The sequence below is a fragment of the Caretta caretta genome, chromosome 19, assembly GCF_965140235.1.
Source record: "Caretta caretta isolate rCarCar2 chromosome 19, rCarCar1.hap1, whole genome shotgun sequence".
Lineage (NCBI taxonomy): Eukaryota > Metazoa > Chordata > Testudines > Cheloniidae > Caretta > Caretta caretta.
In genome coordinates this window covers 11,990,439-12,060,494 of record NC_134224.1, presented here as the reverse complement: position 1 = coordinate 12,060,494, position 70,056 = coordinate 11,990,439, and the positions used below count along the sequence as shown (strand labels likewise).

Sequence of the window (70,056 nt, the reverse complement as noted above, 5' to 3'; positions counted from 1 at the left end):
TCTATCCAAGAGTCTTCTGGGACAGCGTATATGCCTTTTTATAGACAGACCAGCCTTTGATGTGATCTGTTCTACTTTTCCCCTAACTCTTGCTCTTGAATCCCTCCTAGATAGAGAGGCAGAGGGGGAGGGCGCAAAAAGGAGGTCATTATGAGTTGTCCCAAGTGAGAGTCGTCCTAAAAAATATAGCTGTCAAGAAACAGAAAGTAAGGACGTATTTGTTTACTTCTCAGCCAGCTTGTATGGCATCTATTGATAGGTGTCATGGTAGTCAGCGAACGGACACGTGGAATCTCTGACAGCTCGTTATGACGTGGGAAGTAGATTTGAGAAAAGTGCATATGGTACCAATCTTCTGAAGAGGGAAGAAGAGTGCTCCTGGCAATTATTATTTCCTGTAAATGCAGCTTTTGTCATTAGGAAAACAATGGAACAAATATTAGGACAAGTAAAAGAACACTATGCATCTAGGTAGGGTGACCAGATAGCAACTGTGAAAAAACGGGATGGGGGTGGAGGGTAATGGGCGTCTACAAAGAAAAAATCCCCCAAAACGGGACATCTGGTCACCCTACACTAGGCCAAGATTTTCAAAAGGGGCTAATGCTTTTGGGAGTCTCATCTTCTTTTGTGAGGGGAGGACAACTTGAGACATGCTGAAAAATGAGGCCCCCTTTAAAGGCGTCTTATGTTGAGCACCTAAAAATTAAGGATTCCCAAATCACGAATCATCTGGCCCTCCTGGATAGTAGAACCACCAGCCCGACTTTATTATAATATTACTTGGCTCTTATGAAGTGGTTTTTTAAAAATCAGTAGATCTCAAAGTGCTTTAGAAAGAAGCTCCATATAGTTAGCCTCATTTTACAGAAGGGGAAACTGAGGCACAGAGTGGTTAAAGTGACGTTAACTGGCCAATAGCAGAGCATATCTTGAACAAAACTTGCCAGACAAAGCTGATTGCTTTTCATGGACAGATCTGCTAAACTAGTAGATGAGGAGAATGCATCAGATGGGACATATCTGGATTTTACTCTGTCCTTTGTTCCTGTCTCCCACCAAATCTTACTCTTACAATGAATTCAGATGTGCTCGGATGGGAACACCGTTGCCAAGGCTGAAACCTGGCTGAATGACCATAAGCAAAGGACAATGATAAATGGCAAGGTGTCAAACTGTAGAGAGGTATCGAGGAGGTAGCACAGGAATTGGCGTGGGGTCCTGTCATGTTTATCATCTTCAGTCAGGATTTGGAAGAGAGGTTAAACACCTTGATGCAGTGTTTCCCAAAGCATGCCTATATCCTCTGGGGAGGAAGGTGCAAAGGAGTTGCTGGGAAGAGGGTTGTGGCTAGACTTCTCAATTGTTCACCAGCCTCCGCTTTATTCTTATTTTTTTGAGGAAGTCTGTAGCTCTCATGGCTGTGAAGAAAGCCTTGAAAATGTGAAGCATGTGTTATCCACGCAAGCTATTTCTGCCTGTGTTTGCAGAGAGCCTGAAACCTATGGTGTGAATTGCCCCCTTCATTTCCATGGGTGCTAAGTCAGCTGCCTTCAACGATACTTTAAATGTCAACATTGTTAATTACTTTAAGCATGTAAGCAAGGAGAAAGGAGTGTTGTATGACGAAGACCTGTGCATTCTGCTGTGAGTAACTACTCATTATTAGGGAGACCTTTAACACCAGGTAGCAGGGCTGAAAGGGGATGTAATTGCTTTCATCTTCCTGAAGCAACTCTTGGATTTCCAAAGCCTGGGAAACGTGGCTTTCCTGAAAGCTACAGATGATGCCAAATGGCGAGGAGTTACAAACGCAAGTGCTTGACAGGGCCCTGGAGAGATGAGAAATGCAGGTACAAAGTAACAAAATGAGATTTAGAGTAACAGCCGTGTTAGTCTGTATTCGCAAAAAGAAAAGGAGTACTTGTGGCACCTTAGAGACTAACCAATTTATTTGAGCATGAGCTTTCGTGAGCTACAGCTGATGAAGTGAGCTGTAGCTCACGAAAGCTCATGCTCAAATAAATTGGTTAGTCTCTAAGGTGCCACAAGTACTCCTTTTCTTTTTGCAAAATGAGATTTAGTTCTTCTTTTTACTACGGATTATGTCTGTTGCGGTAGCATCTAGGGCCCGTGGTTAGGGATCACTGTGTTCGGTGCTGTACAGCCAGATTATTGCTATTATTTTATTTCTGTTTCACAGCACCAAGGAGCTCCAGTCATGGACTAGGACCCAAATGTGGTTGGTGCTGTACATTAATATTGCTAGGTGTATTCTAGGAGCCCCAGTCATGGACCAGGGTCCAAGTGTACTAAGCACTGTGTATCATTATTGGTATTTATTAGGTTTATTACGGTAGAACCTCGGAGCCCCAGTCACGCACCAGGGTCCCACTGTGCTAGGTGCGGTACAAACACCGAACAAAAAGACTATCCCTGCCCCAGAGAATTTACATGGGACAAAATGTGACAGGCGAATAAACAGACAAAGGGGATAGAAAGATGTTAGCCAACACAACTCACAGTTTTATCATGAGTCCTGTGCTGTTTGGTGTTTTTCTTAAAGCCCCAGCTTCTGGGGTCATGTGAGACTCTCCCTTTCCAATTAAAAGAAAAGTCAGATTTTAGCCCTTATAACTGTGGAGAGAAGCCTGAGAACGTGACCCCCTACAGTCTGAAATACCAGAAAGTAAATTTTAAAAAAACCCCAATTTTTTTATTGTTTTTTTAAAAAAATCTCATGATGTTTAAGCCAATCTCATGATTGTCTGAGGCCTGATTCATGGTTTGTGAACCCCTGAGCTGACCTTGCTGCCTAGGGGTGACTGCAGGCAGCAATGGAAAACAGGAGGTTGCAAGGCGATTGTGGCACAGGCTGGGCTGCCAAGACATAATGGAACTGAGCAGGTCTGCCCTGTTTTTGCTGGAGGACTGGCCAACTGGAGTGGGAGCTTTCCCAGCCCTCTGCTGAGGGGTGTGTGTGTGTGGAAACTTTCCCATAGAGTGCCTTTCTCCCTAGTGTTTACTTGGTGTTTGCCAGGCAGGTGTTCAAACAAAAACATCTTTTGAAACAATGGGACTAAAACTCCCCTCGACTGTCCAGTCTCTATCTTGTTTGCAGTAGCGCATTCCCATTCATTCTCCAGCCCATCGGCAAGAAGAGAAGAGTCCAGAGTTGCCTCTCTACTGCAAACCATCAGGACTTTCTTTGAACCCTTAGGGCCTCTATAAAGAAGCAAAACCGGGCACGGACCCGTTTTCCCCTTTGTGCTTTGCAGATCACCTTTTACTAACTGGTGGTAGCACAGGGACAGATTTTGGCCAATCCCAATAGTCCTCCCCTTGCATGCCACCCCCTCTGGACTGCTCCAGAATGGATATGGAGTGGGCAGGGCTGTTACTCCGGCACCCCTCTGCATTGGCCAGCATGGTGCTGCCTCCGGCACTCTTCCCAGGAGCCGTGCTCCTGAGGATGGCCCTGATTCCAAGGAGAGTCATGTATGCCTGTCCGATTGGGCTGGAGGTGGAGAAAGGCCTGGGTGGTAAGCCATTCCATGGGGAGCATGCTTGTCTTTGCTTGCCCAAGCGGGAGCTGGCTGCGAGGCGGGACAGGATCCTGCCGCGTGAAAGGCACCAAACTGCCTTTCACTGTGCGTCGCTACTTGATCCGTCAGCATTTCCGCAGCATCTAAGCTGGGGGTAAGGTGCACGTGAGCTGGCAGCATGAGAAAAGGCAACTGGATTTCATTAATGGAGAGGAAAACCTCTAACACAAGGAGCCTGTGTGGTCTAGTGAACTGGGGCCTACTGGGAGTCAGGAGATCTGCATTCGAGTCCCAGATCTGAAAGTGACCTTGGGCAAGTCACATGACTGCTCTGTGCCTCAGTTTCCTCTTCCACCCTCTCGAGGTTCTATAGACTGGGTGCTCTTTGGAGCAGAGACTGTCTCACTATGTGACAGCACCTAGTGCTGGACTGAGATCTTGGCTGGAACTGCTAGAGGCTCCTGTAACACACCTAGTAACTGGGAGCTTTGCCACTGAACCCATAGGAGCAGACCTGGCTCTGGGATGAAGTGCACAGTCCTCTGTTTTTCTCTAGCTATGGACCTGTTCTGTCCTCCTGGTTTCATTGTCCCTAGCGCTGGGTCCCAATGCCGCCCCTCTTCCACTGCTTCCCTGGGATTCTCCCCGAGGATTTTAGTGAGGGCGACGATTCATGGAATTCAACAGAGGAAAGAAGCAGAGTCCAGGCTGGGTTTTCATGGCTGCAGACAGAGAGTGGCTGGTCTGGCAGAGCAAGTGCCCGTTCACCTGCTGGGGACAAGGTCCCCTGGCATTATCGGCCCCATGAGAGAGGTGGCCTCTTGAGTTATTCAGTCCCTTGTCTCTGCTGCTCCCGGATTCCTGGCAACCGGGGGAAACAGGGTGTCTCAGATGGCGCATAACAGACATCCAGGTTAAAAATCCGCAGTCATTTGACACTAGACCAGGCAAAGGTCTGGAGAAGACCGTGAGGAGTGATCCTGCGCAGGTCCCAGGTTTGGGCAGCATGAGAATGCACAGGGCTTTCCCCCCCACTATCTCCTAGGAACCGCCAATGATAAAATAACAATCCATAGTCAAAAGGCTGGGGCCAGCTGACTGATTAGATCCTGCCTGTCTCTTGTTCCTGGGATCAAGACTTTTGTTTGTTATTTGTACTGCAGTAGCACCTAGTAGCTGCTGCCCTGGGCCAGGACCCCCTGGTGCTAGGTGCTGCACAAGCAGAGAACAAGGAGATGGTCCTTGCCCCGTAGAACCTACAAGCTAAGCTGGTAGCTGGAAGGAACCTTCTTAGGCCACCTAGTGCAGCCTTCTGCATTTTCGTTATTCTGATCCATACTGAGCTCCTAGAACTGAGAAATAGGAGTCTGCAGTGACTTTTATCCCCCCACCCCCCACTATCACTGGGTCCCCTTCTCAGCTTCACCCCACCAGAAGGTGTTTGAGGGAAAGGGGGGAGGGGAGATGAGAGGATTTCCATGCACCTGCTGCATTTCGTCCCCCTCTGGAGACCATCCCTGGCTGATGAAGACACTTCTAAAGAGCAAAGGGACAGTGCCTGTGACACTTACTCCCCTTACTCATGCAAACACTCCCTGTGAGGTTAGTGTGGCCAGTGAGTAGGGGTCTGGCCTGGAGGATTGGGCCCATGTTATTTGCCTTTGGAATGCACCAGCGTGCACCAAAGGACAGGCGTTCTCCAAAAACCCTGCCATGAGGAGGTTACCCTTTGTCCCCCTGCTTTCCTGCAAAACACTTAGGCACAGATCTACAAAGGTATAGAATCGTAGGACTGGAAGGGACCTTGAGAGGTCATCTAGTCCTGTCCCCTGCATTCAAGGTAGGACTAAATATTATCTCGACCATCCCTGACACGTGTTTGTCTAACCTGCTCTTAAAAATCTCCAATGACGAAGATTCCACAACTTCCCTAGGCAATTTATTTCAGTGCTTAACCACCCTGACAGGAAGTTTTTCCTAATGTCCAACCTAAACCTCCTTTGCTGCAGTTTAAGTCCATTGCTTCTTGTCCTATCCTCGGAGGTTAACAAGAACAAATTTTCTCCCTCTTCCTTGTAACAGCTTTTTATGTACTCGAAAACTGTGACCATGTCCCCTCTCAGTCTTCTCTTCTACAGACTAAACAAGCCCAACTTTTTCAATCTTCCCTCACAGGTCATGTTTTCTAGACCTTTAATCATTTGTGTTGCTCTTCTCTGGACTTTCTCCAATTTGTCCACATCTTTCCTGAAATGTGGCGCCCAGAACTGGACACAATACTCCAGTTGAAGCCTAATCAGCGCAGAGTTGAGCGGGAGAATTACTTCTCGTGTCTTGCTTATACATCCCTGAATGATGTTTGCTTGTCTTTCAACAGTGTTACACTATTAGGCTCCTGACTTCCACTGAAGTGATTGCCCAAGCTCAGCCAGCAAAAGAGCAGCAGAGCAACAAATGGAACCCAGGCCTCCTGAGTCCCAGTCCAGTACCCTTTCCACTAGGCCAGGCTGCCTCTTTTCTAAAGGAAGCCTCAAGCCAGGGCCAGGCTCCCATTCCGCTAGGGCTGTACAGACAAGGGAGATGGGTCCAGATCATCTACAATCATTTGTAGAAAGGATGAAGGGAGGTGGCTGGCTTCCTTTGGAGATGGGATGGGATGAGCTCTTCTGGCTGTTTTGTACAGCATCCCTCAGCCAGGTCCTGCTGTCAGCTACCCAGTGTGGAGTTACTCCAGATTTACACTAAGGCAGCTGAGAGAGGAATCCATTCCTCTGTGTCCTGTATCCACAAGACTGGTCAGCACTCACCAAATGGAGCCTGGTCTGGGTGGACTTGGTGCAAATCATTAGCCAGCAGCGAGCTAAGAATACGCACTCCCCAAGTGCTGTTCCGGGCTTACTCCTTCACCCGTAAACAACCGCATTCTTCAAACAAAGGCGGCAAGATGCAACCCTGTCTAAAAAGGAGCTAATTGAAATTAATGGAAGTTAGGAGCCTGCATACCTACATCAGGTCCTGAGTCCACACACACATACAGTGTCTGAGTCTTGTATTGCTCACCCTGGGTAATGCAGGAGTCACTCCATTTTAGCCAATGGACCTGAATCTGCTCTTGCTCACCCTGGTGTAAATAAGAAGAGAAGCGGGCCCCGTGGCCCTGGATCATCTGTACCTCCCAGTTCTGCTCAGGGTGCAGCATTCCCGTAGGTTGGGGGTGCTTGGGGTGGTCTCTGCTTGAGGTTAATCCTCTCTCCAAACAATCTGCTTGCTAGGGACCACCTTTGCATTGCCGCAAGCTGGTCTGGCTGTCCCAGTGAGGGGGTGACACAGACCCTGGGGGCAGGGTGGCGGGTTGATGTGTATGGGAACAGGTGAGCCCAGATGTAGAGGAGGCTCTTCTGTGTCCTTTGTAAAGCCAAGAGACCGAAGCTGTCCATTTATTCACAACAGCAACTGAAGCTGCTGCTGCTCCCCAAATGGACCACCCCTAAGGCATCGGAGGTAGCTGTGGATGGATGCCCATTCAGTCCTCTGGCCACAACCACGGGTCGTGCCAGCTCGTGTGGCACACAGCCTGATCTGCTGGCAACTAGATCTCCCCCTCCACCCCAACCCATTCCACACAGGCCACCTGAGCCCAGCTTCCATCACTGCTAACCTGAGCCAGATTCCTAGGGGTGACCTCAAGGTGAAAGGCTGACCCTGTTACCAGCTACCTGAGCCTGCCTGGTGCCAGAGAGTGTTTACACTGCAGCAGGTTGCAGGGGGGACACCGGCTACTAACAGGCATCAGCGCTTTTTATCCAAACCGGGTTATCTTTTATCTCATCTGTTTGTTGGCTTCTTGCAAGGTCCACATGCTGTCTGATGACAAAGAAGCTGAGTGGGGCAAAGCATCGGGGCTGCTGACAGAGGTGATGACAGCAAAGCAGGAAGGGTTTAAGGTAGGATCGTAAATCACCAAGAGGGAGAGACAGGGCCTCACTCACACAGGGGCAAGCCGGGAGGGACTCCACTGAGGCCAGGAGGAATACGCCAGTGTAAACATGCAGCGAATCGGGCCCAACATTTCCCGATTGTTTGAAAAAGGAACTGTGGGGGTTGGGGGCGCTTGCCAAACCAAGCCAAGGGCAGGCTGCCATCAGGCAAGGGCAACCTTTGCTGTTCATTCCAATGTATCTCTAGGGAGGAAGCAGGAAGTGAAAGAAGCATTATGTGGCTTCTTTGGTGTATGCGTCTCCTATGAGAGGCAACTGTGGTTGAATGGATAGGACACCAGTCTGGCTCTCAGGAGCCCTGGGATTTGCTCCCAACTGGTCCACTGGCCTGCAGTGTGATCTTGGATAAACCCATTTGGCTGTCTTGTCTATTTAGATTGTAAGCTCTTTGGGGTAGGGACTGTCTCTCACAGCACCTAGTAGAATGGGGCCACAATCTTGGTTGGAATCTCTAGGTAATGTTGGGGTTTGTCATTTGAAGGACATTTGTTGGTGTCACAACACTTTGCTTGCCTAGAGCATTTTCCATGCACACTAATATTAGAACATGGGAATGGCCATGCTGGGTCAGACCAAAGGTCCATCTAGCCCAGTATCCTGTCTTCCGACAGTGGCCAATGCCAGGTGTTTCAGAAGAAACTAACAGAACAGATAATCATCAAATGATCTATCCCATATCGCTCATTCCCACCTTCTGACACAGAGGCTAGGGACACTGTCCTTGCCCATCCTGGCTAATAGTCACTGATGAACCTATCCTCCATGAATTTATCTAGTTCCTTTTTGAACCCTGTTATAGCCTTGGCCTTCACAATATCCTCTGGCAAGGAGTTCCACAGGTTGACTGTGAATCTTTGTGAATTAAGACTCTCAGCATCCCTGGGAGTTAGGCCAGTGTTGTTATCCCTGGGGGAAAACTGAGGCACATGAATGTGTAGTGACACAGCCAGGGTCATGCAGCCAGTCAGCGATAGAAACAGAACTATTCTCAACTTGGCATCCTGTGCTTTAACCACTAGGCAAAGCTGCTTTGGGGAAGACAAACAGGTTTAGAAACATAAGAAGTCTCCTTCTCCCTGCAATCTCTGGTTCATCTCTTGAACAGAACCTGAACCAAACCTTGCTGTAGGCTCTGAAATGTATGTCGGACTTTCCATTCCAGCCCTCACAAGTATCTCCCATTGTTATGACTGTCTCTGTACCTTGGGCTACTAGCCACAGGAGTGGACCTAGGAACATAAGAATTTCCAGTGGATCAATAGCCCATCCAAATCAATATCCTATCACTGACAGTGGCTGGTACCAGATGCTTTAGAGAAAGGTGAGAAATCCACATAGACAATTTTGCAACCTTCATCCCATAGGGGTAATTCCTTCATAATGCCGGTTAGGGTTGGCTTATGCCCTAACAACTGAGCATTGATACCCCTTATACATATTTATCCTAGTGTGGGTGATGTTCTTCTTGCCTATAGAAATGCTGAATGATTTCAGGAATATTTTCCAGCTTTTTCCTTGGTGATATAATGGAGCCTCAGTGAGTCTCACAGGTTAGTCAGACATTGTATTTGAAAAGCTTCATTTCCTTTAGTTAATTGTGAAGATATTTTACAAACCCTCCTGATGAAGGCTGCTCCTATCAGATTTCTAGTTTAATATAGCTTTTAAATGGTTCATATCATTAACTTAAACATCCAGATTGATGGGTGCTAATCCAGACTCAAAACCCTTTGATGGTCACCTGCCACTTGTTCCTGGGAGTGGAACCATCACTATTGTTATTATTTGTGCTACAGCAGAGCCTCGGAGCCTGCACCCTGGACCAGGGCCCCAGTGCGCTAGGTGCTGTACAAACACAGACCAAAAAGATGGTCCCTGCCCGAAACAGCTTACAATCTAACCTGGTAGCTGCCTATGCTATCCTAGCAATGCAGGGCTGGAAGGGACCTCGAGAGGTCATCTAGTCCCGCTCCCTCCATCTTTAATAAAGTCTGCTGTGACTTTGCTCCATCTCCCTCCCATGATTTAATCATTTAAAATAATGGGTAGAGAAGATGAAGGGAGGTGTCTGGCTTACTCTGGAAACACTACTGAGCTATATCTATGAAGCTGCCTAATGCTGCACCAGCTGCATTGTACACCGTCCTGCTGTTAGTTACACAGTGTGGAGTTACTCCAGATTTACACCCAGGCAGCTGAGAGAGAAATCCATTCTTTTGAGCCCTGTATCCACAAGACTGGTTATCACAGCAGCAATCACACCACATGGAGCCTGGTCTGGGTGGACTTGGAGATATCCCATACAAATCATTAGCCAGCGAGTGAAGAATAATCACTCCCCAAGTGCTGCTCCAGGCTTACTCCTTCAATCTGGTTCTCCAAATAAAGGCCGCAAGAAGCAACCGGGTCTAAATATGAACTAAGTCCCCCTTGGCAAAAAAAGCAAAAGAGATGCTTCTCTTAAGGCTTGATCCAACAATGGGAAAAGTTCCCACAGACTGATCTGCCAGTAAGATGAACATTGTGGGGGAAGCACCCATGCAGCACCAGCCTGCTGGAGTTGGTCATGTTTTTGGAGAAACTGGTTGAGAAGCCTGGAATTTAAGCTCCTTCAGTTGGGCTGAAAGATTCTAAAGAATCTGAGAACAATTTTGGTTAAAAAACACAGTAGTTGAAAATAGTCAACAGGCCTAACGGAGACTTTTTAATTGATAGTTTCTTCGTGTTGCCCTATAGTTAGAGGAAGGAGTAGGCTGTCCTGCCAGATATCCTAAGTGATGTCAAACAACTTATTTACAGGGGTAGCATTGTCTGGTAACAGCACAGGGCTGGGTGTCAGACCACCTGGGCTCCATGCCCTGCTCGGCTACTAATTTGCTCTCTGACCATGGGCATTTAGGCATGTGCTTCAATCCTATTGATTTCAACAGGCCATGTGCTTACTGCTATGCTGAATAGGGATGGGCTTAAGCACGTGCATAAATGCTTTGCTGAATTGGGACCTTAACATGTGGGCATAATTACCAAATGTTGCTTGTGAAGATGCAGCCAAACCTACCAGTGTGGCATGTGCGTCTAGCTCCACATGTTGTTCCTCCTTTCTTCCCCACCCACCCAACATATTGCATGCCAGTTGTTTTGCCTAGGGTCAGATGGGAAGGGGGTCCCATTGACAAGAGAATTCCACAACATATTTAAGAAATCACTGCTTATTTCTTAACCAGCTGCTCTAATTTTTCCTCTGGCTTTAAAATTATCCATTGATTTTAATAAATTTGTCCCAGACCCACAAGCACAGACAATTAGAAACAAAAAGTAAATTGGACATAAGCACAAACGTGAAGGTAAGCATGTGCTTAAATGCCTTCCTGAATCAGAGCTCAAGTGAGTTTGCCTGGCCAGCTGTTTTTTTTCCTAGTTCTTGTTTTGATTGTGAATAAGGGGACAGAAGTGAAGGTCCCAAAAGATTTGGGACAAGATTTGATCCAGCCCTTGTCCAGAAAGTGAATCCAGATGACCACTGTGGAAGAACTGTCTTCTTTGTAATTTCCTTGGGCATATATTCTGTTCCTCCTCCTCTCTTCTGTTCTCAATCACTTTCATGGATGCAGCGTTGCCAGGAATCCTGAAGATGCCGGAGCCCTGAGAAAATCCCCCAAAGCCCGAGTCCCTGTCCAACAGCTTGAGGTTAGGTTGGTATGATAAACTAAATGCAACTCCCATCCCAGTCTTCCAATCATCAGTCCTATCCTCACTTCCATTCTCCCACCCCAAAATACCACATTCTGGGAGCCAGAAGTCTTACTCTATTTCGTATCCTGCCACCTCTGTTTTTTTGTTCTGTTTTTAAAGGTTTGATCTTAACAGAACTTCTCAGGGGCGCATTCAGTGGCAATTGATTTAAGAAATTCCTAGAGAGAAGCCTTGGAAAAATCCTCAGTGTTGCAGAACTGATGCAAATTACAATAGATGTAGCAACAAATCACCGGTAAAAGGGACTTCAGGGGATGGGGTACATTGCCTGGCTGAGAAGTTAGTGAACATTTCGAGCTGGAGAAGAGAGAGTCTGGGAGGGGATGATGGCTGTTTGCTGACTTTCCCCCTTTACAAATGAATCCAGGTGAATCAAAGAGCCTAGGAGGCGAACACCAGTCCGTGTTGTGAGCTTTATGGGACTTGTTCTGAAAAGTTCGCTCTCAGGGCCCAGCGCAGTTCTAAAACAACCAATTTTTGTTAATAAAACACACACAGTGTGGGCCATTCCCAACATGAAATCACTGCACTCCAGAGCTTTTGGGGGTGGCGGGCGGAGTGAATACTGCTTTGAGCCAAAAAACCGGACTTTATGACTCCCCCACTGGCCTAAACTGTAAGTGATAATAATATTCTGATTCTTGGCTTGCAATGGGAATCAGTTCCCAGAAAAAGGCCAGAAATGATCCAGCCCCACCAAATTGTAGTTTAAAAAAAAAGGGGGGGGGGACCAACAGCCTCATGCAGAAATGTTTGCACGTTCCCAGAATCTAAGCTAATTTTGCACTCAAGGTTCTATTCCCCCAGCGAGGCCACGCCCCTTCGAGCGTTAAAGCACCTCCCCGGCCTCTCATTGGCTGGGCTGCGAGGTTCCAGTTCGGTGGCTATGGCGGCGGAAAGGTTGCCTTGGCCACGCATCCCTGTGTGAATGCATGACGTTCGCAAGGCTGGCGCCAGGCTGTCTGGAGCGGAGAGTTAGATCAACACAGCTGGAGGGAGAGGGACACAGCTGGGCAAAGGGAGCAGATTCCTCAACAAAAAATAGGATTGTGAGAAAAGTTCTTAAACAAAAACAGTTCAAACAAAAGCCTTAATGACATCCTTTCATAAAAATAAAAAATGCAAGGAGGACGGGGGGGGGGGTTTGGAGGGAGGGTAGGGAGCAAGAGTGGGAACAGAAAGTTCAGGGATGCTCCGGGGCTGCCTGTCCAAACAGCCAAACATGTTGCACACAGAGAATCTTTGCCACCAAAAAAAAAAAAAAAAAGTTATTTGAAAAATCAGCCTTGGGGATATTCCAGTGCGATCGCTCAGTTCCTGGAACGAGGCAAAAATGGGGTTAAAGATGGAATGTGTTTTGGGGGGGGGTGTGAATGAAAAAAAAATGCTCAGGGCTGGGGCGCAGGGCTGGGAAACATACTCTGGGAGGCCCTAGGGCTGATGGTGACTTGTATGAGTGTTAAGAAAATTTCAGAACTTAACATAAAAAAAAAAATTGGAAAAAAAAAGTCTTTGGACAGTCCAGGCCAATACCCCAGATTCTGAAAAACAGGTTAAAGATTTATTATTTTTCTTCAAAAACAAACGAAACCCCCCTGCCCCATCAAGTTCAGGTTTATTCGCCAGCTGCCACCATTTGAATGAAGGAGGTTTCCCAACAAACTTGGAGCGAGGGTTGAAAATATCTCATCACAATTTATTTCCTCAGGGAGAGAGGGTTTTTTTTTAAAGGCCTTAAAATGAATCCAAAATTAGGGAGTCTCCCTAAATAGGAGTGAGGATTGGCAGGGTCAGAGGACTACAGGAGGGTGAGGGAGGAGGAGAAAATAGTGGGGTTACCAAAAAATAACTACTTTTTATAAAGATTTAGTAATGTGCAATCTAAGGTCTTGAAGGAATGAATAATTTAACTAGCTTTTCCATTACACTAAACAACCCCCGGCCCCAAATAAATATATATTTAAAAAAATCCATTGTGACATGCAGACTGCTTAAAAACATGGAAATTGACCATGGTTAGAGTTGTATACCCAAGGGGGTTGGGGAAGTGATTTTTTCCAAACTTAGCTAAATGTGAAAGCAGAAGAGAGAAAAGCCAAAAAAAAAAACAACAACAGTATGTTTTGTTTTGTTGGAAAAACACACACACACAACCTAGGGTTTAGGCAGATCTGGAGTAAATTGTACTTGTGGGCAGGCATAATTTACTCCAGGTGCCCTGGCCTCCCCCACAGCCCCTGAAATAATACAGTTTAAGAAATTGTATTAACAGAAATAGCAAGCAAGAGATTTGGGAAACCAGTAATGGGCTAGGGGGAAAATTAAATGGCATACCCCATTGTCATGGGCCATAAAGCAGTATTTCCATAGCAGTTGCCCACTCACAAATAATCAAAACACATTCCAAAATAAAAAGCTGGCCCTTGGAAAAATCTCCAGGCTTGGGATCAATAAATTATATCACACAGCCCATTTGAGATTGATTTTTAAAATCAAGTTAAAATATAAAGAGAACTTTTTATACCCTCTCCTCAGCCTCCGCCCCACCTTCCACCAAAACTGTTTTTTAGGGCCTCATTCGACTCTCACAGTTACTCTGGATTTACACCCAAATGTGAGTGGGATAAGGCCCCAAGCGAACTGGGTCTTGTCTGCACCCCAAAAGTTGGACCCACCCATAAAGTTTTGTCCTTTTAGTTAAACCGATACAACCATGTCAATTGAGTTTTTTTACCCTGTTCCTGTTGTTTCAAAATAAAATAAACCCCTACTTATATAGATCCCCCCCACAACACAATGTTTCTGCAGTCAAAGAGTTGCTGACCCAAATCTGGTTTCTCCACGGTAACCTCAGCTTTACCGCAAAGCTTTTTTATTTTTCTGGTCACAAGATCATTCCTGACGGCAGAAAGTCTGGAGGTCATATGAGCAGCAAAGTGAGGAACAAGGCGCCACTAATTCCTTACTAGAGCCCCCTGGGAAAAAAACAAACCACCCCCGGGGAAAAAAGTCCCTGCCGCGAGGGGCTTCACGGCTTCGGTGGGTGCTGAAGTTTGAGGGGCTGCACCCTGGGGCTGGACTTTGCAAGGCGCCGGGTTTGTCTTTTCCAGCCAGGGCTTCTTCTTTTTTTTGTAAAGGGGCCGGGAGAGACAAACGCGGCAGGGGAGAAGAGCTCGACTTGGAATTTTGAGCTTTAAAAAGCAAAGAGGGGTGTGTGTGTGTGTGTGGGGGGGGGTTTGATAGCTAGGCCCGCCCGTTTGCAATCAGAGCTTCCTCATTCCTTTCCTGCCCTGGGCTCTTTGGTGTCAGGCGAAGCCAGGGGAAGCCGGCTTCGCCATGCAACCAGCTTGTAAGCGCTCAATGCAACATTTCCCCCGGCTGCCACCAGAGAGGCAGAAGGGGGGGGACAGCGGCGCGGCTCGTTTGCATAGAAAGGGGCGGAGCCGGAGCGGAGCGCCCGGCGTATAAAAGGCCGGAGGGGGGCGAGGCGCCGGCAGCCCGTTGCACGGAGGAGTCGGGGTTTGAGCGCCGGGATTGCACCGCGGGAGAGACGTGCAAGCAGCCAGCCGGGGGTGGAGGGGAGGATCCGCCTTCCCGAGACACCAGCCCAGCGCTGCCAGGCGTCCGCCAGCCCAGCCCGGTGACCATGAAAGCCATCAGCCCGGTGCGGTCCGTCAGGAGCTGCTACGAAGCCGTGTGCTGCCTGTCGGACCAGAGCCTGGCCATCGCCCGGGGCAGCCCCAGCAAGAGCCCGGCGCTGGAGGAGCCTATGAGCCTGCTCTACGACATGAACGATTGCTACTCCAAGCTGCGCGAGCTGGTGCCGGGCATCCCCCAGGGCACCAAGCTGAGCCAGGTGGAGATCCTGCAGCACGTCATCGACTACATCCTCGACCTGCAGATCGTGCTGGAGGAGCAGGCGAAGGGCCAGGGCCAGGACCCGTCCGCCGAGACCTCCCTCCTCTCCCTCAAGGTAAGGACGGGGCCCCGGCTGGTGACTCTTCATGGTAACATTGGCGCTACATCGGGGGCACCTTTCCCCCAGCCGGCTAGTGCCCTGTGCAGGCAGGAATCAGCCTGCGAGGCTGCTGCCCTTTTTCCCCAGGGAAGAAAAATCCCCCCCCACACACATACACACCAGGTCCCCCCCTTGCTTACTTCCCTTCTCCTCTCTGCAGGCCTCTGAACTCGCCTCTGAACTGTGCTCGAAAGATGAGAGACGCTTGTGCCATTAATGTCTCTTCTCCCCCCGCCAGGTAAGACTTGGACCACGCGCTTCCTTGTCAGTTTCCATCCCCAGCCCACTTCTCCGTCCCCGGGAATTCGCGTGAGTGGCTTGACGCTAACCAGGGAGGGATGATTTTAAATCGCCCCCCTTCGTGCAAGCCACGCTGCTTGGCGCTGGGCATCTCTCGCGTCTCTTCCCTTGCGGTTGATTGAGGTTGTGTTTTTTTTTTTTAAGCAGCAACTGTAGTGGAATGAGATCTGTAGCCATTGTCCCCAGTCCAGCCTCTTCCCAGCTCCTGCAAATGGGGTCATTCTTGTTACAATGTCCTTCTTTTTACAGCGAACTCTGCAGCTGCTTCAACGGCCCTGTTGAAATGGGTAGAATCAAGAGGCTTTTTTTTTTTTTTTTGAAGGGGGGGATGTTTTCAGGCAGGAAGGCACAGCCAAGCATGTGTCCCTCCCTTCTAATCTGTGTAATTTTAGATCCATCTGTAGAGAGTTAGGAACAGAAGGGCTTGTCTCTTTTTTCCTTTTGGTGCCAATTAGCAAACCTCCAGCCTGAGTGTTGGTTCCTGATTCCTTATCAGCTGGAGGTAAATAGAAGTTTCCTCTCTCTGGCGCCAGGATGTCTAGTGCAGACCTGCCTGTGATCTGCTCTGAATAACTGACATGTCTTTCTCTCACATCCCCCGCCCCCTCCCCTCTACCCCTATTCAGACTGCAGGTGTGGGATCACAACACTTGGCTCTCTCCAAGGGAGGTGAAGAGAGACCTTGACTTGGAAAGGATCAGACTTCAACCCCATGAATCCAATAATGGAGGGACCTCAGCCTTTATCTTCCAGATATTGTGTCTCTGGAGCATGTGGCACAAGGCATTGGATGCTTGGCTGGTTTTTTAGTACTGTTTCTGCTTCTTGCCTGAAAATAAATCTCAACAGGCCAGGAAAGACTTTTGATTCTGCTCCCTCCATCCCCCATTCAGAAATGGATCTGAACTCTTGAATATTTGAATTTAACCGCCTCATTGCACAAGGGCAAGAAAAGCTGGGAAGTCCTGACTCCTTGAGCATCATCTGCACTGTAAGATCAGTGTTTTGTGTTCGCAAAATCCCAAGTGTGCTAGACTGGCTTCCCAGTCTTTAGATAGATATCTTTTAAAACATGGCTGGCTATAAATGAGACCACAACATGCTTTAAAAAGACTTGCAGAGATGCAGTTGTATGTATATTTTGGATTATAGTGTGATTTTAAAAAAAAAAAAAAATCCTTACGGGGACTGGGTAGGGGGTAATACCAACAAGAATTTCAAAAATGAGTTGTTCTGGGGCTGTGGCCCCATGTTTATTGTTGAACTCTATAATAGAGTATAATGTTTGTACCTTTTTTGCAGGAAGGTGAATTTCTGCGATCATGCATTGTACTTGCTTTATAAACTTTTTATAAAAGTTAAAAGTTTTTACATAATAAAATTAAGTTTGTTTTTTGACTAGTCCTTCTCTTCCCCTAAAATTCTGAAAGTCACATCAGTCTTCCTTCCTTGGAATGTGAAACCGCTTTGGGGAGCGAAATAACTTTATAAAAAGCAATTGCAATAAGATTGATCCATCCGTATTGAGTTCTGCCCACTTCACATTGTCCATGAGAGGAATGACACAAAATGAGCTATATTTGAATCAAGTTGAATTTGCAGTTTAGTAATTTTCTGCTAATAGTACTATTATGGGTTAAAATGTCAAATCATGTATCCTAGTAAGGATCAACCTTGTGACTTAGTAAAACTTTAACCTCTCTTTTGCAGAACAGGACTATTAGTGGGTCAGGCCTATCTTAACTATCAGTGTGAGAGCCATGTCAAATTTTGAGTTGATGGTGATTTGGGGCATAAGGTGACCATGGACAAGAGTATTTCCTTCTACCTTTATTCTGTGGGTGTACTGTGCGGTGTGGTGGTTGGGGTCCCCTACCCCTTTCTGGTCTCAGTAGCCTAATAGTTGATGGTATCAACAGTGTCACAGAGAAGGCCTTGAAATGGCTTATGGACCTATAATTGCTTTGCAGACAGTCCTGCCTGGGTGTGCAAAAGAAGCATAACTGGGCAAGCTTTTTTAAAAGAATTTTTCTTTGCCCTAATGTGCCAGTCCGGTTTGTCTAAATATATAACTCTGAGTGCTATATTGCACAGCATGCAGGTACATGAGGGCTGGTTAAAACTACAATTAAAGGCTTAGAGATGATGGTTAAGGTTTCCACTAGAAACCAATCTTCTCTTCTCCCCCCCCCCCCCCCCCCCCCCGGTTTAAAGTTGTTTGGCCTTTACCTCCTTCAGCTTGCCCTGTTCTAGCTAGCTTCCTCCACTATCCTCCAGGTTTTCTGCCTCCTTTTCTCTGCAACAGTTGTGATCCCACAAAGTCCAGGCTAAGCAATCTGAAAAATCATAACAGGAAGAACTGGGCTCGACTGCTGTCACAAGCTATACGTTATGGGAAGCCAGTTCCATTAATGGAACACTCAAGAGGGATAGTAGATTTGTTACAGCCCTGGTTGATGAGCACTAGACAGATTGGCTGTTGGTGTTGTGCTATGATCTCCCACCTGCCATCAGACAAAATGAACCAAGTTCCCTAGTGCTGAAACTGGGGTGAATACACTCCAATAGGTGTGGACCGTTCCAGCTCCCTTGAATAGAGTGCGTAACAAGAAGGCCTAATGACCATGTCACAAGGACTATCTGCTGCTAAACAAACTTCTCTGCTGTGGGTTGTTTTTGCTTGTGCCCTGGCAGGGGTGGGGAGCATGTGAACCAGCCCGGGGCGGAGGGAAGTTCTAATGCTTTGAAGTATAGAGGTGCTGTCTTGACCCCTTCGGTCTCACCCTTCTCTAGGCAGGCCAGAGTTCCTCCATGGGAGTTTTTAATACCTCATCCTGTGTAGAAACGAGTGGTGGCCACGAGGGCTCTGAGGGCTCTGCAACTGTCTAATCGGGTTAACCAGTTTGCAGGGTTGCTGCAGGTTGCTCCGGGGCTCCAAATCTTATTCTTGAAGATACAGCAGGCTGGGAGAATACTCTAGCCTTTTCAAGTCCGTGAGATACAAGCTTAATTATGGCTTGCAATGCTGGAAATCTCAATAGTTCCTGGACTGTCATAGGCTGCTTCCAACCAAAATGGAGGTGACAGTTGTTTGAATTAATAAGGTACCTAATGATACCTAATGGGGGGGAGGGATAGCTCAGTGGTTTGAGCTTTGGCCTGCTAAACCCAGGGTTGTGAGTTCAATCCTTGAGGGGGCCATTTAGGGATCTGGGGCAAAAATTGGGGATTGGTCCTGCTTTGAGCAGGGGCTTGGACTAGATGACCTCGTGAGGTCCCTTCCAACCCTGATATTCTATGATACTGCAGTCACTTTTCTCTCAAAATCTTACCTTTGGGGCAAGGCCAGTAATAGTGTGCGTAAGTCTATGGAGATGTTAAGTCACTTACCCAAGGTCATGGAGCAAGGGACAGAACTGGCTAGAGAACCCAGGAGTTCTTAACCACTTAATAGACTCTTCCGTAGATGTGAATAGAACTCAGGAATCCTGGCTTCAAATCTCACTTGCTCTCAGCCCTAGATCCCCTTCCATAGCTATGAATAGAAGAACCCTGCAGTCTGGTCTTGCATACGCTGCTCTAATCCATGGACAACATGTCCTTTTTACAAAATTATCCAAAACCTCAGAATTGTTCTCCTGTGATCTACACTTTTCCATTGGCCTTGAGCAGAAATAACCTGGAGCCCACCTTGTAAGTCAGCTCAGGTACGGACCCTGTCAACAGCTGCCAAGTCATTTGAATGCATAAACAGCTGTGCTGTAGCCTTGTATCTCATTGCTCAAAGGTGGGTGACTGGCCTATCTGAGAGGGCATGAACCCAGATGCTTGATTGGAGTTGGGTTAGCCAGAAGCCTGTGTGGTTGCATAGGTCCCCACCACCCATGTCCCTGATCCACTAGCCAAAGAGCTATCTCCTCTACCTATATTCCTATCTCTCTGGTGCCAGTAGCCCATGGTAGAAGGAATGCTGTAGTTTCCCTCTGCTTCCTGATTGGAGAGTTCTGTTTTGGTGCCATTTCTGGCTTCCTAAGGTAAGTCCAGGGGGATTAGATGTGGCTATGGAGACCTTACAGGGTGGGGTGGAGGTTTTGAGTTGAGGATGCAGTTAGAAAGTGGCACAGGTCTGAGAAGAGGACAATATGGCTCGGGGGTGGATGTAGGCTGTACAGTCTTTCACCTTTAAATCAGTGGTTGAAACCCAGCCTTGACTGGTAATGAGCAAAGGCCACTACTCTTGTTCCGTGGTGTATGTGAAATGAATTCCTGATCCTTCTCCAGTTCCCTGTTGGGAAATGTCCCAAAAGCTTGGGGGGAAAGTTAGACTTTTACAGAGTGCCCTATAGGTTGCAAACTGGCAGCATAGTCTAGTGGTTTAAGGCCCTGCAACCAGGGGACCTGGTATCTGCCTGATGGTGGGCAGGTCCCTGCACCTCTCTGTGCCTGCTGCCGCCCTTTATCTACCTTGTGTATTCAGACTAAGTTCTCTGGGACAGGGACTGCCTCAAGCCGTGTGTACAGCACCTAGCACCATGAGGCCCTGCTCCTGGCTGGAGTCTCTGGTGGTTACTGTAATATAAATAATGGTTGTGTTGGCTCAATGGGGAAGCCAATTCCAAAGTTGATGGTCCCTTACTGAGAACGCCCTGATGTCAGTCACCCCTCTCGCCCCCAATTAACCCAGGTTAAGGGTTACCAGCTTGCCTGCCTTAGCAGCTGTGGAGTCAATCATAGCAGGAGACGGTTGGTCTCTCAGATAAGACCAAACCATTTAGGGCTGTGTAACTGGAGATGTTGCTTTTCCTTACCTGACCATAGCCATGTGCATGTATGGACTTAGTGTGACTCCCTCATCCCCCATGTAACTGCACTGAAGTCAGGGTGATGCAGTGGATAGGGGATTTGGACTTGAGCTAGCCTTCGCTTTGCCACTATTCATCTGGCCAGGTGCCTTTCTGTCTCAGTTTGCCCCTCTATAAAATGGGTAGAATGACACTGCCCTCTGGAAAGCACATTGTAATCCTCTGAGGAAAAGAGTATTATGGCATCAAGGATGAGTTTGGCCTCACGATTGGTAACGCAAGCTCTGTTTTCCGGGAGATGCCATTTAAATTGACACGTACCATCGCCTCAAGTTCTAGGGAAGAGCGTGAGCTTGCTACCAGGAACATCCAGTGAAGGAACGCGTGAGTGGAAGGGGTGTGTGGGTGTGGGTGTGTAAAACTACCGGCTGGCAGGAACCTGGAGAAAGCATAAATACAAGCCCTAATGAATAGTGGTGACAGGCTCGTTTGTGAGTGATTTATTATCACTTTAGGTTCCAGTGGGCAGCATGGATTTCCTGCAGTCAGACCAGGGACAGAGTAAGGCTTGGTCCACAGTTAAAAATTAGATCTAGCTATGTCGCTCTGTAGCTATGTGAAAAATGTAACCCCCCTGTGTGTTGTAGTTAGGTTGACCTAATCCCCAGTGTAGATGCAGCTAGGTGGACAGAAGAATTCCTCCATTGATCTACCTGCTGCCCCTCAGAGAGGTGGATTAACTTCGGTAGCAAAATCCCTTCTGTCGAGGCAGGAACATGGCTGCAGCGACATGCTCTAAAACTGCGGCGGGCCTGGATCAGTCAATGAAGCCGGCACTCTACATCTGCTTGTGTGTTTCCTTTCTGCTCGAACCCAGAGTCTCCAGTCCTGACGTCCCCTTGTAGGCCTGGTTTATGCTACAAAGTTAGTCTGGCTTAACTGCCTTGCTGAGAAAAACTGCATGTCCCGTGCAATGTAAGTAAGCCGCCTGAAGCCCCAGAATTCTTCCCTCGACCCAGCTCCTGCCTCTCAGGTGGATTTACTACAGTGACAACGTGATACGTGTTTACACCGCTGTAGCATTTCTAGTGTAGATGTACAGGGTGGCCCTGTTACCAGTTCAACAAATTATTCTTATGAGCCACTCTACACATGTACAGCATGTGCTCTGCATGGGCCAGGCTGTGAATCCCTTCCCCATGTCTCTGAGTCCCTGAACTGCTCATGTGAGTAACTCCTCACTAGTGTGATTAAGAAGTTCACGCTCTGTTCCTCCATCTTTAAAACACACAATCGCGGTGCCTGGCCAAAGGGAACATCCTAATGTTCAAAATGCACTTAAGGATCACTTCATCCATCACTAAGATGCAGCCACCTCAGGGTGGAACACAGCAGCTGCGGCAACCTCTAAGCAGCAACAGGAAGTGAAGAAACATCCAATAGAAACTGCCAGGGCAGAATTTTAGTAGGGCCTAATATAACTCATGCATGCTTGAATATGGCCAGAGCACAAAAGTCTCCGGAGAACTTTAGTAAACAGGGGCCCAATCTAAAGCATCTGAGCAGTGAGCTCATTTGTTGTCTGTAACAGGGCTCCTCTATACTATGGTACTTCCTACAACCCTAGCTCTGGGCTGGGGGAATAGCTCAGTACTTCTCAGAGGGAAGAATGCCACCTACTGAATGGCCATGAGCCTTTTTTAGGAGGCGTGAGTGACTATCCTGGTGGGTTTTGCACAAATCCTGCAGCCGGTGCGAGGTCATCCCTGGGGGTGTATCACCCAGTATTCCCAGGATTTCCCTGCCATGAGCAACGTGGGAGAACATGTGTTCTTGCATCACCATGCTCTGACACACATCTCGCCCTGCACCTCCACTTCCCTGCATCTTTCCCTCCCACGCTTTGGTTGCTATTGGCCTGAGTCACATGGGGAAGGCTGGGGGGTGGGGCTGGAAGATGCACTGTTCCCGGGGCTGTGCCGTGATGTCAAAGTCACAAGGGATGTATTTCAGAAGAGAGCTGCTCTCAGCTAATGCTAGGTTATTCTGTTGGTGGGTTATAGCAGGATTCCTGGGTTCTAGTCCCAGTTCTGTCCTGATCTTGTAGTGTGACCTTGGGCAAATTGTGTAGGTCAGATTTGGTGGTTAAATTAGGCCACTAAAGGAAGCTGCCAGGTCTCTGGAAGGGCTGAAGACCTGCAGCTCCCATTGGGGTTCTCATCTCATATTGGGGCTGAATCTGAATCTGGAATCAGGTGTCTGACTTCAGGCTGAAAATTTTCTGCCATTACCTCTCTGTGCAGCAGGTTTCCCCCCATCTGTAAACCAGGGACCTTCATGCTGACTGTGCCGCACAGAGGGCTGGGTGGGGGTTAATGTCATGGTTGTAAAGCCCATGGAAGGCACTAGAGACATGGAAAGTGGTGTTTACACACAAAACACCCTTGTCTTCATTCTGATCAAAGCTACTGGCCCAGACTGCTCCGGCTCCTTTAGAATAAGGTTATGGTCATGTACATAGCATGTCTGCCTCGTGTGTCTTGGGGTGGTGGCCAAGGTCCTAGCAATACCTCAGTAGAATCAGACTCGTATCTGCTGATCTTCCATGATGTCGGTAAATGGTTGCTCTGTGATCCCTGCAGAGCTAATACAGCTATAGGAGAGTGAGGTGGGGGTCTAATCTACTGCACCAGCACAGCCATCTCCTGAGTACTGCCCGGAAGAGTGTTCATCCCCAGTGACCAAGTGAGAGACAGGAAAAACCCAGATGGATTTCAGCTCCTAGCCTTGAGTTTGTGGCACTAACAGGTGGAAAATCTTTTGACCTATAAAGTTAGCAGGGCTGCTATGGAATTATTGCATGAGAAGCAATATGGAGACCCGGGTTGTCCTTTTATAGAGAGTTACTGAATACCACTGTAAGTGCTTCTTTAAAAGCACTGGAGAGGGCGTGGGATGGGGTTAGGAAGGGAATGGAGGATGGGGCAGGGGAAGACGTTGGAATTTCAGTTTCTCTGGCAACTTTTTCTTTCATTTGGAGAACCGCGGGAGCCAGTCAGAATGGAGGAGTCGGAGCCACATGGTGCTAGGGCCCAACCACACTGGCGGACAAAGGGGCCTACAAGTGAATTCATGGTCATGGCCATCATAGGTTTGGCATGTGCAAGGTGAGAGCTGCTGCTGCTAACCCCCTGCATGCCTCTCTAGGCTGCTGTGTATCTGGCCTGAGTGCCAAGGATCTCCTCCACTTTATTCCCCTGGGTATCTTGGTTCAAGTCTATCCCCAGCGTCACCCCATTGCCTTCAGAGGAGTTCCAGAAGGGTTCAATCTTGCTCTTTGGAGGGGCGCACAAGGACGTGAGTCTGAACTGCGCCCCATGTTGTTATTAACATATTTGTTATGCTAGTTGCCTAAGAGCCAACCAAGACCAGGTCCCCGTTGTGCTTGGTGATGTACAAACACAGAGTTGGAGACAGGCCCTCTCCCCAAGAGCTGAACAGCCAGTCCAGACAGATGCAAACTGCTATTTACTGTTGTAACTAAACGGGCGGTGCACAGACCGGAGAAAGCAGCCGTCTCCTCAGGACAGGGTAGTGATTTTAAGGTGCCTTGAGTTTTGTGCATCAGACACGAGACACCTTCAAGGGGGCCCGATTTTTCCCGCCCTCTGAAAATCAGGCACCTTGGAGGTGTTTCAGCACACCCCGCGTCCCCCTCCCCCAAGCACTGGTCACTTTTGAACATCCCCGTGACAGGAAGCAAACCCTTCAAAGAACAGCAACAAGCTCAGCAGAGCTGGGCCTGCAGATTCCACGTCTGAATCTGCCCCCTGCAACCGACAGCGCAGTGAGCTCCTTGGTGTCTTGGGGGTCTGCTGTATTCAGCAGCGACCGTGGCCCCAGGTTTCCAAGAGCTGAGCAGTGGGGCAAATTGTAGTAGGAAAAAACCTGCATTCTGAGCATCCCCTGCCACCAGTCCCCAGTATCTTGACTACAGCTAATCCCTGCTTGGGTGATTAATGTGAGCAACAAACCCTAGGTGGAGAAGAGCCTGCAAGGAACGGCAGGACGCAGGCCCTGGCATACCGGTCAGGAGGGGGTCCCTATCGTGCAGGTAGCTCTGTGGGGTGGGCGTTCCCCTCTTCCTGGCTAATGTCAGGAAGGCACAGCCAACGGCTCTTCTCCCTGAAAGCACCAGGGAAACCAGCGCTGGGTCTAGCAGCTAAGTTGAGGGTGTGTGTGTTGAGGAGTGCACCAAGCAGAGCAGCTGAGTGGCGATGGGGTGGGAGGGCCCATCTCAAGCTTGGACGCTCAGGTGTCGCAGGATCCACAGAACAGACTTGGCCCCAGGACCTTGCTTCACTTTCTCCCGGCTTGTTTTGCAGCTTCTTGTCTCACAGGTGGCGAGTACTTGGGGCCTGCAGAGGGAGTGATGGGAAGTGGGGTTAATTTCCAAGCTGCCTGGGCAGCAGCCTCACACTACAGCTAGGGGAACAGGTAAGGGCTCAGCTCTCCGCTCTGCCCCAGACGGTCCCTGGGTTCTGGGGCCCGGCGCTGAGCGTCTCAAGGTCTCAGGTCTCCAGCCGCAAACCTGGGAATCCATCTCTTCTCTCTTGCCTGTTTAGGCTGTGAGGTCTTCCGGGCAGGGGCTGGATCTCACTGTGTGCTTGGACTGTGCCCAGCACAAGGGGGCCTGATCCCTGCCAGGACTTCTAGGGGGCACCGTAATGCAATTAACAATAATGTCCGGAACGCAACGATCACTGTCAAATCGGTTTCTCCCCCTTGTTCTCAGGCCCGTCTGACACTGCTTGGGCCAGATCCAAGGAACCAAGTACCTGGTATTGGATTGAACTGGTGTTGCTGGCCCATGGTGGTGTTCTTAGCAGCTTGGCATGGAAAGGCTCAGAATGATAGGTGTGAATAGAGGAGGGGAGGGAATTATTGCAATAGAAAAGACCGAGTTGAAGCAAACTGAAGTTCCTATTAAATCCAGAGAAGTCTAGTAATGCAAGGTCAGGTCTGCATTCCCTGTGCACCCGTATCTCGTGTTAAAGCCAGTGGGAGTTTTGGGGGTGGAAGGGATATGGAATCTGGCTGTGTCTCCATTGATAACACTAGCTACTGGATGGCCACCGAATTCTAGTAGCTTCCTCTGAGCAGTGCCTGGACAGAGACAGGAAAGCTACGAAGGAATGCATGTTAAGATTCCTCAGTGCTTCCCTTCTCCCTCTCGACTCCTGTTCTCATGGGCTTGGCTTCCATGTTGCTCCTGCCATAAATACAAGGAATCCAGCTTCTCCTGGACACCCCCCAAGCTCTAAGTGCTGATCTGTGTGTGTAAACTGACTGGCACAGCAGTTGCGGCATAACCTATTCCACAACAGCTACTCTGGAATAGCTACCCATGTGGACACTCTGGTCTGGAATAATTCCTCCACTTTGGAAAGCCGAATTCAGGCCCCCCCTTTATTCCAAATGAGTCTCCACACGGGGCTAAATCCGGTTTAATGAATTTGGTTTAAATTCACACTTTTACTTAGTCTAGATTGCGTTACCCATGCAGACAAGCCCTAAACAAACAGGGGGGAGGAATGTATCCAGGTATCTCCACCGAAGGGGAGGCTGGCCTAGGGTGGGAGCAATGAACAGGCCTGAGAGGAAGAAGCCAGAGTGACATGTTGGAGGAAATACGAGCAACAATCTTTTCGGGGCAATAATTGATCCTGCACCTCTGTGTAAACAGTGTGTGGAGGGGCAGTGGGTTAAGCGGGTGATAGATGGCAGCCAGTGGGAATGTTCCCTTCCAACCAGCTGCCAGGTGCCGGTCTAGCCAGTTTGCCAACCCGAGCAGAAAACATTTTCGGTGCTGCCTCTCAGTGGCCGAGCAAAGGCCAACAAAAAAACCAGCCAATCAGTGATGCAAAACACCCCAAACAAACAAAAACACAGAGGCCCAGCAGTACGGCGCTCCTGGAGGCGCAGGGGCCTGGCAGCATGGCACTCCTGGAAGCTGGTGCAAATTCCAGGGGCAAATTCCAGGGGCATCCAGGAAAAGGGGTGCAAGGTGTGAATTACCCTGGAGGGGCAGACAGAAATGGCAGGTCAGTGTGGTTCTCTCTAGCCCTGATGAGTAGAGGAGGGGAAGGGAAGCCAACAAGAGAGACCTCACCATGATATTGTCCAGGCCTGCTGCTTCTTTCGTTGATGTTAACTGCCCTGACATCTATTGTGCAAGAGTGGATGCTGGCTAGGCCCTCATCACCGGGCTTGATCCTCACTGCGCCCCTCGGAGGGCGAGGTATGCTCTTACCCCAGACTGGGGACCTGAGGCACAGGGTGGTTTAAGTATCTGGCCCAATGTCAGTCAGGAAGCCAGAGCCAGACACTGACCACAGGTCTCCTGAGTCCCCATCTCATGCAGGATCCACCAAGGCCCACTTTATCCCATTCCTCGCCCTGCCCCAGCATGGCCACAGCTCAGCCCTAGCTCTTAGCTGATCAAGCTGCTTCTCCCCCATCCTGCCAAGCCTCCAGGTGCTGGGGTTACGCTACCTCCCCACACAATTCAAGGCTGGGGCAGTGTGGCACCCGATGGATCCGCAGCAGGCTGGCGTGCTGGATTTTCCCTGCTAGCCTGCAGCCCCCCCAGGTCAGCCTCCTCTGGCATTATCTCAGCAGGGCGAGGCAGGACGTGACCCAGCTGCCTCCCAAACAGAGAGGAGAGGAGATTCCAGCCAGGGACAGTGGCTGAGAAGAAGCAGATCCCAGAGGCGTGAGCACAAAGAACAAAAGAAGCAGAACTTCCACTGTTTAATCCCTGCGTTTCCTCCACTGCAATCGCTCCTCCAGGGCCACATCACCCCACCCCGGGACAGAAAGATGGGGCAGACAGTGCTTCCAGACCAGGAACCTGGCGTTAGGGGCTGAGCCCTCCAGGCCAGGTTAGCGGAGAGCAGGCACCAATAGGGACAGTTGCTGAATGCCTGAGGCATGAATCAGGCTGGCAGAAATGTACCAGAGAGAGCTTGGGAGGGGAGGAGAGGTCGGGGCTTTTAGGGCTAATGGGGAGTGGGGCGGGTGTTTAGCAGGATATCGGAACGCAGCTGGAAATCATTAAGCAAGGACTGGCAGAGAGGAACCAGACAGGACTGCACTGGGCTCTCCCACTGTGGAGCACAGAGTACTGTGGGGTTGGCACGCAGGGCTGTGCTGGCAGCTAGGCAGGGTCCCAATTGCTGAGGGGCAAAGGCTGCAGCGGGCCCTGCAGGTGTGTTTCTGCTGCAGGAGGCAGGATTGGTAGGGCTGGGGCCCACTCCCCCTGGGCCCCATGGGACACTGCTCCACGGGGACTCTCCCTGTGCACTGAAGAAGGGAGGGATGGGGCTAGTGGGTCCACCACAGCCTCCCACACAGCACGTGGGGCCAGGTCTGTGGGAGCTCACGTGGCCACAGGGCTCCCTGGTCTGGAGTGAGCGGGGAGGAGTCCATCACTACCACCCCCACAGGGCACTTCTCGGGGCTGAATACCTAAGCCTCCGTTCTGCCCCTGCCTTGGCCCCCACAGATTTCTGCTGAGCCAGTGGCAGTGGGGCTATGGGCTAGCTAGAAACCAGGGCAATCTCCGCCTCATTGTTAGCTGCTGGCAAACATTCCCAGGTAAATGACCCGTTGTCCCAGGCTGGCAGAGCCTCGTAACTGGCCACACGAGGCTGTTTGGGAAAGGGGCATCGGCGATCGTTCCATGGTGCCATGGGGGCGTGCTCCCTGGCTGATTCCCAAAGCACTTGGCTAACTAGGGACGTTGCTGTCAAGCGGAGGTGCCTGCCTGTGCCAAATGAGAGGCCTGAGTAGGGTGACCAGGCAGCAAACGTGAAAAATCGGGACAAGGGGTGGGGGGTAATAGGAGTCTATATAAGAAAAAGACCCAAAAATCGGGACTGTCCCTATAAAATCGGGACATCTGGTCACCCTAGGCCTGAGTTTGAGGACTCGAGCACCCGCTGCTCCTGAGTGACTTTGATGGCACTTGGGGGCACTCAATGCCTCTGAAGATCAGGCTACTGCTTAGGTGGCCAAAATGTGGATTTAGCTTCCTACCGTTAGGCCCCCAGGCATTGAGGAACATTGCTGACACCTGCGAAGGAATCTGTTCCTCTACCAGTGAAGTGCAGCTGCGTCAGGGGTGGAACATGTTCTCTGTTTGGAACAGGAAGGATGCTATACCCAGTGGGAACGGTGAGGGATTATTGATCCGCTTGTCAATGCAGGAGAGGCATTCCTAATGGACCGGGCACCACGTAGGCGTAGGCTGGCATAGCTACGGTGCTCAGGGGTGTGGATTTTTCACTGCCCCACAGGTCAACTTATTGTTAAGTGTAGTGTAGGCTGTCCAGGCCCAAGTATCTAGACACTAGATCGACTTAGCACAAAAGAGCATTTATCACCTCCCACCCCTGCCCCCAGAGGGAACCCAGCCCTCCTCTGGTGCCCTTGGAGATTCTGTTCTCGTTGGTTTTTCCATCGGTGTAGGAACACCGTTTCCCCGAGTGACAGTAGCTTGGGCCACAGAAGTTGTGTCTATGCGGGGGGGTTAGGTCACTGTAGCTCCATTTCTCAGGATCAGGTGATTTGTTGCACCCCTGGGTGATGCAGCTCGGCCGACCTAAATTTTAAGTGTAGACAAGGCCTGGCTTACTGGGTGGCCTTAGGCAAGTCACTCCATCCCCCTTGTTTGTGCCTCAGTTTCCCCATCTATAAAAAATAGTCACGTACCTCACAGGCGCATTGTGAGAATTATGATTTGTAATGCACTTTGAGAGCCTCATTTGAAAGGCCCAATGCAAGAGCAGGCTGCAGAAGTGAAAAGTAGGGTTATTATTTTCCATGTGAGTTTCCTGGCTTCTGCTGGTTTACAGCACTTTCCATGTCTGTAGCACCATGAAAGATCCCAACGTGTTTTGTAAATGATATACATGCACCACTGAAATGCAGCCACCTCTGGGGTGGAGAACATTAGCCCACCAACAGTGCACAGGATGCCACACAAAGCTGGGGGTTGGGGAAGGCAAGTCCTTGTTTATGCCATGCAGAGCAGCCAGGATCTGAAATATTCAGGACACCCAAGAATAAAAATTGGACTGATTTTGGAACAATTTGTATAGTGGAGGTGCTGAGAGCCAATGAACCAAATTGTAAACACTTCTGTGATAGAAACTACTTGGAGCCAGGGGCTGCAGCAGCCCCCTCCCCAGTTCTAGCACCTATGACTTTTGGAGGGGGATGTTCTGTGTCCCTGCTGCAGCCCCAGGGCTGAACGAGTTTACTCTTACCCCACAGTCCTGGGGCCGGAGGAGGTAATTCTCCCTGCCCAGGCCCTGGAGCTGGAGGAGTTCTGTGCCCCTGCTGATTTCTGCGGGAGCCTGTGCTCCTGCTTGGCCCCCTTGTGCACACTCCTCAGGAATCCTTAAAGTGCCCCCCCCCGAGCAAATTGCATTGGGATTAAGTGCAGTCACCTCTGAGGTGGCACACGGCAGCTGCTTAACAGCGCTACACAATAATTTAGGACAGGAAACTGAAGAGGGATATTCACTTGATAGGGGATATTCAGTTGAAAATACTGTGGGGATGTTATTAACCAACCTGGAATTGGGACTCACATGGGAAGGAAGCTAAGAGGGAACATATGTGATCGTTCAAAAATCCCCTTCGAATTGAGAAATAAACCCTAAGAGACACTTCTGGGTCTGAGCCATAAAATCAGAATCCAGATAGGGCGACCAGGCAGCAAGTGTGAAAAATCGGGACAGGGGACAGGGGGTAATAGGAGCCTATATAAGAAAAAGCCCCAAATATCGGAACTGTCCCTATAAAACCAGGACATCTGCTCTCCCTAAATCCAGAGTTCAAATATTTGGGGGAGCCCACATCTTGGGGCAGTGGATTAAGACTCCTGTGTGGGAATCACGCTCTCTATTTAAGGCCAGGCAAACTTTCCGCACACCCCGTCTCCTGACCCACACACAGGGGAAAAGTCAGACCCCCGGAAAGAGGGCGCCCCGCCAGACTTGTTCCTTTCGGGGCGGTGGGTGTGTGGCCTGAGGGGATCAAAGAGAATTCTCCAGCTAATGAATGTTTGAAAGCTCTTTTGAACCGAGCAACACAGAGATGATCCCCCCTCCCCCCCAAAAAAAATCCCTTTGTCCCCCTCCCCTTAAAAACAGGAATTTGCCCCGGATTGCATTTCAAGCGTAATTGATGGGGCTTGGAGCAGGGCTGGAAAGTGTTACTGGGGCCGCCTTTGCTCCCGGTCCCTGGGCTTGTTTGCCGACGTGTGAATGGGAGAGGGAGGCGCTGAGTGGACTTGGAATTGGAGGCGAGCCAGAGAGCAGGAGGGGGCGGGGTGGAGGGGAAGGAGCAGGGCCGGGAGCTCAGACAGCCCGGCGCCAGCAAACACCTGCAAACAGCTAACAGGAACACAATGGCAAACACAGGTGGGGGAGTGCTGTCATCCCCAGCCGCTCCCCTCTGTTAATCACAGCTGATTGCATCAGTTTCCCGGCCCTGCCAAGACCCACCAGCAGCAGCAGGAGCCGCCGCCGCTGTAGCCAGGCCGGGGTTATTCTCTGTGTCAGGAGTTTGCTAATTTAAAGCAACTTTGCGTTACTTTTCCCCCCTTGCAACACAAAGGGGAGTTAAAAACAGGTGGGGGGAGGCTAGAGCCAAGCCTCGCTTCAGAGTAAAAGCCAGCCCAGATTGGCCTGGTGCTTGGGGTTTGCCCAGCCCCGGCGCCTAGGAAAATGCAGTGGGAGGCAAAATGCCAGGCCAGATAAAGTCCAGGGCCTGATTCTGCTCCCATAAATCCGGAGTAGCTGTATTGTTGTCAAGTCAGGCCCAGTGTAAGGGAGCGCAGAATCATGGCTCAGCATTTCTGCCGTACCAGGGTCCAGGGTACATTTTTTTGTGTTTAAACATGGGGTCCACTGGTGTGTGCTAAGCTGCCGTCTCCCGAGGGACATGTGGGGCGGAGAAGAGCCAGGAGGGACTGGGGAGCGGAGCCCCTTGTTTCCCATCACCCAGTCTGAGGAGGAGACAGCAGACACAAATCAAAGCTGCACATGGCTGGAAAGATTTTTCCGTTTGTTCCAGGAAACTTTCTGGAGTCCCGATGACACAGAGGAAGAAGAGAGACGGGCTTCTGCCCTGGGACACTTAAGAGTACTTTGCACAGGATGCAGCAGGCTCGGTTCCAAAGGTTTGCTCTTCTGACTGAAGTACTGAGCCGTAGGGATCCAGCACCCCTGGCTGGGTTCAGCTAGGAGCCAAAAAGGGGTGATGTCCCTGACGCAGATTGGAGTTCATTCTACCCCAGCAGTGGGGTGGTATCACGGACCTGCTTGCTGAGCGAATGCCGTATTGGGAACTGTCGCTTTTGCCATATAGGCTCGGTTTCATCACCCTAACAATCCTGCATTCATATAAGGGATGATCTTATATATGGCGGAGAGGCCCTTTCACCTACCACTGAAATGCAGCCAACTCTGGAGTGGAGCGTGGTAGCTGTTTAACAGCGAGACATAACAGTTTAGGACAGGAAGTGAACAGGTATGCTGTATCCACCTGAAAAAACAGCAGGAGGGAACATTGTTCTTAACCAAACTGGAATGTGGCCCCATTCTGGGGATATCACCATAACTCTTGCAAAAGGAGGCTTGTGGTTTTGGAAAGCCCCTCTGCGGTCAGGCCCTTGGTTTGATGTCTCACTGTATTCCCTGTGACCGCGCTGGGGCCCTTGGTCGGATCATTTTTCAGAGGGAAGAGTAACCTCTTCTCAGCCACTGTCTGCTGCTCGATTGGTTTTTATTTCGGCACTGAGCCTGACTCAGCCCACCAATATTGCTTAAGCTTATGAGATCTGACAAGATCACAGCTGGGGGCGGTACCCGTATGGAAGCCAATAACTGTCATTATGCCCCATTTTATAACAAAGGAAAGAAGTGTCACAGACAGCCTTTCCCACCCCCCCCAGTTTATACACAGGGAGTGGCTAGGGGTGTTTATAAAGCATACAATCACTCTGTTATTTATCTTGGTGCAGTCCTTCTGATTAGACACCTGGGCCCAAGGCTACATGGCTCTCCTCAATTTTAAGCAGCTCAGTCTCAGCAAGCCTGGATTTCCAAGCTCAATAATAATTCTGACTCCTTTAATGCCTTTCACGGGGGATCTCAAAGCACTTTTCAAGTACTAATGTGTATCCCAACCACCATGTTGCGATAGGTGGCGTTGCCCACTTTTAACACATGGGGAAACTGAGGCACAGAAGTGGCATGGCATGCCTGGAGACACCTATTTAGAATGGATTTTTGCGCGAGCTAGAGAAATTACCCATTGTTGAGCGGTGGTCAGCACGCCCCCTTCACCTGGTGTTCAAAGTGGTTGGGTTGCTACTGCGGACAGGCCCCAGTTGTTTTCAGTGCGATCAGAGGTCCCTTTCCTTGTGCCCTCAATGTCGAAAACGCAGCTCAGACTGCGTCGCTGCTGAGCTCCGACAACGTGTCGGTGCCCCAAGAGAGCCACACAATTATTGGATAGCGGCTCACAGGAGCTCCCAAAAGTGTCACTCAGGATCAGGTCTCCATTGGGCACCCACATAGGAACAGCACCCCAAGTCTCTGCCCTGGAGGGCTTACAATATAACGTGCGCTCACGCTCTGTTGTGTTATGGTGACTTTTGCCCTCCTGATCACACGAACGTCCCTCCCTAGGACTGTCCTTGAATCAAAGGTTGTTCCTGGGCGGACGTGCCAGCCACTCAGGATAATTAAACTGGATTCTTTAATCAGGCAAACTTAAACGCTGCCATAATGTCTGTCTCCTCCCTTCCAGCTTTCAGGGGCCATATAGCGTTGGCAGGTATGTGCTACACCCACTCACCCTCTATTCCATTATTATTATTATTTGATCCAAACCCCAAAGCTTTGATATTTTAAGGCTTGGAAAGATATTTTTGCCACCTTGTGGCAGCTTTTGCCCTCCTGCATTCTGGCCAGAACAGGCACAAGGGCTGACATGTAATAATTACCTCTGATCAGCCCCCTTGCTCAAAGCAATTTACATAGGGAGGCTAGTATCTTTACAGTATTCTGATTTTTTGCAGATGGGGAAACTGAGGCAGGTAGGGGCAGAGAGAGTGACTTGCCCAAGGCAAGTGGCAGAGGTGGGAATGGAACCCAGGACTCTCAACTCACAGGTCTGTGCCCCACCCACTAGACCACACTGCCTTTCAATACAGCCAGGTATGGAGGAAAAGGGCGGTCTTTTCCTGGCCCTGGCCCTCTGTGGGTTACTGTAATTCACCTTTCTGATCCTGTCACTGTGGCCGACCCCTACAGTTGCTAGACCCCACCTTAACGAGGAGCATCCCTGACTCACCAGCTGTCAAGCCCCCTTGCTACGCATGCGTCCATGTGCCATGCAGGCTACAGATGTCCTCCCCTGGTCTCCTACATGCTGTAGTGCACAGGGGGTGTGGCCCTGGCCACCCCGTAATGCCCTTTCCATCACGTGCGGCCCGTATGCGGCCGGGCCCTGTTGTGCGGCGCTGGGCCAGAGCTGACAACAACGTGCGCAGTCACTGGCCTCCTGGGTATTTCCTCTGTAACTCTAGATGAGAGCGAGTCTGAGCCCCTCATGAATTCTTCTGGGGGACAGGGAGCAGCCTCGCTCTGCCTGGGGTTACGGGCTAGTGAGCTGGTCCCATCTCGCCCCCAGATCCAGTTTCCTAGCTCAGCAATGCAGGAAAGCTGGGCTTGGGCCATTGTCAGCCGGCAGCCTTGAGGGGATCCTGGGAGACGGCTGACTCTCCCTTCTGTGCACATCCACCAACTCTGACCGGAGCTGGGGTGAGGGGGGTGATGGTTTCCATCCACTTGGTGCAGACACTTAGTCAGAGCTGGCCCCCTAGACAGCGTCCAGGGCAGCCCACCCGCCTGTTCTATTCGTTTGGTAGGATTACAAATCCTTTGCACCAGCACCTTCCACCTGAAGATCACAGTGCACCCAGCAGGCGATTTGGGTGGCGTTGCCAGGTGCCCGCCACTCCCATGAACATCAGCTGGAGATGTGGGGGCTCAGCACCTTTGAAAATTAGGGTTGTCATCTGCGTAAGCGCCTTGTGGGGGTGGGGAGGGGAGTGAGAATGGGGAAACTGAGGCACAGAAAGGCAAAGTAACTTGCCCAAGGTCTCACACAACAGGACAGGGGCAGAGAAGTGCATAGAACCCAGGGAGTTCTGGCTCCCAGTTCCCCATGCTCCACTCTGGTCCCCTAGCCTGTCCCTTTGACCACAGTGTACACCCACCTGCCACTCACTGTTAGCATCGCTGTCGGATGGAGTCATTCGTTTGCCTGCTCTTGGCTCCCTCGAGCCCTGCTCTTGGCTCCCTCGCAGGCAGAGCGGGGTGACAGGAGCCATGGGCAAAAGCACGGAGCAGATTGATCCGCGCTCAGCGAATCTCGTCCTTTCCCTCTCCCCATCGCCTGAGTCCAGGCTGGGAGAACTGCCAGCACTTCTGGGGCAGCCACAGCCCCTCTGTAGGCTCCTCTGCAGGGCTCGACATTCACCTCTGGCATGCTGGGGAGGATCCTGCAGCTATACTGGCCAGCCCTGGTGGGGAGGGAGCAGGACTGGGGAGAGCTTGGCTGTGCCCAGGTGGACTGATCCCGTCTCGTGGCTCTGCTGTGAGGAGACACCACTCTATGCCTCATTGCTGCTCCCCTGACTTCACCCACCACTGAGTGCCTGCTTCCCGCTGGCCTCCCTGGGCCCACCCGCTCTGCCCCCTGCAAAACCTCTCTGACTCTGTCAAGTAAGGACCAAACCCCAGCCCTGCCTCCACCCATCCAGATTTACTTACAAGCTGTCAATAAATTGCTGCTCAGCCTTGGGTACATCCCTGCCCCTCCACGTGCCTCAGTTTCCCCCCTCAAGCAGGGAGGATAGTACTTCCCTGCCTGCCATGAGGGGCTGCCACGCTCCGCTCCTTACTGTGCATAAAGTACTTTGAGATCCAAAGTACCAGGAGCTTGGAGGTGGAGTCTCTCTTTGGGCCCAGCTCTGATACGGATCAAGGGTAAAAAGCTGCTGAGTCTGCAGGTCACATCTCCGCTGCCCATGGGACACTTGCCCTGAGCACAGGTCCCTGCTGATGCAGGTGGGGAATATCTGCAGGGCTCCCCAGTGGGGTAAAGGCTCTGCTACGGGCGCTCTCCCCGCTGTCCTGCACTCCCCTCACTGGCTTGATGTATCCACCTAGAGCGTAAGATCTTTGGGGCAGGGACCCTCTTTCTGCCACGTGTCTGTACAACTTCCCAGCACCATGGGCCCTGATCCTGTCAGTGTTGCCAGCTCTTGTGAGTTTTTTCCCCGCGAGACTCTCGATAGTTGCTGTTTTGGTTAAAACCCTGGTTCCCGGATGCAAAGTTACAACACCCCCAGAACTGCCCCTTGTGCCGTCCTCCTCTAGCTGCCACAGATCTACTGCCATCGATATCCGCCACCTGTATCAATCTTGTAACCACGGTTACGTGGGCAAGACAATTAATTGCCCCTTCAGTATGCAGCTGCAGGTCTTGTTAACGCAGCCGCGGCAGGGGAGGAATTAGATATAATTATATGCCTGGGTGGCATCCCAGCTGCAGTGGAGGGGCACTGCCTGAGCTAGCAGACTGTCGGCATTTCCCGGCTTGCGGGGATCAAACATTGTCTGTGAAACGTCTTTACCCTGGGCTGAAACTGGGCAAGTGTGTGGCTCAGTGGGGAGACTGGCTTCCTGGGGGAGCTGCAGCCGCCGCCAGGGGAGGCACAAGCCGGGCCAGGGGCACAGCAGTGAGAGGAAAGACTATTGGCTAGGTTTGGCAAACCCAAGGTCGACCAGAGCCTGATCCAAAGCACTGGGGAGTGAATAAGGATCATTCCATTGACCTCCATGGATCAGGCCCATAAGGATGAGTTAAGACTTGGGGATGGAGGGTGGGGGGTTCCTTTGTTGTCTGAGTAGTTTTAGGGCAGGTGAAAGGAGCTGGTCTGAAAACCCTTTGTGATTCCACAGCTCAGGTTAGACAAGAGCAATGCTAGCTTCTCACAGAGCTCATGTGACTCAGCCCTGCCCTCTAGAGGGGAGAGGAAGGAGTTTGATCTCCAAACCCGTTCAGTCCGTCTGCCGGGACTGCCGAAAGGCCTGCAAAATAGATGCTCACAATGTGGATGTCAGGTTTACTGGGATCCTGACTAAGATCCACCAAACTCATTTCACACAGGCTGCCAATCCATCAGCAAAGAGCGAAATCTTTCCCTGGGTTGGCTTTGACTCAGCAATCAGGCAAGGAAAGACCTTTGTCGCTAATTTCCCAAGCCATCCTCCAGTCGCTATGCATCCAAGAGGCAATTCCTGGCCGGGTGAGACTAAAGGGAAAATGACCCCAGCATCAAAAGACATTGATGGCCTTTTCTCCATCGATGGGGGAGGTTTAGATTGGATATTAGGAAAAACTTTTTCACTAAGAGGGTGGTGAAACACTGGAATGCGTTACCTAGGGAGGTGGTAGAATCTCCTTCCTTAGAGGTTTTTAAGGTCAGGCTTGACAAAGCCCTGGCTGGGATGATTTAACTGGGAATTGGTCCTGCTTCGAGCAGGGGGTTGGACTAGATGACCTTCTGGGGTCCCTTCCAACCCTTATATTCTATGATTCCATCCAAAGGCTTAAAATGTGTCATGGTCTCTTCGTTATTGACCAGTCATACTTTAGCAGGGGAACGACCCTGATCCCTAAAGCCCTGTTATTTGTACCAGCATAAATGTGACTCCTTCGCCCGATACAGATTGCTATGTAAAAATCTGTGCGTGTGTCAAATGAAGCCAGTTCTCTCACCCCAGGGAGAACTGGCTTGTATTGGGTACAGTGAGTTTGGTCCACAGCACAAGACAAAAAAAACCATCTGCAGCGCCTTCAGGCTGCTATATGCTCTCATTTACTGCCCCCTAGTGGAATTCTGGCGTGATACAGAATGTATTTTTTAAACAAATATATACTTGATAAAGAACCATCCTTCCTAACTGAAGTGGCTGGAAATAATTGTGGACAGGGAAATATTAGGAAGGGGTTTATCGAGCCAGGACAGATTTGCCTTTTCTCTTCTCACCTCTTCCCGGTGGTGGTGTTGGGAGGTCAGAATCTCAATAAGGGAAAATAAATGATGACAGCAGGACCCAACGGAGAACAGCGTCCCAGTGTGCCAGGCGCTGTACACGTGCATAGTAAGAGACAAGACAGATAAAGGAAGGCTCTTTATCTCCATTTTACAGACTGGGAACTGTGGCATATAGAGATAAGCAACTTGTCTCAGGTCATGCATAGTCTGTGGCAGAGCCAGGAAATGAACCCAGGTCCCTGGCCAGTTGTCTAACCGTGAGACCTTCCCTCCCATTTGGGAAAAATATGGCTTTGGGCTGTTGTGATGGGAAAAGGTGCTTTCAAACTTGGTTATATGAGGAATAACAAGGCTGCTCTTTCTCACTGTGCTGCTGAAGGACTAATTGGAAGAGTCAGAGATGTGTGTTGGCGGTTCTTGCTGCCTGTAATTGCAGGGATGGGGATTATTCTTTAACAAAAGCCTGATCCTTCCAACTCTTTGACCGGTGTTGAAGTGAACTGGATGCAGAGCAAAACGCTATGATTTCATCCAGGCAAGCCCTTCCCCCTCTCTGCTAATCAGGGTTCACATCCTGGGTCCCCGTGATGTCACAAGCCTATTAGTTGTCCAGTCCTGCATGGAGTGTTCCTGGAAGAAGAAAGGGATAGTGTGAGAGGGCAAAGGGGTAGCCATGGAGGGATCTATCTTCCATGAACTTCTCTAATTCTTTTTTGAACCCAGTTGGCCTTCACAACATCCTCTGGCAATGAATTCCACAGGTTGACTGTGTGTTGTGTGAAAAGGTACTTCCTTATGTTTGTTTTAAAGCTGCTGCCTGTTAATTTCATTGGGTGACCCCTGGTTCTTGTGTTATGGGAAGGGGTAAATAACACTTCCCTAGGCACTTTCTCCACACCATCTGGAGTGAGGAGGGCAGGAGCCACACACCCCCATGTAGTGATTTAACTGAATCCAGGACCTTTGCTTCTAAAAGGTTGAGCTTCTACAACGTGAGCTCCAGCACCCATCTCGTTAGCTAGGCTGTAGCAGGCTCATCCACCTCTGTCTCTGGCCTCCTGACCACTAGAGGGGGAGAGAGCGCCTCACCGAGTGGGTGTGGCTTACACCAGCCTATGACTGGCTGGAGGCGGGTGGTCTCCGAGATACATATGGGATCAGCCAGTGTCACCAGCTTAGTTGAAAGGGGGCTGCTGGCAATGACCAGGGTGGCAGGCACTGGACGGGGACATGGGACAGGCCTTTCGCATAGGGACGGGGTTGCTCCAAGCATTTTGTGACCCTTGGGCAAAGGATGCTACAAAACGCATCTCATTGTGTTGACCTGGTCACTAAGCATTTTATTGCACAGCCTGGGAGCCCAGGCATGGACCAGCCAGCACCCCATCGTGCTAGATCACAAATTCCCTGGGACAGAGGCTGCCTCTTGCTCTGTGTCTGTAGCTCCCAGGACAATGGGGCTGGGTTCCTGAGCCGGGCCTCCAGGTAATAATCAATAGTCTCCAAATGAGAAAACCACCAGAGAGCAGGCTTGCTGTGGCACCGAGGAATGGTCAGCTGGCCACTAGAGGGCAGCCTCACTTGCTCACTCGTTCACACCAAACCAGTATGTTACCGCGAGCGAGGGAAATGGAGCAGAAATGGGTGTGGAAGCATGGCCAGGATCCATCTGGGCTTGGCAGGCCACCCCCAAAGCTGCTGCTAGGGGCCTCGCGCCCATTGATATTGTAGATTGTGAAATGGGGGGAGGGCGGGGGGGATGAGGGCTGCCGGGCTGAGGTGACTGAACAAATACATTGGGCGGAGTATTTAGTTAGCAGCAGAGGGTAGCTGCGTCCCCACTGCATTACGAGCTGGAGTATCAGCAGCACTTGAGCTTTAACCCCCAACAGGCCGGTTAGCTTGGGTCTAATACACCACCTGACTCGAGCTAGAGATTTTTAGGTGTGGACAGGAGTGGGGTTAAGGGCAGCACTCAAGTTCTATCTCGTGCTAACACTGCAGCGAAGACCAGCCCAGAGAGAGGCCTTGTCTGAACATGCCCAGGTGTTGGAAGCTGACCATGGACCGAAGCCAGATCACCAGATACCAACCCGTCTGAACGTGCAGGGCATAAAAAATCCAGGTTTGAATCATAGAATCATAGAATATCAGGGTTGGAAGGGACCTCAGGAGGTCATCTAGTCCAACCCCCTGCTCAAAGCAGGACCAATCCCCAATTAAATCATGCCAGCCAGGGCTTTGTCAAGCCTGACCTTAAAAACTTCTAAGGAAGGAGATTCTACCACCTCCCTAGGTAATGCATTCCAGTGTTTCACCACCCTCCTAGTGAAAATGTTTTTCCTAATATCCAACCTAAACCTCCCCCACTGCAACTTGAATGTTCCAGCTGGAACTGATCTCTGATCACAAGTCTCTGAATCTGCAGGGAGCAAAGGAAATGCAGCCTATGATATGATCCAAACCCTGAGAAGGCTTCTGTTCAGTAGGGAAAGTATCCCATCTCCATTCTCCCCCACAACCAGTCACACCAATTCAGATCTTTCTTGAGAGGAGGGGGCAAATTCTAGTCTCTACCCCCTGGCGGGGACCCCATGCCAGTCCCATTTGTCCCCCCTCCTCCCATGCAGGGTCCCCCGATTTCTTTTGGCCGGGGAGTCTCCACTCTCTCTTACCCACACAGCACATGAGCCAGTGCCACCAGGGGTCGAGTTCTTGGCAGACTCCCCCATGCTTTGCCATCCAGGACCCGACTCTTTGTCCACCAGGTCGGAGCGCCATTTGGCCCGGCTGCAACTCTGTCTGGATGGAGGGTGGCTGGGCTAAATCTGAGTGACATTGTCAGCCCATGCACCAGGTCGCATGACCCCTCATTGCAGTGTGGCCTGGACCCCCTCCAGCTGTATGGAGGGGTGGACAGGTGACATTTCAGTGGCATTGGGACCATGCACACAGGGCAATGCTCTGGATTACTCTGGCAGCAGCTGTACTGAGATACTACGGGACCATGGCTGAAAAGTGGTTGGACCAGGGCCTCCCCCGGCTCCATGGCCAATGGAATTTTGAGCAAGTGTAAAAACTGGGGGGCAGGGGCGGGGAAGGAGGGGGATTTGCTCCCCCTAATTGGCACAACTACCTCCCACCTTCCCCTCCCTCTGCTGTTCCAGGGTCTTCCATGGTGAACACACTGGAACAGAACTAGAGAAGGTCCCCTCTTTCCATCAGGGCTGCACGTACCAGGGCTGGGATGAGAACCAGCCGTGCCCTGCTCCTCAGCCTTCCACTGGCCTCTGGTGGGACAAAAGCGCAACTGCAGGCCCAGCAAAAACGGGCGTGATTACAGGCAGAAAAATGAAAACAGAGGAAAATGACCTACTGGTAGAGGTTCAACCACCCCAAGGAGACTGGGTCCTGGCAGGGGTGTTGGAACTATTTTTATAGTGGGGGTGCTGACTGGGAGCCATTGAACGAAACTGTAAACCCTGCATATAATGGAAACCACTTCAAGCCAGGGGGTGTGGCTGCACCCCTAGTTCCAGCACCCATGGGTCCTGGGAGCTGAGGTCTAGTCGGGCATGGGGTGAGGCGTGGATGCTGGTAGATGGGGGGCAGGTTGGAGGGGGCTGATATTGATACAAGACTTTGTTGTTAGGACAGGACACTGGCAGAAGGCAGTATCTCCAGCTGGAATTTGGCCATGGCGCCAGGGATATCCCCCTTTGTCTTGTGAAAAATGTCATGGGATTGTTAATGACAAGCAGACAAGCCCTCATCTGAAAGGGGGCTACTGGAGGGGCCACCTACGCCTCACGCTGAGGCTTCGGCTCAGTACTGGGTCATCCCAATATTCCTCCCCTGCCATCCGTTACCCACTTCTCAGTTCATCTTCAGACCCTGTCCTATGTGTCCTCCACTGAGTCTCCACCAGCCTCAGTCCCCCAAGCCTCTGTCCCCCGTTCATTCCCTCCCTCAGACCCCCCCATTCTGTCTCCCCGTCAGCCTCCATCCCTTTCATTCACCAGAAGGCAAATCAGAAGAACCCCAAATATTATTTCTAAAAAACTCCTAATTTTTAAGCCAATCTCATTTTGGGGGGGGGGGGGGGGCTGACTCATGGTTTTTGGATGCTTGGTGTCAGTGTTCATAAAACCAGGTAGAAGGAACAAAATCCTCCCTAATCACCTTGTACAATCCCATCCTAGAGCCGGCGCCTTCTAGACCCTTGTAAATATCTTAGGACGTGTGATGTTGCATGAAACAGTAGCCAGAAAAGTTACTCATGGCAGGAGAAGGATGGCCTGGTGGTCTAGGACTTGGAGACCTGAGTTCAAGTCCCTGTTGTACCACAGACTTCTTGTGTGACCTTGGGCAAGTCACTTAGCTGCTCTGTGCCTCAGTTTCCCCATCTGTACAATGGGGATAACGACACCGCTCTACCTTCCAGGGTGCTGTGAGAATAAATACATTTCAGATTGTGAGGCCATCGGATACTAGGGTAAGGGCAGCAATACCTGGCAAGTTTCCCTTGTTTTAGTGATACAAATAAAAACCGGTATTGACAGCGATTCAGGCGTGGGCCTCGTTCTATCCAGTGTTAATAGCCAAAGCAGCAGCACTTCTTAAGGCCATGTCCACACACACAAGTTGTACCGCTTGCATGAGGTCATTCTAGTGGTACAACGTCCCCTAGTGTGGACGCGGTCACGCTGGCGTAAATGTGCTTCTACTAGAATCGCTATTCCTGGGTGGGAAGGGGGCTAAGCTGTACTGTCCTAAGCCCTGGTCTACACTAGGACTTTAGGTCGAATTTAGCAGCGTAAAATCGATGTAAACCTGCACCCGTCCACACGATGAAGCCCTTTTTTTCAACTTAAAGGGCTCTTAAAATCGATTTCCTTACTCCACCCCTGACAAGTGGATTAGTGCTTAAATCGGCCTTGCCGGGTCGAATTTGGGGTACTGTGGACACAATTCGACGGTATTGGCCTCCGGGAGCTATCCCAGAGTGCTCCATTGTGACCGCTCTAGACAGCACTCTCAACTCAGATGCACTGGCCAGGTAGACAGGAAAAGAACCGCGAACTTTTGAATCTCATTTCCTGTTTGGCCAGCGTGGCAAGCTGCAGGTGACCATGCAGAGCTCATCAGCAGAGGTGACCATGATGGAGTCCCAGAATAGCAAGAGAGCTCCAGCATGGACCGAACGGGAGGTACGGGATCTGATCACTGTATGGGGAGAGGAATCCGTGCTATCAGAACTCCGTTCCAGTTTTCGAAATGCCAAAACCTTTGTCAAAATCTCCCAGGGCATGAAGGACAGAGGCCATAACAGGGACCCGAAGCAGTGCCGCGTGAAACTTAAGGAGCTGAGGCAAGCCTACCAGAAAACCAGAGAGGCGAACGGCCGCTCCGGGTCAGAGCCCCAAACATGCCGCTTCTATGATGAGCTGCATGCCATTTTAGGGGGTTCAGCCACCACTACCCCAGCCATGTTGTTTGACTCCTTCAGTGGAGATGGAGGCAACACAGAAGCACGTTTTGGGGACGACGAAGATGATGATGATGATGAGGTTGTAGATAGCTCACAGCAAGCAAGCGGAGAAACCGGTTTTCCCGACAGCCAGGAACTGTTTCTCACCCTGGACCTGGAGCCAGTACCCCCCGAACCCACCCAAGGCTGCCTCCTGGACCCGGCAGGCGCAGAAGGGACCTCCGGTGAGTGTACCTTTTAAAATACTATACATGGTTTAAAAGCAAGCATGTGAAAGGATTAATTTGCCCTGGCATTCGCGGCTCTCCTGGATGTACTCCTAAAGCCTTTGCAAAAGGTTTCTGGGGAGGGCAGCCTTATTGCGTCCTCCATGGTAGGACACTTTACCACTCCAGGCCAGTAACACGTACTCGGGAATCATTGTACAACAAAGCATTGCAGTGTATGTTTGCTGGCGTTCAAACAACATCCGTTCTTTATCTCTCTGTGTTATCCTCAGGAGAGTGAGATATCATTCATGGTCACCTGGTTGAAATAGGGTGCTTTTCTTCAGGGGACACTCAGAGGTGCCCGTTCCTGCTGGGCTGTTTGCCTGTGGCTGAACAGAAATGTTTCCCGCTGTTAGCCACGGGGGGGGGGAGGGTTGAGGGGGTAGCCACGCGGTGAGGGGAGGCAAAATGCGACCTTGTAACGAAAGCACATGTGCTATGTATGTAATGTTAACAGCAAGGTTTACCCTGAAAGAGTGTAGCCACTGTTTTATAAAATGTGTCTTTTTAAATACCGCTGTCCCTTTTTTTTTTTCTCCACCAGCTGCATGTGTTTCAATGATCACAGGATCTTCTCCTTCCCAGAGGCTAGTGAAGATTAGAAAGAAAAAAAAACACACTCGCGATGAAATGTTCTCCGAGCTCATGCTGTCCTCCCACACTGACAGAGCACAGACGAATGCGTGGAGGCAAATAATGTCAGAGTGCAGGAAAGCACAAAATGACCAGAAGGAGAGGTGGCGGGCTGAAGAGAGTAAATGGCGGGCTGAAGAGAGTAAGTGGCGGGCTGAAGACAGGGCTGAAGCTCAAATGTGGCAGCAGCATGATGAGAGGAGGCAGGATTCAATGCTGAGGCTGCTGGAGAATCAAACCAGTATGCTCCAGTGTATGGTTGAGCTGCAGCAAAGGCAGCTGGAGCACAGACTGCCACTACAGCCCCTGTGTAACCAACCGCCCTCCTCCCCAAGTTCCATAGCCTCCACACCCAGACGCCCAAGAACGCGGTGGGGGGGCCTCCGGCCAACCAGCCACTCCACCACAGAGGATTGTCCAAAAAACAGAAGGCTGGCATTCAATAAATTTTAAAGTTGTAAACTTTTAAAGTGCTGTGTGGCATTTTCCTTCCCTCCTCCACCACCCCTCCTGGGCTACCTTGGTAGTCATCCCCCTATTTGTGTGATGAATGAATAAAGAATGCATAAATGTGAAGCAACAATGACTTTATTGCCTCTGCAAGCGGTGATCAAAGGGAGGAGGGGAAGGTGGTTAGCTTACAGGGAAGTAGAGTGAACCAAGGGGCGGGGGGTTTCATCAAGGTGAAACAAACAGAACTTTCACACCGTAGCCTGGCCAGTCATGAAACTGGTTTTCAAAGCTTCTCTGATGCATACCGCGCCCTCCTGTGCTCTTCTAACCGCCCTGGTGTCTGGCTGCACGTAACCAGCAGCCAGGCGATTTGCCTCAATCTCCCACCCCACCATAAACGTCTCCCCCTTACTCTCACAGATATGGTGGAGCACACAGCAAGCAGTAATAACAGTGGGAATATTGGTTTCGCTGAGGTCTAAGCGAGTCAGTAAACTGCGCCAGCGCACCTTTAAACGTCCAAATGCACATTCTACCACCATTTTGCACTTGCTCAGCCTGTAGTTGAACAGCTCCTGACTACTGTCCAGGCTGCCTGTGTACGGCTTCATGAGCCATGGCATTAAGGGGTAGGCTGGGTCCCCAAGGATACATATAGGCATTTCAACATCCCCAACCGTTATTTTCTGGTCTGGGAATAAAGTCCCTTCCTGCAGCTTTTGAAACAGACCAGAGTTCCTGAAGATGCGAGCGTCATGTACCTTTCCCGGCCATCCCACGTTGATGTTGGTGAAACATCCCTTGTGATCCACCAGAGCTTGCAGCACTATTGAAAAGTACCCCTTGCGGTTTATGTACTCGGCGGCTTGGTGCTCCGGTGCCAAGATAGGGATATGGGTTCTGTCTATGGCCCCACCACAGTTAGGGAATCCCATTGCAGCAAAGCCATCCACTATGACCTGCACATTTCCCAGGGTCACTACCCTTGATATCAGCAGATCTTTGATTGCGTGGGCTACTTGCATCACAGCAGCCCCAACAGTAGATTTGCCCACTCCAAATTGATTCCCAACTGACCGGTAGCTGTCTGGCGTTGCAAGCTTCCACAGGGCTATCGCCACTCGCTTCTCAACTGTGAGGGCTGCTCTCATCTTGGTATTCATGCACTTCAGGGCAGGGGAAAGCAAGTCACAAAGTTCCATGAAAGTGCCCTTACGCATGCGAAAGTTTCGCAGCCACTGGGAATCGTCCCAGACCTACAACACTATGCGGTCCCACCAGTCCGTGCTTGTTTCCCGAGCCCAGAATCGGCATTCCACAGCATGAACCTGCCCCATTAGCACCATGATGCATGCATTGCCAGGGCCTGTGCTTTCAGAGAAGTCTGTGTCCATGTCCTGATCATTCATGTGACCGCGCTGACGTCACCTCCTCGCCCGGTATAGCTCTGCCAGGTTCTGGTGCTGCATATACTGCTGGATAATGCGTGTGGTGTTTAATGTGCTCCTAATTGCCAAAGTGAGCTGAGCGGCCTCCATGCTTGCCTTGGGATGGCGTCTGCACAGAAAAAAGGCGCAGAACGATTGTCTGCCATTGCTCTGACGGAGGGAGGGGCGACTGACGACATGGCTTACAGGGTTGGCTTACAGGGAATTAAAATCAACAAAGGGGGTGGCTTTACATCAAGGAGTATTTCAGGCAGGACTTCACGGAGGGTTCCAATAAGAAATGGTGCACCTAAGTAATTGTTCTTATTGGAACAAGCAGGTTGGTCTGGCCTCTGATTGATACATGACTAGATTTACCTCGCTGCACCTTCTCTGTGAGTGACTGCAGTGTGACCTAGAGGAATGAGTCCTCTAGACGGGTGGGGGGGAAGCAAATGAGTACAAAACAAATCTGGTCTATTTCTTGTTTTGATCCACTCCATCTATCTTTTACATCTTTGGCTGGCAGCAGACGGTGCAGAAGGACTGCAAGCCATCCACATCTCATGGCTGCTCGGCAGAAGACGGTGCAGTAGGACTGCTAGCCATCCTCATCTCTTGCCTGCCTGGCAGAAGATGGTACAGTAGGACTGCTAGCAATCCGTATCACCTGCCTACTCACCATAAGATGGTTCAATAGGACTGACTGCAGCACTAAAGAGAATGACCTGGTCAAGTCACTCCAAATTTAGTCCCTACGCCCATGTCTGCCCAGGCGCTCCTGATCGACCTCACAGAGGCGACCAGGAGCACCTCGGACATGACGATGATGGCTACCAGTCGTACTGTACCGTCTGCTGCCACAAGGCAATGGGTTGATGCTGCTGTGTAGCAATGCAGTACTACGTCTGCCAGCACCCAGGAGACATACGGTGACGGTTACCTGAGCGGGCTCCATGCTTGCCGTGGTATGGCGTCTGCACAGGTAACTCAAGAAAAAAGGCACGAAACGATTGTCTGCTGCTGCTTTCACGGAGGGAGGGAGGGAACGGGGGCCTGACGATATGTACCCAGAACCACCCGCGACAATGTTTTAGCCCCATCAGGCATTGGGATCTCAACCCAGAATTCCAATGGGCAGCGGAGACTGCGGGAACTGTGGGATAGCTACCCACAGTGCAACGCTCCGGAAGTCGACTCTAGCCTCGGTACTGTGGAAGCACTCCGCCGAGTTAATGCACTTAATGCACTTAGAGCATTTTCTGTGGGGAGACGCACACTCGAATATATAAAACTGATTTCTAAAAAAACCGACTTCTATAAATTCGACCTTATTTCATAGTGTAGACATACCCTTAGGCATCTTTATACCAGTGGAAAGTCCGCACTAGGCCCTGCTAGTTCCTGCTCTAACTAGATCAGTAAAAGTCCCATCCCCTAACCGACAAAGTTATACCGGTCCATCCGTGTGATGTGCAGGCCTAAAATGCAGAGAGCAGGCTAGCGTCTGTGGCCTCCAAGTAGGGTGACCAGATGGCAACTGTGGAAAAAACGGGACAGAGGGTGGGAGGTAATAGGTGCCTATCGAAGAAAAAGTCCCCAAAAACGGGACTGTCCCTTTAAAAACGGGATGGACGGTCACCCTACCTCCAAAGACCCTAATTCTTCTCTCCCTTACTGTGGGGTCAATCAGGAGTGACTCCACTGGGTCACTGAAGTTACTTCGATTTAAAAGGGGGGGATGAGACCAGATTCCTGCTCCCCCTACCCAGCTCCCCTCTTCTCCAGACCTGCTCCTCGTTTCTGGCTCTTTTTTTTCGGCTCTTCCTTCCTTCTCTCTTTCTCTCTCTGTCCCCAGCAGCCAGCTCCAGCGGTTTGCTCATCCCTCCCCTGCTGTGACAGGAGGGAGCGGTGACCGCAGAGGGAGCGGGCTGGTGATGACATGCTTGGCAGGAGGCATCCATAGGGTTAGAACCGTGATGTCATAATGCCGGTGGCTGACATCAGGCAAGGAGGTGCAGCTCCGAGGCGCCATGCTGGAGCTGAGATGGCTGCTTATCTGGGGTCCCGCCTGGTGAGAGAAAGGGGCTGGTGCCCTCAGCCTGGGGGACAGAGGGGTTTGCAGCCCATCCCCTTGGGGACCAGCACTCTGCCCACACCCCCCATGCCATCCCTCTTGTGCCTGGAACCACAGAGACCCTGCTCCTCCAGATGTGTCTTCTTCCTGCACATTACAGATGTGCACAGCTGGAAGCCCATGCTGGACCCTGCCTCGCTGCCCCCCTCTGGCCTGTCCCCCAGTGCATGGGAAGCTCATGATGGAGTGGATGTGTAACCCCTGGGGGAGGGCAAGCTAGGATGGGCTTGTGGGTGTGAAGGATAACTGGGGCCCAAAGATGGGGTGGGGGTAAGCTGGGGGTGAGGGAAGGGTGTGTGTGACTGCATGTCTCCTACCAGTGGAGGCATCACACCATGCACCAGGAGAAGGAAGCCAAGAAAGTAGAGGTGAAGATCAACTGCAGAGACATCATATGCGTCCAGGTATGCGCTGCCCACTTCCCCTGCGGGACTGTACCTCCGGCTGCCAGGCGGTTCTCTCAGGGCTGGATCCAAAGCCCACTGCACTGGATTGGGCCCACAGACATGCAGGAGAGCAGGACTGGGAGATGTCCTACTCTCGCTGCTCCCCATGGCTCTGACAGCTCATGTTAATGATTAACCATCTGTGCCTCTAGTCCCTTTTGCCTGCAGAGCTCCAACCCCCAATAGCGGTGGGACACCCCCATTTACAGATGGGGAAACTGAGGTCCAGAGGGGGGAAAGTGACTTGGCCGAGGTCACTTGGCATATCGGTTGCAGAGATGGGAATGGAACCCAGGATTCCCAGCCTCCGGGCCCTGCTCTAACCACTACACCAAACTGCCTCCCGTTTCAGTGCTTTATGTTGGCGGCAAGTTGAGCATGTTCATAGTTTACAGGAGCTGGGATGTGCCAAGGAGCCTGTTTGCAGTGGAAGACACTGTCCGTGGGTATATCCGGGTCTTTATCCTGATCCTTTTCTCTTTAGCTGAGCATCCTGTATTGGTACTGGCAAAGGGGGCTCACTCACCATGTGGGGCTACATCTTCATGTGCCCACAGCTGGAGCCAGGTTTTCAAAGGAGCTCAGCTCCCAACATACTGAGCTGTTTGGGGAACCGGGCCATTGCCTTCCTGCTGTGACATGAGGCCCCAGGATGAGACGCTATCTGCAGGGATTGAACCCACAACCTCCGGCTCGCATGCCCTAGTGCCTGAGCAGACAGAGGCAGCTCCGTTGAATGACACTCTTTAGCAGCCTCACAAACCTGTATGTGGTCCAGCGACTTGAGGGCAGAGAAGAGCCACAGTGTGTTAGCCCGGGATGATACTGCAGTGGGCTGACCGCTTGAGCTGGTGGGAGAAACTTAGCAAACCATATTCCATCGGCACATGCAGGTCTGTCCACGCTGGGGCAGTTTCGCTGGAGTTTCAGACTGGGGAAGAAAACTGGGGGAGGTAGGGCGGGGCAGAGGAGGTTCTGACCTTTTCTGAACAAAGTGTTTCAATTTGTTGTTTGGAAACGAATTTTTGTTTAGAATATTTTGGTTTTTGTATCGTATTTGTATAACGTGGTGAGGAGTCGTCCCTGAACTAGCGGCCTCACTGAGCCACATGTGGTGATGAGTCACTCCCGTGTGAGGCTCCAGCCAATCCGCAAGCCAGGAGCTGGTCAGGTGACTCTCAGGGGAGGTACATAAGCCCCACAGGAGAACGAGCCGCCCAGTCTGGCCAATGTCACTGCGTGGCAAGGAACCATCCGCTGCCTGACAGTGGTGACGGACTCCACAGACCTCAGCCTGCTCTGGCACCAGCTCCAGCCTCGTTCCCAGTCCTGCCCTTGTGCCAATCCATCTCCCGGCCTTACACTTGCCTTGTTCTGACCCCACTCTTGACTCCTGACTCTGGTTCTGACCTCTGGCTCTGGTTCCCAGACTGACCGCCAACACACCAACCAGTAGGCCCGTCTCCCACTGCTCCAACCATAGGCCTTGCCCATCCATGTCTTGGTTTCTGACAAGGAGAGTTCTGCAAGACAACATTTTTAAAAAGGTTGAAATTGAAACGACTGGGTCACAACAATGTTTTGATCGACCCAAAAGGATTTTTCTTTTCATGTGGATTTTTCCTTTTTGGAGAATTTTGAAGTTTTCAGGTTCCGTTGCTCTTTGAAACCCTTTGTGAAATGGAATTTCCCTCCTCCACACACCCCTTTGCTCCCCACCTGCAACACAACAGGAAAGAAGAGGAGCCCACAACTGGGGCTGAAATTTCTTCCTGCAGACGGCTGGCTCGGCCCACTTCCAACCCGGCGGTGACGCAGCTCTCTGCTTCCCCCCTAGGATAACTGGGATGTGGAGGAGTTTGTCTCAAAGGTGTGCATGGGCAGGTTTCTCAATCATCCCGCCTTTAAAATCATGCTCGCTGCGCTCATCATCTGCAACGCGCTCATCATCGCTAGCCGGACGGAGGTGGAGGTCGAAGAGGTACGTTTGCGATGTCTAAATCGGTTCAGCACGCAGCAAACTCTGAGCAAAGGGAAAGCACAAGCTCAGACTCGGCCTCCTCAGGACTGAGACCAGGACCCTGTTGCGCTAGGCGCTGTCCATACGGATCGTGAGAGCTGCTGCCCGAAAGAGCTATTTTCATTTCCATGCTTCCTCTCCCCTTTTCCTTTTCTCCTATTCTTCTTCCCATGCTGGTTATATTTAGTGCTTTGCTAAAGACCTTAGGGCTATGCTAATCAGAGAGAGAAAAGACACAGTGGGCCAATCCTTGCTCAGAAAGGGGCGAGAGGGCAAAAGCAGATCAAAGGTCCCTTAATCCTGGGATAGTTGGGTGCAAAGTCAGTGTCTCAGCTTCAGGCTACTTAAGATGAAGTCAGCAGTTAACCCAATACAGCGGCTGGGGACCACTGGGGAAAGGAAGGCCTGGCTCTGTCCTCTTTCCCCAGGCAGCCTGGAGCGGGTGAGTGTAGAAGCTGCCACGCTGGCTCTATTCCACAAGTGGATCTCCCTACAGTGGTGTGATTTACCCATGCCAGCTGCGTGGCACTGGAGGATCTGGGCCCCATGAGTTCATTCCCCAGCTCGTGCAGGATTATTTCCTCCTAGTCATTTTCTCACACATTGTGCTTGTTGCTTTCCAAATTCCTGAGCAATACGGCTCCCATTCGTTCATTAGTCTGGAAGCACTGGTCACTGTCCCCGAGTTAAGGCTGAGTGGGTTTTGCACTTCAAGCAAGGCCTCTGCGATGTAGGGAGAAGGCTGCGTGTTCTCCCCACTCCCTCTTTGAGGACTAGATGAATTTTCTGAGCATCTGCAAGTAGATCGTTTAATTCGTTTATGAAAATGTATTTGTATTGAGGCAACACCGAGGAACCCCCGGTCCAGGGTCAGGGCCCCTTTGTGCTAGATGCTGTACAGACAAAGAAGGAAAGATGGTCTCTGCCCCAGACTGTTTATAATCCCCCAGCAGTTGATTCCACCTCTGAGTAGATTTCACTGTCAACGTTTTTCCTCTGCCTAATATTCAGCCACAGTTTTGTCGTTCTAAAGTTTGCTCCACATCACCCTCTTCTATCTAATTAGCTAGAAGATCTCCGAGTCATTGTGGACATAGGCGCTGACTCTGTGGGTGCTCCAGGGCTGGAGCACCCACGGGGAAAAATTAGTGGGTGCTCTGCACCCACCGGCAGCTAAGCTCCCCGCCCCCCTGCCCCACCTCACCTCCTCCTCCGCCTCCTCCCCTGAGCGCGCCACGTCCCCGCTCCTCTCCCCTCCCTCCCAGCGCTTGCCGCCGCCAAACAGCTGTAGCAAGCTCGGGGAGGGAGGGGGGAGGAGAGGGAACTTGGCGCACTCAGAGGAGGAGGTGGGGAAGAGGCGGGGCTGGGGCGGGGATTTCGGGAAGGAGTCAAATAGGGGCAGGGAGGGGGCAGAGTTGGGGTGGGGACTTTGGGGAAGGGGTTGGAATGGGGGCGGGGCACGGGTGGAGTCGGGGCAGGGGCAGGGAGGGTCAAGCACCCACCGGTGCCATTAGAAGTTGGCGCCTATGATTGTGGAGAGTTCTCTGAAAACATCCACTCAATGTGCAGTGACAGTCAAAACCGCAAACAGAATATTGGGAATCATTAAGAAAGGGATAGATAATAAGACAGAAAATATCATATTGCCTCTATATAAATCCATGGTACGCTCACATCTTGAATACTGAGTGCAGATGTGGTCGCCCCATCTCAAAAAAGATATATTGGAATTGGAAAACGTTCAGAAAAGTGCAACAAAAATTATAAGGGGTATGGAACGGCTTCTGTATGAGGAGAGATTAATAAGACTGGGACTTTTCAGCTTGGAAAAGAGATGACTAAGGGGGGATATGATAGAGGTCTATAAAACCATGACTGGTGTGGAGAAAGTAAATACGGAAGTGTTAAGTATTCCTTCTCATTACACAAGAACTAGGGGTCACCAAATGAAATGAATAGGCAGCAGGTTTAAAACAAACAAAAGGAAGTATTTCTTCACACAACACACAGTCAACCCGTGGAACTCCTTGCCAGAGGATATTGTGAAGGCCAAGACTATAACGGGGTTAAAAAAAGAACTAGATAAATTCATGGAGGATAGATCCATCAATGGCCATTAGCCAGGCTGGGCAGGGGTGGTGTCCCTAGCCTCTGTTTGCCAGAAGCTGGGAATGGGCAACAGGGGATGGATCACTTGATGATTCCCTGTTCTGTTCATTCCCTCTGGGGCACCTGGCATTGGTCACTGCCAGAAGACAGGATACTGGGCTAGATGGACCTTTGATCTGACCCAATATGGCCATTCTTATGTTCTTATCACCTGCTATTTATTCTTTTCTTCCTATCTTCCTCTTTCAATTCCCAGATGCCAGTCACGTCGCTGACTGCCCTGCTGGAAGGCACTCACAGCGAGGGGCAGCTTAGAAACCCGCAGAAAACAGGACAGAACTAGAGCTAGTTGAAAATTTCCACTGCAAATGTTTTTCAACAGAAAATAGGGTTTTTGCCTAATCAATTATTTTGCAAAAAGTGTCTATTTTCTGCCAAAAAAATCATTTTTTTCTCAAAAAAACTGAACACCTGAAAACCATTTTGGGGATGAAATTTGAATTCAGTTTGGAAATACTGCAGCAGTGCCTCATGAGAGTTGTAGTTCATAGAATCATAGAACTGGAAGGGACCATGAGAGGTCATCTAGTCCAGTCCCCTGCATTCAAGGCAGCATTAAGTATTATCTAGATCATCCTGACAAGTGTTTGTCTCATCTGCTCTTAAAAATCTCCAATGATGGAGATTCCACAACCTCCCTAGGCAATTTCTTCCAATGTTTAACCACCCTGACAGTTAGAAAGTTTTTCCTAATGCCCAACCTAACCCTCAGCCTTCTCTTTTCCGGATTAAACAAACACAATTTTTTCAATCTTCCCTAAGAGGTCATGTTTTCTAGACCTTTAATAATTTTTGTTACTCTTCTCCGGACTTTCTCCAGTTTGTCCACATCTTTCCTGAAATGTGGCACCCAGAACTGCACACAACATTCCAAGTTGAAGTCTTATCAGCACAGAGTAGAGCGAAAGAATTACTTCTTGCGTCTTGCTTACAACACTCCTGCTAATGCATTCCAGATTGTTTCTTCCTAAATGGAGTACTTTGCATTTGTCCTTATTTAATTTCATCCTATTTACTTCAGACTATTTCTCCAGTTTGTCCAGATCATTTTGAATTTTAATCCTATCCTCCAAAGTACTTGCAACCCCTCCCAGCTTGGTATCGTTCACAAACTTTATAAGTTTACTCCCTATGCCATTATCTAAATCATTGATGAAGATATTGAACAGAACCGGACCCAGCTTCCAGCTTGACTGTGAAATGCTGATAACTACTCTGTGGGAACAGTTTTCCAACCAGTTATACACCCACATTATAGTAGTTCCATTTAGGTTGTGTTTCTCTAGTTTGTTTATGAGAAGGTCATCCGAGATAGTATCAAAAGCTTTACTAAAGTCAAGATATATGACATCTACCTCTTCCCTCCTATCCACAAGGCTTGTTACCTGTCAAAGAAAGCTATTAGGTTGGTTTGTCATGATTTGTTCTAGACAAATCCATGCTGATTGTTACTTGTCACCTTATTATCTTCTAGGTGTCTGCAAATTGATTGCTTAATTATTTGCTCCATTATCTTTCTGGTTACTGAAATTGAGCTGACTGGTCTGTAATTCCCCGGGTTGTCCTTATTTCCCTTTTTATAGATGGGCACTATCTTTGCCCTTTTCCAGTCCTCTGGAATCTCACCCGACTGCCATGAATCGCTAATAGTTCAGATATCTCCTCAGTCCGCTCCTTGAGTATTCAGTTGCCTCATATCCACATTCTCCTCTATAGGCCAAGCTCTCTCTGGATGGACTACATCTCTCATGATGGATCATGGCCAGGCACTCCCATGATACACTGCTTCCTCTCCCCAAGAGAGGAGACTGAGGTGAATCATGGGAGTTGTAGTCTGACCAGGGAACCTGTCTCCTGGAGGAGAAATGGGAGCATGAGACACGGAAATTACAACTCCCATGAGGCAACACAGCAGTATTTCCAGACACAAATATTTTAGTTTTCAGCCAAAATATTTCAGCATTTGAATTTCTGCCAAAAAAAATCAGTTTTTCACAGAAAAAAAAATTGTTTTGACCCTCTTACTCATTCTGTGATTTCTTTTCTTTTTAAAAATTGTCTTTTCTATCCCCAAAGGTTTTTCCTCACCCATATTTTTTCTTGCCCTCTCCTTTTACTATTACCTTTTCTTCAGTCTTTGCAGCACTTTTCTTTGTCTCTCCATTATACATTTTCTCCTTCTGTCCATCATCCCCAGTCCTATGTCCATGTCCCTCCTCCTAGCCCCGAGTCAGCCAGCCACTTAAGCACCTAAGTAATCTCCTCCCTATTCAACAAAGCACTTATGTGTGTGCTGACCTTTAAGCATTTGCATAAATCCCATTGAATTCAAGCCCATCCGTAAGCGCTTTGCTGAACTGAAACTGTCCCCTCACTCTGAGCTAGGACTGATTTTGGTTTTGACCACAGTTGAACAGCGACACAGTGTGAGCAAGACACAAGCAGAGTCCCCTGGGGACATGGTTGAGTTTGTTTTTTCTTGCATCAGATGAAGTGAGCTGTAGCTCACGAAAGCTCATGCTCAAATAAATTGGTTAGTCTCTAAGGTGCCACAAGTCCTCCTTTTCTTTTTGTGAAGACAGACTAACACGGCTGTTACTCTGAAACCTGTTTTTTCTTCTGTTTTCTATTGTAGAAATACTATGGGTTGTTCTCTGCCATAGATAACATTGTCCTGACTGTTCTTTCCTGTGAAGTGCTTCTCAACTGGTACTATGGATTCCAGATGTACTGGAAGGTGAGTGCTGAGCACAGCTGTTTAGATCCAATATTTCCTGGGCCATTAGCCACATTCCTGTTATTCTATCGCCCTATTCCCATTATCAGGGTCCCATTGCAACTCTTCCTTGCCCCTCTCCAAAGCCTACAATGTTGTGCCTCGAATTGTAATCACTTATCCTACCTGCCCCGCCAGGCTTTGCACAGGTCTTACCGTTCTGCAACATGATCATTGTTAGAGGTCAAAAATAATCATCGCCCTATATTTGATTGGATCAGGTCTATCAATCAAAGTATCGAAAGCAGGGGACATGCTGTCCAGAGGTTAAAAGCAGCCAATTGGGAATGAGGACTCCTGGGTTCAACTCTTGGTTATCAAATCACTCGGACCTTGGACAAGTTACTTTGCCTCTCTGTGACTCAGTTGCCCTGTCTGGGTCTAATAATCCTTACCTTCAACAAAGGGGCTTAATTATGCTTTGGGATGAAAGGAACAATATAAGCACTAAGTATATGCAAGATTATTACTTGCTTATAATAGAGAGCATATGTTTTAGATGCTTTGCAGTAAAACTAATACAGATTAAGGGCCTGCTCCTTCTCTTAAAGTCAGTGGGAATGTTACCATTGATTTTTTCAGTGAAATGACTAAAAGCATACTTGACAGGCATTTCATATCTGTGTGGAACTGTGAATAACGTCTATGGGCCGTGCCAAGGGCCTTCTGGAATAGAATTGTCTTTAAAAGAAACAAAAACAGTCCAAAAACAATGAGGAGTCCTTGTGGCACCGTAGAGACTAACAAATTTATTTGGGCATAAGCTTTCGTGGGCTGTAACCCACTTCATCAGATGCATGGGGTGAAAAAAAGTAGTCAGGTATAAATACACAACACATGAAAAGATGGGAGTTGCCTTACCAAGTGGCAGGTTTCAAAACCAGTCCAGGTTTCAGAGCTAGACACTTACTTACCTAGGGCCCAATTCTCCATTGTCCAGCACCTTGTGTAGTCGTTTGTTTAGTGCAAAGTGGGTGTGGCAGCACTACCATTCGGAGTCAGTGGTGTCGCACGTCCGCTTTGCACTGACGTAAAGGACTCCATCAGGTGTAGGACAGCAGAGAATCAGGCTCTGCATATTTTTCCTCCATCAGACCTCAGAACACTGAAAGGTGGGTAAGTAGCACTAACCTCATTTAACAACTGGGGAAACTGAGGCCCAGCGAGAGTGTCTTGTCCAGCATCACATAGTAAGATCATGACTGAGCTGGGAATAGAATGTAAAATCCTTCACATTCTTGATCTGGCGGTGACTGGTAAAATCAGAGTTCAGAGATGTTTTTATGGGTCAGATCCTCATCTGGTATAAGACAGAATTGTCCCATTGATTTCAACAGAGTGATGCGGATTCACACCCGCTGAGGATCTGGCCCTTCTTATTGGCAGGTTTCAAGCTGAGATGCACCCCCTCCCTCTGTTCTTTCATTATTACCATGTATTATATGTATTATGGTAGCTCCTAGAGGCCCCAATGTGGGATCAGGGCCCCGTTTTGCGAAGTGCTGTGCAAAAATACAGTCCCTGCCCCAGGAGCTTACAGTGTCATTACTCCTAGGGCCTGTGCCGACCAGCCCTGCTGTGAAAGCTTGTCCTCTGCTTCTCAGGGTGGGGTTTTCTCTTCCCGCAGGATGGCTGGAACGTCATCAATTTTTTTATCGTGGCATATCTCTGTGTGGGGCCTTTCATCTCTGTGCTGAACAACCAAAAGATTTTCTGGGTCCTCAGGTAGGGAAAGGGCTACTTTGACTTACAGCTTGTCAAGCTGTTATTATTTGTTTGTTGACAAGATCTTGGTAAAACACAGATCAGGCCCCATTCTGCGAAGTGCACATATTCCTAGGGTGTGTCTACCCTGCAGTTAGCAGTATATCTGCAGCATGTGTGGACATATCTATTGGCTCAAAGGTGGATCCAATTGTTTGACTACAGACATGTTTTGTTCTTAAAAATGTTCAAGAGTCCAAATAACCAAACATAGCCAAATTTATTGTTCCAGGAAACACAGTACAATATGGAAAGGAGACACAGATGCCCTCCTTCTGGAAAGCAAATTCTTGCAGCATGTCCACCTTACACAGCCGGCGTGCTTCCTAGATTTGCATTTCAGCTAATAGCATTTAAAGGTTGATTTCCCAAGTTACAAAACTTTTCACACATCACTCAAATCCAACCCACCCTGTTCCTTAACTTGCAGTTCTGAACTTTCCTTCTCTTCGTTTTGGATACCGGCATTCCAGGTACTGCTCTGAGAAAGTACCTCCCCAGCTCGAACCAGGCAGAACATTCATGTATTTTGCCTTTGACAGGTTCCCTATTTTCTAATGCCAAAGCACACTTTAGCTTTGCAAAGTGCTGTGGGATACCTGACGTCGGTGAACAGAATTGTGGGAAGAGCAGAATACTTAACATAACTTCCCAACACTTATATTCATTCCATGCACATAATACTTATAAGCCTGGTGTATACTATGCCTAACATACATACATTGGCTAACATACCCCAGCTAGCTTTGATCTGGCTACCGCCAATAACAGCAGCGATGCTGCAGCAGCATGGGTTGTACAATGCCACTCAGGACCCTGGCGATGTAGTCAAATGACTAGCCCATGCTATCACCTATGCTGTTGCCAATCCACTGATACTGTTACTGAAGCTAGCTAAATCAAAGCTAGCTCAGGTATATCTACTATGCTGCACTCACACCTCTGACTGCAGTGAAGTCCCTGCCCCAAAGAGCTTACAGTCTCGATAGGTCAGACAAAAGGTGGGAGGGGAAACTGTGGCATGCAGTGAGGCAGTGACTTGCCCAGAGTTGCACCGCCAGTCAGTGGCAGAATTGAGAGCTCCTGAGGGTATTGCTGGTTGGGACTTGTTCGACAAATTGTTTTTGAAAAATTGAAAAAATGCCAATTTGTCAAGACAGAAACTGTTCGCAAAACAGGGTTGGGTTTGGCGAATCTCCCGACTCGATAAAAATGTTCAGGAAACGTTTTAGAACTATCAAAATGTTTCGTTTCAACGCTTTCGGAAAGAAAACGCCCAGTTTTCTGGTTCAGAACAGCATTTCATTTCAGAATTTAAGCTAATGAGACCGAAAAAAAGTTCCAAAAGAGAGGAGGTGAAAAAAAGGTTGGAATCAAAACCAAAATATTTCAAAATGATTGGGAAAAAATGGTTTCAATTGACCCACTGTGGGGAAAAAAAGGTTTCGATTGACCCAACGTGGGGAAAAAATATTGCTTCATTTAGCAAATATTGGTGAATTTTCAACGTTTCATCCCGATCTGAGATGGGACAAAGTTTGCGACTCTTGAGAGGGAACAACGTTTCCTGCCCAGCTCTGGCTGAGTCCCAGCGTTGGAGCCTGAGCTCTCTCCAGACCGAAGTGGGTCTCTAAGAAAGAAAATGATCCCGGGCAGAGCAACCCCAGCACTGCACTGCGAGTCCCGGTGTCTACAGCTGCGATGCTTCAGGACAGCCACTTGTTACCGCGACCAGAGGATTAATTACTGTCACTGTAATTAATCCCCCTGCCTGAGGCAGTCGCTAGGTCAAGGGAAGAATTCTCCCATCGACCTAGCACTGTCGACACCAGGGGTTAGGTCGGCTTAACTGCGTTGCTCGGGGGTGTGGATTTTTCACACCCCTGAGTGCCGTAGCAGGTCGACTTAACTTTTGCGTGTTGACTGGGCCATAGTGGCAGAGCTGGGTATGGAACCCAGAAAATCCTGGCTAGCAGATTTCTGCTCTCGTTCCTGTGTTGAGCTATGCTGTCCTTGCTGGCCTGAGCCGTGGGAGGAGCTGCTTGGATTCTGGAAGCCCCGAAAGATTCTTCCAATGGTTTTTCTTCAAAGTCACGTGGACCTGGCATCATCTCCCTACCGGCACACGCTGCTCACGACTCCTCTGTCTCTTCTCAGGGTGATGAGGCTGATGCATGTCTGCACGCTGGTCAAGGGGCTGGCCAGGATCATCCGGGTGATCCTACAGTCCATCCCAGACATGACCAACATCATGGTCCTGCTCTTTGCCATCATGCTGGTGAGCTAGTCAAGCCCTTTGGGTGGGGCCCAGTATAAAACTGGAGTTCTCCCTCCTTCCTTCCCTTTCCACTTCCCTTCTTCTCCTCTATGTCTTTCCTCTTCTCCTTTCATTCCACTTCCTCCTGTTTCCCGTCCCCTCCACCGTGGGCCTTCTGGTTGGAAGCACCACACAGTGCTGTGCCGGGGGTCCACAAACAGCGGTGGGAGCTGGCCTGTTTGTGAATGGCATCAAAGAGCCTTCATCTTAACCTGGTGCAGTAAGCGGGAGATCCACAGGCACCGCCTTCCTCCTTGCCCCAGGGGTGCTCAACCCCGGCGCCGCCCCCGGCCCCACCCCTGCTCCACCCCTTCCCCCAAGCCCCCCGCCCTGCCTCTTCCCACTCACTTCCGTCCTGTTCCTGCTCCCACCCTTGCCTCCCAGCACCTCCTGCATGCCCCAGAACAGCTGATTGCGGCAGGCGGGAGGTGCCAGGAGGGAGGGGGAGAAGTTGATTGGTGGGTGGTGGGCGGGAGGCACTGGAGGGGAGTGGGGAAGGGGGAGCTGGCTGCCGGTGGGTGCTAAGCTAATTTTTTTCCATGGGTGCTCCAGCCCTGGAGCTCCCCCAGAGTCAGCGCCTATGAGGAGATCTGGTTAGGGATCTCTGAGCTGCCTGTGGACTCTACCAGGGGTAGATTAAGGTAGCAGCTGGATGGTGAAAGGGTGTGGATCAGCCTAGAACAAGCACAGAGTTCAAGGAGAGAGAGAGAGAAACCTAGTTCCGGAAACGCCCACCTGCCTCCGAGCCCTAGTCTGTGAGGGTTTTGTTTTACGGTAGATTTGTGGGAGGTGGCTGCTCATTTTAGCTGTCTGAGGCTGACCATGGGTCTCGGGCTGGAGCTGGCCAGAGCTTCCGGCCAGCGCTATCTCTCTGCAGGTCTTCTCAGTGTTTGGAGTGACTCTGTTTGGAAATCTGGTCCCAATGCACTTTGGAAATCTAGGGGCGGCTTTGTATTCGCTCTTCACCTGCCTCACGCAGGACGGATGGATGAACATATACGAGACCTTTGTGTGAGTGAACACGTTAGGTTTCAGATGCACCCCCACATCCACCATAGGGAAACAAGCCCCCCCCACAGCATATTCTTGCAAGAGGAGTGCACCCCCACTGACAAACACACACAAGCAAACAGCACAATGCTCTCCTCCTCTTTGCAATACACAGACACACTCAGAGATAGCTAATGCGTGCACACGGACACACCCACAAGCAGGTAATGTAATCCATACTAGGAGAGTGAGTGTGGGTCTTTGGGCTCCTTCCATCTCGGAGGATAAGAGCCTACTACAAGTACCACCTAACAACTTCCCTCCTTTAGCTCAGGTGATAGAAACTGATGCCATTGGTGCTAAAGATTTGGGGTTCAAGCTCTGCTGGTGACCCATGGCGGTGGATTGTTACGTAGATACAAGCAAGCCTCTGCGGTCAAACCCTTTCCTTTGTCCTAATTATTTCAAGCCAATTTGAGAGGGTCTTTAATTGTGATCCGAGCAGGGGAAAAGCCTGGGGTGTTTGGGCAGAAGTTAGGGTGACCAGATAGCAAGTGTAAAATATCGGGATGGCGGTGGGCGGTAATAGGTGCCTATATAAAAAAAGCCCCCAAAATCGGGACTGTCCCTATAAAATCAGGACATCTGGTCACACTAGCAGAAGTGGGAAATCTGACCCCCATGTGGGACCTTGGATGGCCTGCTTTTCCTTTCACATGGGGGGTGAGAGGGAAATGCGGGAGGTTCCCTCTAGTTGGGGCTTAGAGGAAGATTGGCAGGACTGCTTCCCTTCTCCTGATTTGGGAAACAGAGGGGGGATGGGTGGGGCTCCCCTCTGCATAAGTCTCTGAAGGCTTTACAGGAAGGTTTTGCAGAGTATCCCTGCTGCTCACCCCCATGAATGAAATTCCTTCTGTCCCCATCAGGGAAGAGGGGATCGCCCTGAAAATAGGGGGTGCCCTTTACTTTTTCATCTTCATCACGGGCGGGGCCTTTATCTGCACCAACCTGCTGGTGGCCGTGGTGACGTCAAATCTCGAGCAGACAATGCTCACCTACGCCGAGGAGAAGAAGAAAAGAGACCAGCTCCTCTACCCTGACAAGTATGTGGACCAGGAGGTGAGTGCCGGGCGCAGCCAGTGTGATGGTTGAATCCTGAGGCTTTTGCTCAGGTTTTGCTCCCCACTAGGAGTTATACCTGAGTAAGGACTGCGTGAACATTGATGAAGGAAGAACCTCAAGATCTGGCCCTAGAGTATTAAAGCAAAGCACTGTAGCTTGAAAAAATTCAAAGATCCTGCATTTTAGGGTGAGCTACAGACCAAAACACAAATGCCCCAAAATCAAAATTTGGAAATGCTGCCATGGTGCCTCATGGGAGTTGTAGTTCAGTTGCTGTATGTTTCCATTCACGTCTATGGGTTGGGCTCCCCAGCCAGACTACATCTCCCATGATGCACTGCCTTGTCTCTCCAAAAGGGGAGCCTGTGGTGCATCGTGAGAGGTGTAGTCTGGCCAGGGAGCCCCTTTTTTGACTAGCTGTACTACAGTCTCCTATTGGGGATCGCATTCCTGTGCTGAGAGCCAGCACAAGGTCTGGGCACTCCACTGAAAATCGGTATTGGAGGCTTGAGGGTACGTCTACACTACAAGAAAAAGCAATCGGCAGCAGCGAGTCTCAGAGCCCGGGTCACCTGACTCAGGCTCCTGGAGCTTGTGCCATGGGGCTAAACATAGCAGTGTAGGTGACTGGGTTTGGGTTTGAGCCCAAGCTTTGAAACCCTCCCACTGCACTGGGTTTCAGAGCCTGAGGTCCAGCCCAAGTGGGAAAAGCCACACTGCTGGTTTTAGCCCTGCAGCGCAAGCTCGAGTCAGTTGACCCAGGCTCTGAGACTTGCTCCCCTGAGTCTTCTTTTTGCAGCATAGACATACCCTTCAGGACATTCATATGGTGCCTGGAACCTGCACACAGGTTAACTTCACCAGGGAAGAGCCATTATGCCTGCACAGCATGGCAGTGGTTGAGCGCGACCCAGTCCCTTCTCTGAGCTCATCAAGAAAGGTACCAACCAGAGCTGAGCAAAGTTCCAGAATTTCTGTCCCAGGGGAAATCCCAATAGGTCAACTTTTGCTTGAGTCCCAAATTGTGAGGACATGTCAAAACCCCGACGCTTTGCTCAGGGTGAAATATTCTGAAACATTTCAGTTTGACATTTTCAATCAAAATTAAACACTTCAGCTGTCTGAAAGAGAAATGTCTCATTTTGGTTCTTTGAACTAAATCAAAACCCTTTATTTCGAGCCAGTTTGACATTAAACTGCAGTGTGCCTTATTGTGACACATTGCTTCGTGAGATTTATATTTCAGAAGCCTGATACACCCATTCTTCACGACTGGCCAGATCCCTGGTTGAACAAAATGTCTTACGATGCACCATGTGATTCCTGGGAAGCACCACACAGCTGGTTTAGAGGGCTGGTTTAGAGGGGAGTTCATAATATCGTCCCTCAAAGAGCCCAGTACGTTGGAGAGAATACGCTACAATAGGGAGGTGCAGTTTAGTGTTGCAACTGGCTCGAAAAGAAAAATTTGGGGTCAGTTCCATAAAATGAAATACTCTGATTGGGGTTGAACCAACTTGGATCGTTCCTGACAAAATCAAAAAAATGTCAGCAAAATTGACATTTTCCTGTGGAAAATTTTGATGTTTGTGGAAACTGCATTTTCTATTGGAAAATTCCATGGGCGACAGGGGATGGATCACTTGGTGATTCCCTGTTCTGTTCATTCCCTCTGGGGCACCTGGCATTGGCCGCTGTTGGAAGACAGGATACTGGGCTGGATGGACCTTTGGTCTGACCCAGTATGGCTGTTCTTATGTTCCTTCAGTCCAATGTTGGGGATGACGACTCATCTCCGGAGCTGAACCTGGTGCATTTGAAAGCAGTGATGCAGGATACAGCCATGACACATCGCCAGATGCCACTGATCTATGGCAACCTGGGCAACCTGACTGAAGCTACCTATGATGATTTCTGTCTCATCTTGGAAGGGATCCAAGAGAACCTGAAACGATACAAAGAGATCCGGGATGAGCTTAGCACGTAGGTCCTTCCGCGCACACCCCTCTCCTGTGCCGGGTTTGGGATCTCCCTGGTGGGCAGGGTCAGGGTCAACTTAGTTATATTTCACTTCATCAAAGCAACACAGGGCAGATGCAGCCGCCCAGACTCCAGAGAGGGAGACCTATGTGCCGTGGGGGGAGAGCTAAGTCCATGATCGTGTGAGTGGCTGGGTGGGGCTTATGGCTCTCAGTTGACAGATCTTCCGGTATTAACATTACACCTTTGAAAGTGCCACGTCTTGGGTTCTGTGGCAGGAGAGTACTGGTGGAAGAGCATGACTTTGAAACCCAGGGAGGAGAGTTGGTGGGTAAAGGGCAAAGCTCAGAGCCTTGGCCCTAGGACCATTAGAGAATTGGAGGATGATGTACTCAGTGGTGGCAGAAGCTCGTGGCTCCGCTGTCTGTGTAAGAACGGGCTATCAGCATTGGGGTACGGGCTGTCGTACCCTCGGGGCAAGACTATAGTAACAGAGCAGGCACAGCTTCCTCAAGCTGCCCCCCATCATCATGCCTCAGCCTTACCTTGGGGATCACCTCTAGGGCATTCAGCCTCCACGGTCCATCAAGTCCTAGGCTCCTTCACTGAAACCGCCAACAGGGCCCACAGCATGCTCATCGCTGTTCGTTCTGGACACTTCTCCACTAACCCTGTGTTGAGACCACCAAGGTCATGTCCTACAGGCATCTCTGTCACTCCTAATCTAGGACGGATGCAGACCTGCAAGGTAGAGGCGGTGAGCCCCACTGCTATCTCCTGAGCTATCTAGTCCTCTGGCTGACTAGTACTTGATGAGGGGAGCTTCTAGGCTTGGGGCCTCTGGAGCAGAACTTCTTGGGTGACAGTTCTTGATCTCAATAGCATGGAGGGGACAGTATGTCAGCATCTAGCCTGGGAGATGAAGTTTGGAAGGAGATGGCCTGACCCAAAGCCCAGTGGAAAGACTCCCAGCAGTGTCAGTGGGCTGTGATGCAGGACCATACTGCTTTAATGGTTGAACCTTACTGTCATGGGGTCCAGGAAAGAGAGCTTGGGGCATGTGGTGGTGAAGTTTCCTGGGGAAGGAGAATCTGAAGTGGTGATCTTAAGGTCTCATTCCCTACTGCCTTGAGGATGGGAGAGTGGAAGACTAGGCCATTTGGGGAGTGGAAGCCCTGCAGTAGAGACTTGGAGATGAGTGTGTTTGGTGGTGGAAGTGGATTTTCTCAGAGCTGCAGAAGAACTGGGGGTGAATGTACTTGCTGGCAGAAGCTCACTGCTTACCTACCCGGCTTGGTCCCCACAGAATAGTCAAGGAGGTAAGGTCCATTGCATTCAATAAAGAACAGGAGGAGGAGAGGGTGCTGAGAAACATGCAGAACACCAACATCTCCGATGGCCTGCTTTGCAACGAGGTGGCTGCTGGGAGGTCTGGAGATATCCTGTCCACGCTGATGACTCTGGAGAAGGTACAGTATAGAGCCAGATTCATAGATTCATAGAATATCAGAGTTGGAAGGGACCTCAGGAGGTCATCTAGTCCAACCCCCTGCTCGAAGCAGGACCAAACCCCAATTTTTGCCCCAGAACCCTAAATGGCCCCCTCAAGGATTGAACTCACAACCCTGGGTTTAGCAGGCCAATGCTCAAACCACTGAGCTATCCCTCCCCCCTAAGGCCTAATCTTCAGATGGTGTCAGTGGAGGTCAGTGGTGCCTACGCCTCGTGCTCTCTCTCTCTGCCCCGGGGTGAATTTCACTCCCTGTGCAGGGCTATGCGCCCTCCACGCTGACTGATTTCAGCTGCAGTTGAAAGTACCGTGGCCCCTTTGCATGAAATGTGCAGCTAGCATAAGATCCCAAACCTCTTGGAGGAGGGCAAGGGACTGCAGGGGTAAAGGCAGCAGTCTGGTTTCTGCGCTGGGGTAGAACTGGCCTTTGCTTATCAGCCTTGTTCTTTTTCCCTTCGGTAGGCGAACATGATTGACCCAGAGGATGTCACGGCATCAGGGTACCACAGGGGGGCAGTGAAGATGGCCTTCCTGAAAGCCCGGCGCCATTCTCTTCTCAGCCAGTCAGTCCCTCCTTAGCCGTGCTGGAGTGGGACCACGGAGCTGTGAGTGGGAATCGCCCCCTGGACCGTGCAACCGAGGATCTGTTAGTGGAGCTGCGGCGTAAATGTTTCCTTTGTAACAAGGGGGGATTTATTTGCTTTGCTGAGGAGACGCTTCTGTCTTTGGGATACCGAGGAGCGAGTGTGGACAAGGGGTCAGCGCTCCAAGGACCACGCATCATGAAATACCAGCTTCTAGGTGGACAAAGCCGGACCTGGAGGAGTGGCAGGAGATTGGATTAATGCCAGGTCTGTCAGGTTTGCTGAGTCCATTTGGATGACTCTGATCTGGCCTGGAGTGTCTCTTGGATGGAGACCATGTCCAGAGTATTCATGGTCTGGTGCCTCCAAAGCACAAAGCAAAGAACATCAGGGAGAGAAGAGTTGCTGCAGAGCCCGTGCCTGTGGTCAGAGCATCGGCTCCCACCCTCTTTCCCAGAGCACTTGGGCATGTGTTTGTGTAAGTCTCGGGGGAATTCACCTTTGGGTACCTTTGTATAGGTGAGAACAGAGCCCTCCAGGTGGTAAGAGCAGGGATGCAGGATGAAGCATTGGGTGTTCATGCTTGTGCCTGTAAAAAGGGGCTTCTCTTGCAGCATCAGGAGCGGACGCAATGTCTAAATCTGAGAAATGTGTGGTGGAGCAGAAGATGTATCCATCCTGTTGTCCTGGCTGATGTCTCCTTGAGACTCTACCAACAGGCAGCTACAGGGAAGTCCAGGGCTAGTTTGCGCAGGCCCTGTCCTGTGCAGTGAGTGGAAAAGGGCTGATGAAATTATTTTCCACTTTTAATACCCATTATCAAGTTCTGGACCATGTTCCCTGCCTTGGCTGCTCGTGATGGTGAATGACACAACCCAGTGAGGTGCTGACATGTCTTCTGTATGGGATTGTTTGACTTTCCAAAGCCAGGAGGTGCTCCGTCTCACATCTGCATTTCCCACCCAGTGCTCTGCAAACTCCAGGCGCAGAAGGAGATTGCTCTGCTTCAGCTGTGTCTGCCCCCATGTTCGCTGGACTGGATGCACTCTAGCACTCATGTAGCCATGCATTAAAATGAGCAGTGTCTGGGGAAAGTAGCTGGTGCCAGCATATTTGAGGCTAATACTTGTCAAGAAATGCATGGCTCGTGTCGATCAGCTGTGATGCTTGTGCTGGTCTCGGATGAATGATCATAATAAAGAGCATTGAGCTGTGTTTCTGTGGCCGTTATGTTCCCGTTTCACCTTGTTCAGTGTTTTGAGTCTAAAGGATGTCTGCCCTGTGACTGCAGTATATGTGTGACATTCTATAGCTTGGGGGAGCATCCTGTAACCCCCATATTCCTCATTTTTATATAATTGTGATCTTACGTATAAAGCAGGCCACGTGAGGTATCAGCGTAAAGGCTTTGATCTGCTGAAAATCATTTCTCTATCCATATATGTGTATCATTAATGCATATGAAGTTATGAGAATTGTGTTGGATGGTTTTCACTAAAACATGCTGTAAGTTGGGTAAGCAGCCAGATATTAGCTCCTCGGAGGCAACAGCAAGGGAAGTAACCAACACCTGGGCAAGGTGACAAACAACCATTGTCCACCAAGGGAGCTACAATTCAATGACCCACCTACATGAGGCCACATGCTCAGCCTTGCCTGGAGACTCAGCAATGCTCCCCAAGCACATGGGACTGAAGCTATAAAACAGAACACAGTGGCCACATTCTGGGCCTTTCTCCTTCACCCACCTATGCTGCAAGCAACAAGGACACTGAACAAGACTTGGGACTACAACAGAGGAGACTGGCCCAGATTTAAGGGACAAATCTGTATAGTAAGGACTGCAGTATCCAGTGGGGTGAGAAAAACTGCTTAATCTACATGTTGCCCAGTCTAATAGGGTTCAGAGATTAGACTGCATGCTTATATTTTCTTTTCTTTTGGTAACTAACTCTGACTTTTTGCCTAACAGTTATAGTCACTTAAAATCTATCTTTTGTAGTCAATAAATTTGTTTAACTGTTTATCTTTACCAATCAGTTTATATGAAGTGTGGGGCAAATCTTCTCAGGTTTTGCAAAGACTGGTGTATATCCACTTTCCATTGATGAAGTGGTGAACCAATTAATAGATCTGCATTGCTCACCTTGAGTAGTGCAAGGTGGTATATTACTAGGGTACAGTGCCTGTCCTGTAGTAGGTGACTTCTGGGTTCTCTTCTGGCTCTGTCAATCTGTTTCTTCACTTCAGCAGGTGGGTATTGTAGTTCTAAGAATGCTTGATAGAGATCTTGTAGGTGTTTGTCTCTGTCTGAGGGGTTGGAGCAAATGTGGTTGTATCGTAGAGCTTGGCTGTAGACAATGGACCATGTGGTGTGGTCTGGGTGAAAGCTGGAGGCATGTAGGTAGGAATAGCAGTCAGTAGGTTTCCGGTACAGGGTGGTGTTTATGTGACCATCGCTTATTAGCACTGTAGTGTCCAGGAAGTGGATCTCTTGTGTGGACTGGTCCAGGCTGAGGTTGATGGTGGGATGGAAATTGTTGAAATCATGGTGGAATTCCTCAAGGGCTTCTTTTCCATGGGTCCAGATGATGAAGATGTCATCAATATAGCGCAGGTAGAGTAGGGGCGTTAGGGGACGAGAGCTGAGGAAGCGTTGTTCTAAGTCAGCCATAAAAGTGTTGGCATACTGTGGGGCCATGCGGGTACCCATAGCAGTGCCGCTGATTTGAAGGTATACATTGTCTCCAAATGTGAAATAGTTATGGGTGAGGACAAAGTCACAAAGTTCAGACACCAGGTTTGCTCAGAAGTCACCTACTACAGGACAGGCCTAACAAAGAAAATAACAGAACGTCACTAGCCGTCACCTTCAGCCCCCAACTAAAACCTCTCCAACGCATCATCAAGGATCTACAACCTATCCTGAAGGACGACCCATCACTCTCACAAATCTTGGGAGACAGGCCAGTCCTTGCCTACAGACAGCCCCCCAACCTGAAGCAAATATTCATCAGCAACTACATACCACACACCAGAACCACTAACCCAGGAACCTATCCTTGCAACAAAGCCCATTGCCAACTGTGCCCACATATCTATTCAGGGGACACCATCATAGGGCCTAATAACATCAGCCACACTATCAGAGGCTCGTTCCCTTGCACATCTACCAATGTGATATATGCCATCATGTGCAAGCAATGCCCCTCTGCCATGTACATTGGTAAACTGGACAGTCTCTATGTAAAAGAATAAATGGAAACAAATCAGACATCAAGAATTATTACATCTCTCTGGTCACGCGATTACAGACATGAAAGTTGCAGTATTACAACAGAAAAACTTCAAAACCAGAGTCCAGCGAGAGACTGCTGAATTGGAATTCATTTGCAAATTGGATACAATTAACTTAGGCTTGAATAGAGACTGGGAGTGGCTAAGTCATTATGCAAGGTAACCTATTTCCCCTTGTTTTTTCCTACCCCCTTCCCCCTCCCCCCCATTCCTCAGACGTTCTTGTTAAACCCTGGATGTGTGCTGGAGATGGCCCACCTTGATTATCATACACATTGTAAGGAGAGTGATCACTTTGGATGAGCTGTTACCAGCAGGAGAGTGGGGTGGGGGGAGAAAACCTTTTGAAGTGATAAACACCCATTTTTTCATGGTCTGTGTGTATAAAAACATCCTCACTGCATTTTCCACTTTTATGCATCCGATGAAGTGATCTGTAGCTCACGAAAGCTTATGCTCAAATAAATTGGTTAGTCTCTAAGGTCCCACAAGTCCTCCCTTTCTTTTTGTGAAAGCAGTGAAGCGATTGCGAAGTTGGAGCTTTTTAGGCTGTAGGTTGCAGAAAAGGAGAGGGAGCACCAGCAAATATTGGAACTGAAAGAACTGGAGAAGGAGAAGCAGGGAGAAAGAGAGTGAAAACACCAACTGGACCTGCTAGAGAAGCAGAACCAGAACCCACCGACCCCAGCGATTCCCATCACTCCAAAAATCCACAATTGGGACAATTTATGTCCTGCATACAATGAGGCAGATGATATTGATGAATATCTGACCACTTTTGAAAGGCTGCGTGCAGTGCATGAAATCCCTGATGCCAAGAGGATTCCTACCCTGATTGCAAAATTAACTGGTAATGCTCAAAGTGTATTCAATGAAATGCCCATTGAGGATGCTTTAGACTATTGTAAATTTAAAAACACTGTTTTGCAAAGGTTTCAGATGAACCCTGAAACATATAGAGTTAAATTTGGGAATCTTAAGAGGATATTGGTATGAGTAATGGGGAATATGTGAACAAAATGAAAGATTTGATGGGAAAATGG

The 70,056-nt window shown here is 49.8% G+C and overlaps 3 protein-coding genes across 4 annotated transcripts; all 3 read left to right on the top strand.

Annotated features, from left to right (window-relative positions):
- The first annotated feature begins 14,624 nt into the window (after positions 1-14,624).
- On the top strand, positions 14,625-17,012 carry ID3 (inhibitor of DNA binding 3). The gene is made up of 3 exons (XM_048826012.2): positions 14,625-15,269; positions 15,475-15,552; positions 16,241-17,012. The coding sequence occupies exons 1-2, from the start codon at positions 14,943-14,945 to the stop codon at positions 15,529-15,531; spliced, it is 384 nt and encodes a 127-aa protein (XP_048681969.1). The 5' UTR covers positions 14,625-14,942; the 3' UTR covers positions 15,532-15,552; positions 16,241-17,012.
- Positions 17,013-31,130: 14,118 nt separating this feature from the next.
- On the top strand, positions 31,131-69,498 carry LOC125624845 (cation channel sperm-associated protein 4). Of its 2 annotated transcripts, XM_075121398.1 has the most exons (10): positions 31,131-32,020; positions 50,322-50,465; positions 55,309-55,410; positions 57,077-57,174; positions 59,371-59,491; positions 60,408-60,541; positions 61,447-61,639; positions 63,411-63,625; positions 64,929-65,091; positions 65,595-69,498. In XM_075121398.1, the coding sequence occupies exons 2-10, from the start codon at positions 50,361-50,363 to the stop codon at positions 65,709-65,711; spliced, it is 1,248 nt and encodes a 415-aa protein (XP_074977499.1). In that variant the 5' UTR covers positions 31,131-32,020; positions 50,322-50,360; the 3' UTR covers positions 65,712-69,498. The 2 variants fall into 2 exon arrangements, with proteins under 2 accessions (XP_074977499.1, XP_074977500.1); XM_075121399.1 differs by lacking the exon at positions 50,322-50,465 and having other exon boundaries at positions 31,143-32,020.
- LOC125624800 (uncharacterized) lies at positions 39,938-44,491 on the top strand. The gene is made up of 2 exons (XM_048826025.2): positions 39,938-43,343; positions 43,933-44,491. The coding sequence occupies exons 1-2, from the start codon at positions 42,761-42,763 to the stop codon at positions 44,472-44,474; spliced, it is 1,125 nt and encodes a 374-aa protein (XP_048681982.2). The 5' UTR covers positions 39,938-42,760; the 3' UTR covers positions 44,475-44,491.
- Positions 69,499-70,056: the final 558 nt, after the last annotated feature.

What these genes read in the sequence shown, in the direction of transcription:
- ID3 (XM_048826012.2), top strand. Translation starts at nt 14,943, where the DNA reads ATGAAAGCCATCAGCCCGGTGCGGTCCGTCAGGAGCTGCTACGAAGCC. An exon ending in CCTCCCTCCTCTCCCTCAAG is followed by an intron (nt 15,270 to 15,474) that starts GTAAGGACGGGG and finishes TCCTCTCTGCAG; the next exon opens with GCCTCTGAACTCGCCTCTGA.
- LOC125624800 (XM_048826025.2), top strand. Translation starts at nt 42,761, where the DNA reads ATGCAGAGCTCATCAGCAGAGGTGACCATGATGGAGTCCCAGAATAGC. An exon ending in AGGCGCAGAAGGGACCTCCG is followed by an intron (nt 43,344 to 43,932) that starts GTGAGTGTACCT and finishes TTTCTCCACCAG; the next exon opens with CTGCATGTGTTTCAATGATC.
- LOC125624845 (XM_075121398.1), top strand. Translation starts at nt 50,361, where the DNA reads ATGGGCAGGTTTCTCAATCATCCCGCCTTTAAAATCATGCTCGCTGCG. An exon ending in GATTCCAGATGTACTGGAAG is followed by an intron (nt 55,411 to 57,076) that starts GTGAGTGCTGAG and finishes CTCTTCCCGCAG; the next exon opens with GATGGCTGGAACGTCATCAA. An exon ending in TGCTCTTTGCCATCATGCTG is followed by an intron (nt 59,492 to 60,407) that starts GTGAGCTAGTCA and finishes ATCTCTCTGCAG; the next exon opens with GTCTTCTCAGTGTTTGGAGT.